The sequence below is a fragment of the Pseudopodoces humilis genome, chromosome 5 (assembly GCF_049639895.1).
Source record: "Pseudopodoces humilis isolate 2021_Gansu_Grassland_sample_001 chromosome 5, ASM4963989v1, whole genome shotgun sequence".
Lineage (NCBI taxonomy): Eukaryota > Metazoa > Chordata > Aves > Passeriformes > Paridae > Pseudopodoces > Pseudopodoces humilis.
In genome coordinates, this window is record NC_142204.1 from 10,838,490 (window position 1) to 10,910,135 (window position 71,646).

The 71,646-nt window shown below is 40.5% G+C and overlaps 3 protein-coding genes across 3 annotated transcripts; 1 reads left to right on the forward strand and 2 right to left on the reverse strand.

Moving 5' to 3' along the window:
- Positions 1-5,284: 5,284 nt before the first annotated feature.
- TMEM52B (transmembrane protein 52B) lies at positions 5,285-9,903 on the reverse strand. Its single transcript, XM_005534003.2, has 5 exons — positions 9,452-9,903; positions 8,834-8,877; positions 8,102-8,140; positions 7,045-7,211; positions 5,285-6,658 (listed from the first exon to the last, which is right to left on the reverse strand). The coding sequence occupies exons 1-5, from the start codon at positions 9,497-9,499 to the stop codon at positions 6,399-6,401; spliced, it is 558 nt and encodes a 185-aa protein (XP_005534060.1). The 5' UTR covers positions 9,500-9,903; the 3' UTR covers positions 5,285-6,398.
- A 21,102-nt stretch (positions 9,904-31,005) lies between these two features.
- Positions 31,006-39,127, forward strand: LOC102099483 (sulfotransferase 6B1-like). The gene is made up of 6 exons (XM_005534004.2): positions 31,006-31,161; positions 31,971-32,155; positions 33,177-33,303; positions 35,548-35,642; positions 36,651-36,837; positions 38,966-39,127. The coding sequence occupies exons 1-6, from the start codon at positions 31,017-31,019 to the stop codon at positions 39,082-39,084; spliced, it is 858 nt and encodes a 285-aa protein (XP_005534061.1). The 5' UTR covers positions 31,006-31,016; the 3' UTR covers positions 39,085-39,127.
- A 6,494-nt stretch (positions 39,128-45,621) lies between these two features.
- Positions 45,622-58,214, reverse strand: CMAS (cytidine monophosphate N-acetylneuraminic acid synthetase). Its single transcript, XM_005534005.3, has 8 exons — positions 57,985-58,214; positions 55,193-55,335; positions 54,817-54,972; positions 52,088-52,221; positions 51,134-51,228; positions 50,299-50,470; positions 48,644-48,794; positions 45,622-47,885 (listed from the first exon to the last, which is right to left on the reverse strand). The coding sequence occupies exons 1-8, from the start codon at positions 58,143-58,145 to the stop codon at positions 47,611-47,613; spliced, it is 1,287 nt and encodes a 428-aa protein (XP_005534062.1). The 5' UTR covers positions 58,146-58,214; the 3' UTR covers positions 45,622-47,610.
- Positions 58,215-71,646: the final 13,432 nt, after the last annotated feature.

Sequence of the window (71,646 nt, forward strand, 5' to 3'; positions counted from 1 at the left end):
CTAGGAGAGTTTCAAGCACACTGCCTTTAATATTGTCGCTTGGATTAAAGGCTGGCTTGTGCAGACAGGCTTTTACTAAAATATCATGCTTTTACTCTATTAAAATGTTTCTCTACACTGATTCCCTTCTCCTACTCTCTCTCTTAAGCTCTCTCCCCTCTCTCTTACTTTTACTCTCTATTACTTTTACCCTCTCTTAACTTCTGCACCTCTCTTACCTTTACCCTCTCTTAATTTCTTACCTTCTCTTAAGCTCCACTCTTACTTCTCTTATTCTCTGCTCTTACCCCCTCTAGCCCCTCTTTCTCTACCTCCTTAATGACCTTTTTCTCTCATGCTCCCTGATTCCTCTGTCCACTCTTTCTCTCCCTCCCTGACCACGTTTAAGCTGTGGCTGGCAGTGTAAACGGATCCCTTCCTCCCTCTACCCAAATAGTAAACTGCTTATACCTGAACAGCCTGACTCTAGAGAAGGCTCTCACTGCATGCATGTTTTGTACATCTGTACTATATCCCTCGTGACTGGTTACCAGTTTCTCTTGGCACTGGATCTGTAGTACCTTCAGAGCCAGTATGAGCACATTGGTCTTGGATGAGGGCACAGGGTTGGTCACTCCCAGTAAAAAATGTCTAATTGTCTAAATGTTTTCCTTTCCTCTAGGAAAGCACTCTGTATTGTCCATGCTGGGCTGCTGTCTCACTGCTCTATTTTCTACAATTTCTTATTTTTTTTTACCAAAAAAGCTGCTCTTTCTTACCATAATTCTTGTATGGCCCAGCTTCAGCTAAAGTTGCTTAAAGGCATTCAAATTATGTCATGAGGAGATAAAGGAGCACAATCACAATTGATGCGTGATCAAAAGCAGGACAGCCCCCCAGACTTGCACAGCAGTTTGCGATCCCTTTCTTCCAGCCAGCGATTTGGAGTGGTCTGTTGGGGAGGGGCATCACTGTTCCTGTGAAAACAAAGGAGCAACAACAAGAGTGGGGCCAGTGGGACATTTCTGAAAACTGTTTTTTCTCAAGTACTCCATGTTTTAGGGACTGTTCATGCCACTAAGGGTGGCACTGTTACCAAACAAGTTAATGTTTATTTTAAAAGGAGCCTGTGCAGCAGTGTGGGGAGGGAAATTGCTTTAAGGAGATTTAATCCATGAAATGGATAATGGATGACAGGTGAGAGGAATGATGGGTTTGTCTTTACAAACAAGCTGTAGGTCTGCTGATAAAATGAACCTAACACTAAGAGATAACAGAAACAGTAGGATGAATTCCACTGAAAGATGAGAGACACTGGGGAAACACCATAAAATTCCACAAGGGGTAAGAATTAAGAAGGGGATTATGCATTGTGGGGGGTGGGTATCCTAGGTATCAGGTGTTCTGGGAATTCTGTACCTCTCAAGTATCTCAGCCTATGGGGAAAAGGAGAAGGGACATACAGCCAGGAATTAGGATAAAAGCGAGGCTGCACTCTCCAAAAATTTGAGAGACCCCAGGGGAATGTCCCATGGCCTCTCCCTTTATTTGAATAAAGTAAAAAGAACTCCTCTGTCTCCTTTTTGTTCATAAACCTCTGGTGTTTGTGGATTAATTTTCCTGATACAGGCCAGTGATGGGTGATGCCCATGTGTTAGAAAAACAAATTACAAATTTAGGGACTGATGTGCCTCAGTGCTGTTAAATCAGGGAGAGAAATTTGTTGTTGAGACCTGGACACAAAGAATGCAGAATTTATAAACCACAAACACACTTACAGAAATTGGAGACGAAGGAAAAACTAACAAAGACAACTACTGAGATTCTCTCTGAAAGGAATTGGTCAGGAAACAAGCCTCCTGTTTCATGCCTTTATTAGAATTCACTTCTCAGGGTGGGGGGGGTCAGAGGGGCTGCTTGCACCACAGGCATTCCCACACTGGCAGCTCCAAGGAAAAGGCACAATTCAACTTTACAGCACACACTGCAGAGCTGAGAACTGTTCTCACGAGAGAAGCCTGGCAGTCTGTTTTTCTGGTTCGCTGTCTAGGGGTGTCAGTCCTTTCCAGTCCTCTTTAGATCATGGTGATGTGGGAAGGTGGTTTCTAAGCAGGCTTAGGTGATGCAGGGAGATGATCTTTCATCAGACCTTGCTAGAATATGTTTCCTTGTCCTTTTATTCCTCTGTTAGCTCGTTGTTTTGGTGTCTTGCATGCCTTAGTTTGCATATTACTCGGTTGCACAGCTTCCTGGGAGTTTCTTTGTTCTAGTGTGGCACAGCGACCATGGGAGTTGCCTCGTTCTGTGGCATACCTTTCTAATGGGTTGCTTTTGTTAGTTTGATTTAGCCCCCATGGGAGCAGCTCTGTTACAAAGTAGCAGGGAAGTAAGGGGAAAGGGTACAGGAATGTCTCTTAAGAACTTTTAAAACACTTCAGAAACTGGTAAGTAATTAAATTACTAATAACCATCGGAGTAAACAAGGGGCACAAGGTTTACAAATGGGATAAGAACATTAACTGTACATAACTAAACACAGTATTTTAACCGGGGTGGATTTCTTGAGAGATTTTATTCATGACACTCTCTATCTGGGAAAAAGAAATAAATAATAAGAAGGCTAAAAATGTGGATTAATTAGCATTAGAAGCAATAAATAACAATAGGTGATAAAATTCTAATTAATGAAGAGAACTATGTAGCTTGTAAGCCAATGAACACTAATTTCTTTGTTTGCTCAAATGTATAAATAGTTAAAGGTTTTGATAACTGGCATGATCTGTGGAGCTATCCCCATGTACCCTAACACTGAAAAAAGTAATGTTGACTTTCTACTCTAACAAACTGGTTAAAGAGTTTATTTCCCAGCTTTTGGTGGCAGTTTCTGATACCCTAGATGGAACAAAGAGGTCCCAGCTCAGTGGACCAGAGGAATCGTGAGCACTCCAGTGCACACCAAAATATTTTCAGGGAGATCTTCCCATTTCCTGGTCCGGTGAGTAGGCCACTCTGCCCTTTCTGGGAAAAAGAATACAACATTTCTTAAGGTACTATATTTGAAGGTATTTTTCCTGCCCATAAGTTGCACTAATAGAAAGTTTGGAGAGTGAGGCTCAGAGGTTTTTCAAATGTTCACCAGCTTGGGTTTTCGGAAAGGTTGTAAAAAGTTGTAAAATATTGCAAGAGGTTATAGAAAGCTTGTAGAAGGTTTTAAAGGTGTTAAAAGGTTTTTTGTTGTTTTTTTTTCTAAGACGGTATACATGGGAGTGGGGCTACCTTCATAGCTCCCAAGAGAAGGGATCCGGTTTCTCTTTGGGTCGTGTCCTAAGGAACAGGAAAAGGTTGAGGGTTTGGGAGGGGTGACCCCCTGACATGAAAACAACTTGTTGAATATTATAATCATTGATGGCCAATATATAAACTTAATAGTTGTGAAAAGTGACCAGTTAATGGGAATGCAAATTACAATACCATTTTGCAATTAATGGTGTTTTGTAGAAAGAATGCAATGGACCACCCACCATATGCTGATTTTTATTTTTTTTTTATTTGTGGAATAATCTGATTAGTGGAAGGGGTGTATGCATGATCCTAGAGATCCGAGGGTGTTAGCATTAGAAGAGAAGGGATGGGAAACCACTAAAAAGGGGCTGCTCTGGCTGCAGTCTAGGCTGAATCCCCAGTGTTGTGTGGCTGCAGGCTCCTGTGGCACAATGAGCTGCGTGAGTTTGTCCTGCAGCCGAGGGACTGGTGCAGCTCAGCACTGGGGCTGCTTGGGGAACGGCCTTTGGAAAGCTTTACCTCAGAACTGGAATTGTGTTTTAGGATATTTACTGTTTCACAAGGACAAAGGAGTTTGGTCCAGGAAGGAAAAGAGCCTGTCCAATCCTGAGCCTCTTTCTAAGAGAAAGCTGAGCCTGACTGCAGGAAGGGCTTTCAGGAATTGAAAGATGCTTTAGTGAGTGCTCCTGCACTGGGACTATTGGGCTTTCTGGGCAAAATTGCTGCCTTGTGGAGCAGAGGCATGATCATGTGTTAAATGCCAGGAAAGCTCAGGGTTTGCAGGCAGGATGAGCTGGATTTTCATCCTAGAAAGCACTGTGAAGACTTCCAGGGAGTTTCTGGGCTTGACAGTACTCGACACATGTTCAGTGGACTCAAATGTCTCTGCTCACTTCAGGCTTTTACTGTAGAGTAAATAAGAGCCTTCCAGGGAATGTTCTGCAGCTTGGTGAAGCCAGGCCTGAATAGCACTTCACAGTGCAGTTGATAAAATAGGTCACTCTAACAGGTGTTCCACAGACAGTTATAATTACTATTTCAGTGCCAGGCTGGATGGGGCTCTGAGCAACCTGGTCGAGCGGAAGGTGTCCCTGCTATGGCAGGGAGGTTGGAACTCAATGATCTTTAGGGTCCCCTCCAACCCAAACAATTCCATAATTCTAAGATTGAAGAAAGGTGTAATAGCAGAAGGGACGTAAACTTACATGTCACTTATTTACTTATTCCATTCCAGTTTATCAATTGCTAATGATAGAATTAAAAATTACTAGACAAGGAAGAAGTTTGTGACCTCAAAATCAAGATCCTCAATGAATTCCTTTAGATACAAAATTCCTGTGACTGGTCAAGGTCTGGGGCATCATCAAAGATGTTTTGATTGTTCAATTTAGCTTTATTCTAGCCCTGAAGGGATATTTTATCTATCCCTGAAGGCTATTTTATCAACCTTCTCTAAAATTTTCTATGGTTGTAATCTCAACAGCAGTTAGGTTCCTAAACATGTTTGGGACCTAGTCCATGTCAGACCTTGTTCAACATTATCCTTGTTCTTATCTACAAAATAACTGTATTTTCTGTATTTCACAGCAAAGAAGACCAGCATATTAACTAAAGTGGGAATTGCAGGAAGGGCCATGCAGGCATTTCAAAAAGATGTGACCCGTGCCTTTATATCAACAGGAACATATGCAAGCAATTTATTAATGGCTGAATGAATCATCATGTGCTATTTAATGTTGTCTGCTTTAATGTTTTCAGGTGCTGAATCCAGGGTAGAGGCAACACTGATGCAGTTCAACACTCACCTTCTCCTGACTGCCTAGTCCAAGGTTTTACAGATGGGCCATACCTATGTTAATCCAGCTTTATTAATAATTCTGGATGGTTCAACATATTTGTATTGACCAGGAGAGCCCCACAAATTATTCAATCTGAGAAATGGCTTACATGTTTTAAATGGTCCTACTCCAATTGATCTGTTTTTGACAGCAAAATTAGGAATGAATAAATTATACTATAGGAATGCATTGAAAATATGATTGAACTTTATTTCAGACATAGTGTTCTTGCTCCTCTCCTTGTTTGATCTATTGGTACATATCTAATATTTTTAAATTCATATATAAGAGCTTGTGACTACTGTTTCAGAATTGCTATATATCCCATTCAGAACCAGACTCTGTTCATTTTATGTATCCTGCAGGGCATTAAGGGCACAATGTGTACATACAGTCTGTATGTATGCTGCCTTTCCTTTACATGTAGATTGTTTCAATTTTTTTTTTTTTAAATTTGCTATAAATGGTTGGCAATTTCCAGAGGTTTGATGTTAATATTGGGTTGTAATAGACTTTTGTTGCATTATGCTAGGAACGGCAAGGCGGTACGACACAACTCTCTTGTGAGTTGAACAGGAGAGCAAGGTTTATTACCTCAGATCTTCTTTTATAGATCGATATGTGAAAGTACAGAAAGGTAAAACTTATTGGTTAGTGAACTAACACATCACCATCATTGGTCAGTGGGGTACACCACCCCTTGACCTTCTCTTGCAAGAAAAGAAGAAACTGACAAACAACACCTGCAAGGCTGTCTTCTGTTCTCTGATGATTGTTTTGATTCCTCCTTATGATTTCCCAGGCTGCTTTCTCAGGTGAGTCTGAGAAAGTTATGCAGCCTGCTTTTCCACAGGCACTGTGCTCCCTGCTTGTTGCTCGCATTTAGCATCCATAGACCTTTGCAAATATCTTCTTTTTTTTTTTTCTTTCTTTCTATTTTGAAGACCACTCTGCCATCCTGAGGAAACTGAGGCTAAAGGCAAGAGGAATGAGACTGCATCTGCAGCCACCCTGCAGATCACTAGCGTACAAAAAGGCTCAGCACCTTGATCCTGCTGCCTGCTTATTTGTGCTGTGTGATTCTAGTGTTGTGTGCGTGTAATGAATGGACTTGGAGAATGCAAATTATCTGAAGGAGGTGTCAAAAAGAGCCATTAGACTATGCTAGAGCTGAAAATACTTGGAATTTTAGTTGCTTTTCCCCTCGCTTTCTCAATTGACTACAGAAATGAATCTGAAATTCTTAAATTTGCCCACCTGAATTAGTCTCTGCTTGTAACTATCCTGTGTTGTTTGCTGTCAAGTAAAACAGTGTCCTGGGAGGGGTGGCTGAGCATCCTTGCCCTCGGTAGGTGCCGGCGGTTTTTCCTCTGGCACTGGATCCAGGTCTGGCACCTTCTGCCCCGCCTTGGCGACTGTGAACCTGCTCATGTGTAAAGCTTCTTCGTACACTGGAGGGGTGTCTGATGCGGAGAGTGGAGGTGTTCCCTGGGCAGCATTGTGGGAGTGTGCCACAGCTAATATTCTCCTGGCTGCAGGTCCAAACACTGAGTGGAGAGCTGGAAGAGAGGAGACAAAAGCTGTTTGCCTCATCCTTTAGAGGATATCCACAGGGTTTTCCCTCCCCACAGCCAGGTTGATTTCCTTTTCCTGCTCCTTCAGTCTTCCCTAAAAGGCATGTGTATGTGAAATCCCACATACACACTAGCAGCATCCCACAGTTCCTCTTTCCTGAAATGCCACTGAAACCTGTAGGTACTTTTATTCCACCCAAACTTGTCTCACAGCTGAGCACCTTAGTTTGTAGCATGCACAGAGGTCGTTTTTCCTCCATCCTGCCATGAGCTCTGTCAGCCTTGGGGTGTCACTAGCTGGGCATTACAGAGTGCAGCCCCTTCACTTCACAGGGTGTTGAGGTCCCCAGGATCTGGCAAGGCCAACTCACAAGTGATGGTGCTCTGCAAGGTGCTGTCATGGTCAAACGCGATGACAGTGACCTCATAGGGCTGAGGGCCAGATTCGTCCCCTGTCTGATGGCACTGGAAGCAGCACCTCATGCAGACAGAGACCAGGCCACACAGGAGCAGGAGCCCCCCAATCACCAGCACCAGCCTGCAACGGGAGGGGACGCAGAGTTAGGACAGAAAAATTTTGTTTACAGGACACCTCTTAATGTCTCTGACTGCTTACAGCATGGTTAAACTCAAAGCTACACAAAGTCACCTGGGGCTTTGTCCAGCTCAGTGTGGACAGTATCCAGGTATGCAGATTGGTCATCCCTCCACGCATCTGTTCAAGTGCTGCACCATCCTCAAGGTGGTTTTCTCCTGTCTAATCGGAATTTTCCTGTCTGCAGTTTTGTCAGCCACCTTATGTGCTTCTACTGAGCACCTCTGAGAAGTCTCTGCCTTTATCTTCTCTCAAGATCCCCCTTAAGTAGTGGAAAACTGCAATTACTTTGTTGCCTTAGCATCCTCCAGGCTGAAGAAACCTAGTTCTTTTTATTGGCTCTCGAGGGGACCGGCTCCAGTTTTCCAACATCTATTTTGTACTAGGGGACCAAAACTAAGTATTCTAGACACCTTGTTATGACTGACAAGCAGAGAGGAAAAATTGGATCGTGCCATCTTCTGGCATACATTATTAATTCAGTCTTCTAGATTTTCAACAACTACCATCCTTCTTAATATCATCCTGGTATGAATGACTAAGAAATCAGACAGAACTTTAAAACTCAGTCTTTTAAAAGGCATATTGTACCATGAATACTTTATTAATAATGTTCATATGACTAAACATGTAGAATAAAAAAGGAGGCTGGTGGGTCAACTTTTGTTAAAGACAGTGAGATATCTAAGGGGTTGTCTTGCTCTTGTAGAGCTTTAGAGAATTCCAGGGAAAATGAGGGGGTGGCGTCACTCTTGAGCAGGTCACATTTAATCACCCTTTCCTACTGGAATTGTCTTGGGATGCAGATATTTTGAGTAAACATGTTATCGTACCAGATATACCACAGACGGTCCCACGCTGTACCAGAACACCTGAAGAGAGGAGGGTACAAGAAATAGTTATCAACAGAGCACCAAATAAATGTGAAGATCCCTATGGTAGTCTCCTCCATCTCCCCTCATGCTCCTCACTTACTGCCCAGATTCCAGATGGCACAATGATGAGAAACTCATTGTGCTTTGCGGAGGACACAGTTGTCCAACCTCATCAATATCCCTGTTAGGTGAATTTCCCTTCTGTTTGCTTTATATATTGATTGTTTTCCTGATATTTATCCTTGCCCAATTCCCTCTGCAAACCTTAGAAATCTGCTTCATGTTTGCTTTTTTTCTTTTGTATCAATACATCATTTTGGTCATTTTTACAAATTACATTAATGATAGTAATATTCACCAAAGCAGTATATTTCAAAACATTTTTTCAAGGAAAGTTTGATTCTAAATTCATAATCCAAATCAATTGAAAGTACACCAGAAAGCTCTTAACTATTGCAGTAATGCAAACAGGCAGCAGGAGCAGTACCACACAATCAGTATGTTAATCAATAAGAATAGTAGTTGATACAGTTCATATTCAAAGTAATGGTGATTTTACATTAATTTTTAATACAACTAAATAAGATTTTCTGGAAAATGTCAACCATCAGGTCATAAAACTCATGTCCAGTATTGCCTTTGTTGTTCATTGTTTTCTCAAAAGAAGAGCAAGATTGACAAATACTTAACAGTTCAGTGTTGAGGCAGCCTTCCTCACCACTCACTTGGGGGAACTAAAAGGAGAAAAGCAGCAAAGACACAGCTAGAGTGAATGAAATCTTTGTAATGTGCATACTGCATATCTTTTATATTATGAGTCTGGATTTCCTATGGTAAAGACATGCTGTTACCTATTTTCCATTGTTTCTATCATATATTCTGCTGTAGATTTGAAGTTACTCTTACCAACAGCATTGTTTCATATATTAACTTCCTGTAGTCCTCAAAATCCTTTTAGTACTGTTCTTAACTTCATCATCACTACAACTTTCCCTTTCTCCACTGCAAACCATGTCATTCTCCACCTGAAGATCCTTCTCCATGCTCAAACATTAAGAAACTTTAAATACCCTGCTTCATGTTATACCCACCCTGGCTTGAAATCTGCTCTGTCCCTCCAGCACTCCCCTACCCTTCTCATTCTTTTTCCTTGGGTACCCTGATGTCTGTCCCTGGAATAGCAGCAAATATCTTCTCGGTGTGTGCCTTTTAAATATCCAGGAAATTATTTTTGCTAATGGCCCTCCATCTTTCCAAGGTGACTCCACATCTGAGCAGAGACCCTGAGGAATGTCAGAGATGACTTACCCATAAGAAACTCCCCACAACAAAGCAGATCATGATTGAGTTATGCATCCCTGTAAGGTGATTGTGTGGCCTCTTGGTGTCTCAAGTTGCCCAGAGTCTTCTTGTCCTTTCTACTTTCAGTTCATCCTCATCAGTCCAGTGGAACTCACCAGTTCCAAGTGGAACTGGCCAGAAGAAGGAGCAGCTTCCGTGCTGTGTGTTGAATCCAATCTCTTTCTCCTACTCCTTTTTGCCCTTCAGGTTTTTGCTTTCCCTCTTTTCCTTTTTGTCACTGGCAACTCCTGATTGTTTCTGCCTGTCTCTTTTTGTTATTCTCTTGGCCTGGTTCTCTTCCTCTTTTGAAGGGATTTCTAAAACCTTCCAGTCTGATCAGGAGAAGTAGCCACAGGTTCTTACTCTAGATGTTTAACTAGTTCAGTGAAGGGCATCATGAGATCTCTGCAGGCCTGACCCTTCCCTTGTTTGAGCAAAAAGGGTCTCTGAGTTTGTTCATTCCCTATTATTTTTGTCCCCGCCCCTACCCTGAGGGAAGTGGGTTGAAGGTCATGTTACTGACCTGTATAAATGGAGTTCAGATTCCTCTCCATCCTCCAGTACCTTTTCTGCATCTGTACTCACATTGTCCTACCTCTGACAATTCAATCTACTGACTTGAAAGAGTTTTCCATATAATAACCATATCCAGAATTTTATCTATCATACAACATACCTGTATGCATATGCATATAAATATATATACATATGTATATGTATATATATATGTATTTTTAATTTTTTTTTTCTCATATGCAGCATCTCTTGTACCTCCCATTTTAAGGCTCAGCCATCATCCCTCTTACCTGGTCATGTCCTGCTATATCACTCCTGCAGCTGAGAGTCTGTTCGTTCACAGTTCCTACATGGCCAGCCAAGTCCCCCTAAATCCCTTGCAGCAAAGGGATAACATGTTGATTCTCCTGTCCTGGATACTATTAGTCCTACAGCTGGTAATATTCACAGGCTCCATTCAATGACCCATTAATTTTCTCTGTCTTGTAGAATTGCTTAAAATTTCTGTTAGTGCTCATGGCTATCCTGTTATTACAGTCATGTAATTGAGTTCTCCTAATCTTTCTCTTTTGAATAGCTGAGACAGAAAAAAATGCTCTGCAGTAATATGTAACTGTGTTTGGGAACCACCCAGGACTGGTGCATTAATGTTTGTTAAAGGCAGGATAGCAGCTAGTGAGACTTGTTGCCCTTTGTTGCAATCACAGCCCTTTCACATTAAACTGGTGAATCATTAGCCCTGGTGGAGCATTTTAGAGTTGCAGAGCAGAACCAATAGATTCATGAAAATAATGTATTCTCTCAAGGCAGGCTAAAACCCATTTGCCATTCTGTAATTATAAAAGTAGTGCTGCAGTATAAACATGCCTTAGCAGTAGCCCATCCATCCATCCATCCATCCATCCATCCATCCATCCCTCCATCCATCCATCCATCCCTCCATCCATGTCTGCTGGAAGGAGGTTTCTGAGTCCTGATGGATAAATAAGAAAGAATGAAAGAAAGAAAGGAAGATGACCTACTGACATTGTATTTACATAGGAATTGACCAGTATTTTTTTTGTCTCCATCTTCTAAATTCCTTGGTGTATTATAGAAGTCTTAGAAGAAGAGACACAGCAAAACTGTAAAATAGCTTTTCTCATATGCACAGCTTTTGAAACTGGTAGGAATATAATGTGGAAAAGAAGTAAAAATTACTAATGTTTTTCCGGACTTTTTATTATCAGTGTGATAATTCAATAGATCATCACTTGATTTTAGCTGAATTTCTGTCATATGATGATCTCAAATTCAGGAATGATACAACTGGAGAAATAGCAGATAAAGTGGCAAAAAAATTCCTAAAGAAAAAATCGCAGTGTGACATGAAACAGTGACCCCTCCAAAGGGAGAATGAATTAATTCTTAATGAAGCTTACTGATTACTCTTCTTCACTTTCTGTGGCATTGCTATTAACATTGTGCTTTCACTGTTACCAAAAATAAGCAAAAAACCAAACTCTTTAACACAAATGTAACATTAAGAAGCAGGCACTCTTTATTTGGCTGGATGCATGCGGGGATAGCCTCTGGAATATTGTGCATGCTGAGTACAGAAAAAGCTCCTATTTAGAGGCTTTATTTTACACACATATTCATTGATTTTCCTGGAATAAACATATGTTTGATAATCATTTCCCCAGAATCATTAACATATTTTCCCTCATCTCTGCAGATGTGTTTTTCTGTCCTGGGTGGTCCCTGGTGGTTGGTAATCCCAAAGTCAAACCTGACTGCCTGATGAACTGATAAAAGTTGGCCCAATTGGGCTGGTTGCTTTCCAGTTCTTCCTAGAGAATGGGCATTGTGCAGTTCCATAGGCCAGTGGTTTTTCAAGAATGATCATTGTATTAACCCATCAGGTGCAAACTATTCTTCATCTGGCAGCATTCTCCCCTTTAAGGCTTATGAAGCTTGTCTTTAAATGTTCCAGAAAGTGGCCTTTCCCTGCTTACAGGATTGCTTTTTAAACAAACTGGACATTTCACTGTTACTTATTTTTCTATTTAAGTCCTTCCCACACTAAGTACAGAGTTTTGGAGACTAGATGTCAGGGACTCAATTCCCCTGTGGGATTTGTTGTGTTCTTTTCCCATTACTTTCTTCCTTAAGGGAAGTGGAACTGTAAGTTTGCTGTTTGTTACCCACCATCCCTCTTGATTCTTAGTGGCTTTTAATATATTTTCTAAATATTGATCCTCACTGTCAGAACTAGCCTTAAATTATGTCAATTTATTTTTGTGTCACTTAAAAAAAAAAAAAAAAAAGGCTTGGATGCCTTTTTCAACTCCTCCTGGAGCTGTTTTGTCTGCCAGTTGGTTTCCCATTATAACATTACTTTGTCCAGATGTGCTTCATAATTCATCACTGGCACCTCCTTTGGTTTTTTTAACTTTCAAAAGTTGTAAAGTTTCTTCTCTGCATTGAGCAGATGATCCTTGAGCTTATAGCAATCCTCCGTCCATATGGCTCCATGGGCATGAATCACAATAAATGCGTATCTAGGATCACTCCAAATAGTCACTCTTTTGCCTACTGCCAAGTTCAATGCTTTTTAAAGGGTTACTATCTCTGCTTTCTGGGCTGATGTGTTAATTAGTAAAGACTGAGCTTCTAATACCTCAGTGGTAGTCACCACGGCATATCTTGCCATTTATTTCTATCTTTCATGAAACTGCTGCCATCTGCAAATAATTATAAATCAGGATTCTCTATTGCCTCATTCTGCACATCTGTTCTGCTGGAATAGACCTGTTGCATAGTTTGGAGACAATCCTGTGTCAGGGCTTTCTCATCCACTACCTTTGGATCAAGGAAAATGGCTGGATTCATGGCTGCTGTTGTCTTTAATTCCACATCATCCTGTTCCAAGAGCACAACTTGGTATCTAAGCATCCTGCTGGGGGACAGCCAATGCCCCTCCTTTTGCTCTAGAATGGATGTACCATGTGAGGGACAAAAGCAGTGATGTGCTATCCAGCCCTGAGCTTCCAGGCTTCTTGGATCAGTAGAACAGTTGCAGCAATTGCATCCTCTGCTCATGTTGTCCAGCTGTTTGGAGAAATAGCCCACAGGTCTCCTCCAGGTCCCCAACTCCTGCATCAGGACCCCTAGGTCTCCTCAGGTTATCTGAGCATCCAATTTTCCCCATAAATCTCTCCCCAACTAAGGGGACTGAGCATTAGGGCATATATAGAAACTAATGAGTAGTGCAGTTCTTTCCTAATCTAAATTTTATGGTCTTTAAAAATGACTGAGTTTCACTTTTCCTTATAGCACCAGTTATATTTACCACATTGTCTACGTTTACCATTTGTACCAGTTTACATTTTACAATTTGAAATTTGCAATTTGCAATTTACCAATTTACCAATTTACATTTACCACATTCTTACTAAGCTTTCTCTATGTGTATTCAATACAGAATAAGTTGCTCCTGTGGTTACCAAAAATTCCACTTCTTCTTTCCCCAGCCTCAGGGCTTCAACTGGGGTAGAATTCCCCGTTTCCCTTAAATCTTCATCTTCTCTGTAAGGCAGGGTCTTCTCTGTAAGTCCAGCTTCCCAGCCCGCGGGCACTCCCGCTTCCAACGCCCCTTTCCTTATCAAGTGTGCTCTGGTTTTCCTCTAATCGTTGTCGGGGAAACGAGGGGAGCCTCCCGCCTCCCTTTCCTCCTGTTCCACTTCGCCTTCCTCTTTCTTCTGGACAGGGCGGCGGTACCTTAGCACCCTCTTGAGTTCCAAGTAGGTTCTCATGTCTCTTGTTTTCCTTTCCAGCCTGTCACATTTCCTTTTCCCTATCCCTGTTGTAATATGTATATGTTGTAATATGCTTTCCAAGCTTCATCGAACAACTTCCCTGAGTCACACCACTCTGGTCCTTCAATTTCTGGAGTTTGTTTCCAATATCTGGGGCCAATTGCCCTATAAAGATTGTTTCTAACTATACAGCCTTCTCTAGATTCTCAGGATCCAGATTAGTGTATTTTCTGGCAGTCACTGTCAATCATTCGGTGAAAATTGCAGACCTGTCCTGCATTACCTCACACAGTTTTGACCAGTTCATGGCTTTCAGTATAGCGTGCTTTACACCAAATAATACTCATCTCTGGTACCTTGTTAAAAGATCTCCAGCCCAGGTAAATTAAGGTCCCATCCTGGATCTATTGAAGGAAAATTTTGATCTACAGATGCTTCTAAGTCTGCATGAGCATGTGCCCTCTCCACCTACTTTCTGCCTATGGTCAACACCATCTTTTTTCACTACTAACCAGTGGTGTTAGCTAGTATATCACTTGTATATAATTTCAGTCAGGGTATTGAGCCCTAATTATAGATCCTGGTGTAATTCCAGCTGTTTAGGTTGGCCCTGGTTTAGCAGTCACAGCATCACGGGATCATTTGGGTTGGAAAAGGCTTTGAGACCATCCAGTCCAACCTGTGACTGACCACCACCTTTTCAACCAGATCATGGCAGTAAGTGCTATGTCCAGGCTTTCTTTAAACACCTCCTGGTGACTCCACCATCTCCCTGGACAGTTCATTCCACTCCACCATAATCCAATTATTTTTAGGTTTTTCCACATGTCAGGATAATGGCAGTCCCTTGCTTTCTGCCTTCTTTCTCTTTTCCACTCCTTTAGCTTGAACTTTTTAATAGCATTGCCACCCAGCCAACCTTGCAGACAAATGGTGTATGACATGATCCTGTGGAGTGAGACCAGAAAGGCTTTGGCAAGCCCTGCTTTTAAATATTTCTCCTAAAAGCTTCAGAGAACACAGGCTGTTAAAGAAACCAAGATTTTTTCCTTCAGTGACTGATACTGAAGCAGTGCCACATGTTGTGCTAATTCCCTTAATTCAGCCACACAAAGGAAACACAAAGGAAAGCAAGAACCAGAGTTGCCTGGCATAGTCCCCCAAAAAGCAAGACAGCAGCTAGTGAAAAATAATGAAAAAAAAGTGTAGTTTTATATAGCTAGAGACTAATGAACTGAGCTTTAGGCCCACCAGCCAATTTGAAATGACTGCATATGCCAGTGTCCAAGAATCCTGAAAAATCAGAGTGCAGGATTGTACAAATTCACTGCTAGCTCATGCATGAAGGCCACCACAAGGGGAAAAATATACTGTACATATCCAGGCTCATGTTACAGCTTCAGTGGTGTCACTTCTGTGCTTTCTATTGCAATTCAGACTTACGCTTGAAGGAGGGCCACACATTTCTAGTTGAAATGAAGAAATAAAATACAGGGAAACAGCTACGGGGTGCAGTAGATTAACTTTTTCCATGGGTATGGGAAATGATGCTGATGTTGCTTTTCTTGGGAGCACAGAAAGAAAGTGACGGTGACTGCCAGAAGGAAAGTCACAGAAAGAACAGTAGTTCAATGGGTGCACCAGCTAGTTATTTATGGTTGAACTGTATGTGTCAGATAGCAACAGGTAAAAGCATAGTTTATTTCTCCATTGATGCAAGGACAATGCTTTCGTAATTATAAAGCAGGTCAGCCCAGCCCCCCTTGATTTGTGATCCCTTGTTCTCTCTCTCAGCAGTCCACCTCTATTTAGGACACAGGGTTTTACTTAATTCTCTGTACAAGGTATACAACATAAAAAGTAGAGGACATCCTGAAGGAAAGGAATCAACTGAAAGTGCGCTATCTTGCCTATCTGGGTTGTGATGTGGTTTCATGTAGAGTGGTCAAGGTCCCCTCTGCTGATAGCAGGAATCTGACCTTTCTTCTTCAGGTAAACTGCTCTCAGAGATTTCTATGCACAGAGGAAAATTAGCAACTTTGCAGTCTGAGGTGACTACCCTGTCTGGAACTTTTGTAACAATCTAAACCCATCTTAACCATCTAAAACTATCTAAAACTAGACTCTAGAGTTTCCCCATGCTTTCATATGGATTTGAATTCACCCCTCCCTCCTCTGCAGGGGAAGAGCAGGAGGCAGAGAACTGGCATCCTGTTGTGACCTCATAGCGGGAGAGCTTGGAGTTTTTGGGCAAACAATAGCTGAGACTCTTGGACAGCACAAACTGTAGACTTTCCTTTTGTATTTAAACCTATAGATTAAAATAATCTATCTCCTCAGCTACACAGGTAGTCCCATCCCTTCTGGGAACAAGGACGTGCAACAAGTCTGATGTCCCAAAAATCTGTGTATATAAATATATTGCCAGATGGGGAATCAGAGGCTATGCAGTACAGGACTCTCCTGTCTTTAGGACGAGACATGCCCTGTTTTACCAAACATGTGGAGCAGATAGAGTGGGGAATGCTCAGAGCCCCATCCAGCCTGGCCTTGAACACTTCCAGGGATGAGGCAGCCGCAGCTTCTCTGGGCAACCTGTGCCTAGTGCCATTGCCTCACCAATCTTTAAACTGAGTAATTCCTTCCCAGTATGTAATCTAAACCTAGTCCTTATCTGAACTGTTCCCCAAGTTTCTGTTCTGGTCAGCAAAGAGAAATCAGCATTTCTAGGGCACAATATATCTCAGTCTGTTGTCGAGTTCTAAATTAAGTGAGCTGTATCCTTAAAACCTTTGTCATTCCTGGGCAAAGTCAGCTGAGAGTGACCATGCTGGATCTCCTCTGTACACACCTTGCAGGCTGTTCCCAGTTATCACAGAGGGAGCTTTAGTGTCCCCTTGACAGACACTAAAGTTGGGCAAAGATGAACTCGGTGTGTCTGGTTGTTTGTTTTTGTGTTTTAAGAAGTGTTTGCAAACTGCCTTGTTTGCTTTTCAGAAATGCTTTGGTTTCTTCTCACCTTGGCCTGGCTTTACCTAAAAATTATATTTAGGTAACAGATTTATATCAAATATGTGCATCCTTTGACTGCACGTTGAAAAAAATTACAAGACAACAAAGGACAAAATTGTCCTTTGGGTTACTGAAGGCTAATCTCTGTAAAGCATTAGAAATATGACAAGCACTTACAAGCAATATCAGGCCACTTTTTTTTTCCTTTTTCTTCTCTTCACTTGATTGTTTTGTTAGGGTGTCTTACCAGATCAATACTACATCTAGTTAAAATACACACAGCCTTCTAAAAGTAGGAGTAGGGAAAGGGGAAGAGTGCTAGGACTTCAAAGCTCTCTGACTGGTGTTATGGAAATAAACATCCACCTCCCAAATTAACTCCCCAAATTCAACTTTGTCCATGAAAAGCCATAACAAGGTGCCGTGAACCACTGGTTTTAAGTGAGTAGCACCTGATCCTTCTGACTTGAGATCTTTTGACAGAGAAATTCTGTGCCGATATCTCTGTGTCACCTCTGCTGTGCAAACAGGTAAAAGGCCACAGGCATCCAGCTTCTGCTGAATCAAGCCCTGAATCAACCTGAGAGCCCTGAACATGAGTCTAGTATAAAATCCACAGCCTGCAAAATGCTACAGGTTCATGCAGGAGAGAATGTGAATATTTTAAATGCTTGTGGGAACTGACAATGGTCAAATAAGAGATTTTTAGGCTTCAGACATTAGCTTGAGCTTGTGTGAAACTAAGTTACACAAGGTTCTCACTCTGGCCTGAGAAATCATAAGGAGGAATCCAAACAGTCCTTAGAGAAGAAAAACAACCTCTGCAGGTGTTGTTTGGATCATTGTTGTTTACCTGCAAGAAACAGTCAAGGGGTGGTATTCTTAATTGTCCCATGATGCTGATGTGCTGGTTTAATGACCAATGAGAGTTTTACTTTTTGGACCTCTCGGAACTGTCTATAAAAGAAGATCTGGAAAAATAAAACTTGCTCTCTTGTGCAGCCAAGCTAAGAGAGTCTGTGTCGTTCTTCCGCTGTTCCTAATACAGTGTGACAAATGCTGAGTGGTTTTCCTGCTAAAAGCTTTGTATCTGCAGGAGGTGGATAGATGGGAAATAGAAATTTCCTCAGCTTCTCTGACACTCACTGGATGCCTCAAAACACAATCTGCTGTGTCAGCTGCCAGAGAATATTTTGAAGGGGTAAAGCAGGTATCTCAGAAAATCTCTAAGTTTTAGTGTAGGGAGTAACCATGGCAAACAAAGCGCTTGCAAAGGCCCAGCCTCCATGATTTCTCCCAATGGGCTCAAGTGGGACAAAACTGATTGTCATTCACACCTCATCCCCTCAGCTGAGCCCCTGCTTTCTGAGAAGCACTTCTCAGGGACAGGTACCTTGGGAAACAATGGTACCATGCAGAGTGCTGGGCAGTCAGCAGCCTGTTTTATCCATGTTTATGCCTTCAGATTCCAGGCTGAATAATTCAATTGGCCTGGCACTCATTTGGCTCATTTGCTAATGGTATCATCAGTCAATGCCATCAACCCAATACATGTTCATTCAGACAGAACCTTTGCACAAGTCAGGGCTGAAATTAGACATTCAGGTAGAAATAAATAAAGATAATTGATGACTAAAATAGATGTTATGTCATTTATTTGTCAGACAGCTGTCACAGTTACCCTGGTGGCTGGCTGGACATCTCTTGGTGCCTGAACTGATGTCAGTGAAAAGGAGATTTATTCTCTTTCTGGACACAGAGGTAGGCCAGCCCTGGATGGATGAAGGGAGACCACTATTCACATTATGTGGGAAGAGAATTAAGATTATTTGGACTGAGCACTTAAAGGACTGGTCAGCCTGAGTCAGTGAATTTTAGGGGATGGTCTCCAAATTGAGGAGGAACAGATCTGTATTTCCATTGGATCAAATGAACATGAGGACCTTTTTTTTCATTTCAATAGGCTTTGGAAGATGCCTCTGCTTTGGAAATCTGCCTAGTGCAGTTCACCAGTCAGCTTTTCAAAAAGCTTTTATTGCATTTCAGAGAAGCAAGAAAACAAATGTAGACCCCAGAAACAGACAAACAAACAAACAAAAATTAATAGCAAAACATCCCTCCAGAGCAAGGAATCTGGATTGCTGAGTCTGATCACATTGTGATGGCTTTTGCTGTAATATGAAAGAACTAGTAACTCAGATATTGGTATTTCTACTCTTCAATATTTAACTTTGGTTTTTTTTCTTCTTTTACAAATAAACCCACTTACCCAATATGAAACATTGTTCTCTTAGTTCCCTGTAAATTCTGACTCATGCAATTATCCTAAGCTTACACTGATGTGTGATATTTCACTTTCAAGGATACCAATCTAAGCCTATCAGACTCTTATTCTAAAAGCATTCATAGCTGTCAAATCTAATACAAATCAAGTGATTGATCTGCTAGCTAGCAGCTGCCGAATCCTCCAGAAGATAATACAGGACTTAGATTCTGTATGAGACACAGGTCCTAGAAGCTTCTTGTTCTTTTCAAGACAAAATCACCCTGCCTATGATCCTGTACTACAGGGCACCATAATTTACACTATCAGTGTATGACAAAATTACAATTTAGATATAGATTCTAAGTGTTTTAATCTTTCATTCTCTTGAAGTTTTCTAGGATAATAAAGGCTTATAGAGTAAAGCTATAAAATAGTGTCACTTAAATTAGAGTTTTTCTGGGTTGAAAAAATGAAACAAAGCATTTGTCAATGTTTCTCATTCTCTAGAGTTTTAACAATGATGCCCAGATCTAAGACATTCACAATTTTCTCATTTGTTGCATAAGTTAACCCTACACATTCAGGGCACCAACAGGGTACCAATTCAGTGACACCAAAAAAGACGGAAGCTGTCTGGACACATTCTGTGCAAAATGCCCACACTGACTATGTGCAGGAAGAAATTTTAAGACATTTTAAGGTGGTTTCAGTAAGGCTGTTTTTCATATGATTTGAATAGTCCAAAGGGCTACATTGTGTTCTCAAATCTAAATTGCACTTGGATAAACTGAAGTGATAGGTGGAAACCAGATAAAGGAAGCTACAGGCTGCCTCTGTCAGAATTGTCTGAAAGGGTTGTAAATGCTGTCAGGTCCAGACACCTTCAATTATGCAAAACTTGAAGTAGGTTTTAAATCATAAAATTGGTACCGGTGTACTTTTATTGGCATAGAGTTCAAGAAAAAAGAAGACCTGGGGACTATGAGGACTGCAGCTAACCAGAAAGAGGAGAGAAGAGGAGAGGTGTGGCTGAGGTTGGTGTGGACAGAAGAGTGACAGGGGAAAACTACTGATGGATCTGAAAGGTGGATCCTGCATGTGTTGGTGGGGAAGTGTACAAAAGGGAATGGAGGCATCTCTCCCAATTAGGAGATTAATTTGGCTTAATCATCTTTCTCCCTCTCTCTGCTGATCAGAAATCTGGAGGTCTCCTGGTTAACAAAAGGATGGGCCGATCCACTTTCACTGCCCACAGCACACGAGCTGCTCTCTGGAGAAACTCACAGCCTGCTTGTGCTGTGGATGTCCACAGATACCTCACTGACTCTGGACCTGCTCATTTATAAATAGACAAAGGTACTTAGCCTTACCTACAGATAAGGTATAATTGTTTTGTACATCTCTAGGGCTTGCACCTCTCGTTCTCTCCCTCACATGAAAAAGAGCACAAGGACTTTCAGAGGTGTTGAGTAAAGGAGGAGAGATATAGGAGCTATAAAGTACCTGATTTTACATCCTCTAACAACCCTCTGGCTCTGATCTGCCTCAACATCAGCAAGAAGTGTCAGTCAGTGGGAGAACTTCACTTCCTCAGCTTCAGAAGACAAACACATGTTTAGGAATTTTAAATTGACTTTCTTATTCATATTACTTAGTATTTCTATTGCTATCTAAAACCAGGATCATCATATTCCAGAGCTTGAAATGGAGAGATTAGGAACTGCATACAACCCTAATATTTACCACATGACATTTTATACATTTACTAAAGAAGGAGTATCTGTTATACTATTTGTTGCTGGTCAGCAGAAATTCACCTTTATGACAGAATTGGCCTCTATTCATTAAGCAAATAAATACCATAAATATAACTTAGGGGGCATTTAGAAATTAATTCAAAACAATCGAAGTGTTATCTACTCACTTAAAACCAAATGGTGGCAAAATGCCCAGTACAAAAGGTACACCTATAGATTTATGTCTCAAAAATTAATACACATTAATTTTGCATTAAGGTGCATGATACCGGCTGGCTCCACCATTTTTCTGCTGTACTTCTCTTTCACATTCCATCAAAAAAGCAACCAAAGGAATTGAAAAATAGCTTGGAGATTTGAATCCATCTTCATCAGATGAGAGTTATGTAGCCACTGCTTGTTCTGCTGCCAGATAATGAGGACAGACCTGTGCTGCTGAATTTTCCCTGTCATCGGGATAAATCACTTTACAAGCTTAAATAAAAGAAATAGATGTACTAACTCTGTAAGATGTTTGCACAAATAATAAATATTTATTTGACCATCTCTCTGATTTTAGGAATAAAAGAAAATCCAGATTACTTTTACATATATTAATTTCATATATTCATATATTTGTTTCCCCATTCTAAAGCAATGTCTTTCATAGATGTGACTTCTGCATATGCATTTAAAGAAGTCTTGCACATAATTATTTCGTTCCTTTTCAGCCATTAACAATCGTTGCAAAGTAACATTATTGCAGCTGGTAACATTTAATATTTTTATTTCTATCCTAAAACCCACCTATTTTTCCATCAGTCATAGTAATGAAAAATCCAGATCCTGTCATCCACACATAAACACACTGCTCCAAATAAATTTAGTATTATTTCCAATTTTCTAACAACAAAACACAGGACTGAGCCTAGAGTTACAATTATGCAAGAAAGGAAGAAATATTTTTAAATTAGTGTAAGGATTTGAGGGAAAATCCTGAATACACTTGAAACCATGAAGAAATATAAGGCGGTATTTTCATATTTATACTTGCTGTCTGTATTTTATTTTCTTGTAAGGAGAATTTTAGGAATTTGACTGTAATCCAACATGCAGAAATGAACTGCATGTCCTTTCTCTTCCATTAACTTTTCTTTTTATCCCTCAGCCAGCTCCATTTTCTTTCTCTTTGTATAATAATGATAACAGAATGGTACAAGTGTAAGAAATAAGGTTCTGAACATGCAGAAAACTGAGAGCAATTTTTGAATAGCAGCCAGAATTCCAGGTTTGTAATGCTGGCACTAATTAGCTCAATTTTGCATTTAACTTGTTGGTCTTCAGAAGCATTTTCATTTATTCAGAAAAAAATTACAAACAAACTCATGAAGTTGTTACTGAGCTGACAGCAGGAGAGAATTTTGAAGAAGTTTGCTGGTTGAAGAAATTATGCATTCAGGTAGGTAAATGAGGTGTCTCTGCTGTGAATGGGAGTTTCTAGAGCTGGCTGCGTGGACGTCAGTGAGTCAACAGATTGAATAATAACAAAAATAAATCACAGATACCCCCATATTACACCTTAATCACACAATTTATTATGGCAAGATAACTCTGGAAAAAGAGAGACAGACAATGTGAAATATTAATCCTGGGGAGCTGGATAACATCTAGAAAGTCCTAATGTAGATCCATGAATTTCAAGATTGATATGGATGTTGGCCCAGCAGTCTTTAAAGGTTTTTAGCCTTGTTAATCTGGACTGGATCCTGATTTCTCAATAACGTAAAACAAGGATCATTATTTCAGCTAAGTTACATCATAGTTTTTGTGATGTGATTGCATATAAGACATTACTCCTTAATCACATTCTAAAAGTTAGAAAGGTGTTGAAGGCCTTACCCAAGACTTTTAGGGCTGAAAATGATCATTCATTAGTGGTGACAGGGAAGACACTCCTCTCTGCATCAGTGAACTTTTGGCATTTTCTTGTATACTGTGGGTGCCGGGGAAGCCGCTGGCACCGCAGTCCTGGCTCTCCCCTGGAGGCAAGACACCTTCACTGAGAGAGAGACGATGTATCGCTCCCAGGGGTCTTTGAGTTAGTTATGTTAAACTGTTGTGCCCCATTGGTGTTCCCCCCTGCTGTCCCAACCCGATACATGTATCTCGGGCTCCCCCCGCCCCTCTCCTCTCCTATAAATAACCCGGGTTTTCCCCTGTTCGGGAGATTAGCTGTTGTTGGCTCCCTTCGCGAAAGCTCTGCCTGAATAAAGGTTTGTGCTTAGCGGAACGCTGGACCAGCTTTCTCGTCCCTGCTTCCCGTGTCGCCTGCCCGCCGCCGCTGAGCTGAGCTGAAATCACTCGCCTGCCCAAAGCCGCTCACACGCGCTTCGGCCCAGCCCTTTTCAGAGCTGCTTCTCCAGAGAAATCGCGGCGCTCCCGGCCTTTCCGTCGCCGCGGCAGTATACTCTGCAGAAAAAAAAAAGTAATTGTTAATGAAAATAAAAATTGACCCTAGGTAGAGCAATGGTTGGATTTGGAATGACTGTTCTCTTATTGCTTATTTAGGTGGAAATTTTGCACTTAACACCCACTCAAAGATCTTGCAGTGGCAGTTACCCCACCAACCTTTTAACTCCATTTATTTTATTGAAGTTGACACTTATTTATTCTCTGTGTGACCAGGGACAGGACCCAAAGGAACGGCTGGAGCTGCATCAGGGGAAGGTTAGGGTGAGTATCAGGGAAAGGTTCTTCCCCCAGAGGGTGCTGGGGCACTGAACAGGCTCCCCAGGGAATGGTCAGGACCCCAAGGCTGACAGAGCTCCAGGAGATACACAGGGTGGGGTTGTTGGGGTGTTTCTTTTGAGGAAAAAACTTGAATGCGCAAAATAGCACCTGGACTTGGTGTTTAAATGGATTTTTATATTCTATAAATATAGATTAATAAATGGAAGCAGTATCTAATAACCAGTCAGAAGGGGTTAATTGGTTTGATTCAACCTAATGTTCCTTCCCAGTTTCAGACACCTGTTAGAGAAAAAGGGCTGTTAAACCTGCAGATTACAACCATGAATATGTCAACTCAGAGAGGAGCTGAGCTGGCCTCAAAATCAAGCTAGTTCCTAGACTCATGGAAGGACTTCTAGCATCATCAAGTCCAACCATCAACCTAGCACCACCACATTTGTCAGTAAACCATGTCCTCATGTGCCACATCCACATGTTTTTGGACCATTCCAAGGATGCTGATTCCACTTCCTTGGGCAGCCCATTCCTGTTCTAGTACTGGAGAAGCTGTTCAATGAAAAAAGAGCTTGTATTATCTCATCTGAATCACCTTGCTGTAATTTCAAGCCACTTCCTCTTGTCCTGCCATTTCTACCCCAGGACAGAGACTGACCCCCACCTGGCTACAACCTCCTTTTATGGGTGTTTAGAGAGCACCAAGACCACCCTGAGCTTAATTTTCTCCAGACTAATATAGAAAAGGCTTCTCTGGCCTTCTCATGGGAGACCCATACTCTTCACCAGCTTCATTGTCCTTCTTTGTGTAGCAGTGTGGGTAGATGGTGAATGCTGCCACCTTCCCAAAAGCATCTCCTGGTGAAGGCATTCAGGCAGGCACACAAGCAGTTACACAGTCCACACACACACCATGCACAGCTTTCAGTGAAGAGTCAGGAAGGGTCTTTTGTATGGAGTTCCAACAGGGTTTATCAATCCACACATCAAAGGGGTCCCAGGACAAAAGACAAAACTGAGTGGAGGGCCCAGGTTATATAAAGGTAAAATGGGGTGCATCAAAGGGGCAGGGTCCAATAGGAACAGGCAAAAGTGGTGCAGGGGCGGGGATAGGGACAGGAACAACGAATAGGAAATCAGGGGCAGAGGATAGCACTAAATTGGGGCCAATGGGGATTGAGAGAAGGGAGAACATTCTAGGGAAGATCCATATAGGGTAAACAGGGGCTGAACAGGAATTACATCAACTTGATAAACCCATGGGGGAATTAATTTAGCAATACATTAACATATAATCGTGAAGACTTGTGGGAGAGAGGCCTTCCCTCACCTCAACCTCGGGAGGTGTTATTTGTTGCCTCCTTTCCAGGATTGGGGTATGGGGATTTTAGTCATAGGCTTTTGGGACTCCACATCTTTGGATGCAGTCCAGCCTCTTAGGACACACTCCAGGCAGCAATTCCCAGGGTAATTCTGTCACAGACAATGCACATGCAGACTGTGCCAGTCCTGGTTTGTGTGCTGTGTTAGCCCAGCAAGATCCTTATCACACCTGGGGTCTCTGAGAGCAGAGGGTATTTTAGCCCCTGGAGCTGGACAACCAGTAGCCCATTCCTCATGGCATTCTGCTGCCCAAACCTGCAGTCATCCTCCCCCTTTGTCCCTGCTTGTTGCAAGAGTTATGGTGGAAATAAATTCCAAAGAGACTGGGACCCATTGAGTCTTCTGCACTGTATGTTGTAAATGTTTCTATGTTCTAATACTTTCTCTTAGGATGACAGTGTGCATGGAAAATCCAGGTAAGATGAATTTTTAAGTCATTTATATTTCAGCACCTCCGAGAAGGGCGTAGAAAAAACAGGGTAGGTTGACTCATGGCTGTTCCCATTTGGAAAAAGTCGCTTTTCTAAATCAGCAGTGAGACACAGAGTATAACTGACAATAATTAGCTACCAGGTAATGAATGGCTGGAGCGACTTCCCTTGGCCTTTTAGAATGAAGACTTCAAGCATAACTAGATGGAAAATACAGCTGTGTGCAACAGGCTGTTGATACTTGATCGGGTGCAACTGGATGAAATTACAAGGTGTGTTAGACTTGTGGTTTGACTACAGTGGCTATGGAGCTATTTTGTACCTTTTAGTCTAAAGCAAAATGCTGTCTCCAATGATGGGAGGAGTTATAAGCTGTGTTCCATCCCAGGAAAAGGGCTGGACAGCTGTACAACATCTGTTTTGAAAGCTTCCTTAAGAGCCACAAAAAGCAGGGGTTTTTTTCACTCTGTCTAAGACTAAAATACTGTGTGGCAGAGAATCCTGATTTATTCTTGTCTTGCTCTGAGCTACATCCCAACTCTTGTCAGAGAGGACAAGTGTGCACTAAGAACTCTCTTTCCTGTTTAAGGCATCTATGCCTGAAGAGTTCATGTAACACAAGAACGTATTTAAAAAACATATTAAAGTATTAACAAATGTATTAAAGTTCCTAACAAGAGAGAAGAAACAAAAACTTTGCAGGATATTACCCAGCCACTGGATGACACAAAGGCAGAGAACTGACAGGAAACTTGTGCTTCACTTAGCCAGTCTGGATCAGGCCTGAGTTTTGCTTGCTGTTCCCATCACAAATCACAGAATGCTGTTACAAGTACCAACCAAGTAACTTCCCTTTGGACTTTGGAATTAATTTGTCTGTCCAGGAGTGACTGCTTTGGGCAAGATTGAGCTGTATTGGAGCTAGCTGGGAAGGAGTCAGCTTTCTTCCTAGTGCTTCCCAGCTCCTCTCTATCATTTCCTGATTTTCCTGTAGCAATTTACAGCTCATATCTAATAACTTAAGACTGAGACAACTTAAAGAACTTTGAAATCAGGGATAACCTTAAGATGTAGTTGTGTCCAGGGGATGCTGAATTTAAAGGCAGTGTGTGGACCAACAGGATAGGATTTGCCATCAGACTTTTCTGTTTAGTGATGCTCCACATATTGTAGATCTCTGAAAAACCCATCGAAATGCTTTTCTTTCTGGACTTTTTCTGGCTCCCCATAGGATACTTTAGCTTAATATTGCACATGTGCTTCAAAATATTTCTGTCCAGTTACAATGACAAATCAAAACAAGTTGAAATAATTTCCAACCACCAATGAAGGTCCTAGTGCCACTTGAAGTGCTTGTGCACCAGTAATAGCAGAGTGACTCATTAGTTTTTGTAATTAATTCCTGGGCCAATAAGCCAATAAAGATTAGCAGAAAATAAATCAGGCCTACATGGCCTGTCCTCTCTCTCTGGATTCCCAGGAATGCCTCTAGGCAACCCTGCCCTGACAGATGAGGGAGAGGGCTTACCTAGCTGAGCCCACCTGCATGCACACAGCATCAGATTTTTAGACCAATGAAGGTTTTAACCCTTCGATTTTCCTTTCTGACCTTGTCCCGCTGCCTCCCATTCATGTCCTCATTCTGTGTGTGTTCACGCCCCAGAGGTGTCGTCATGTGCATCTGCAGGGCAGGACCTGGAGAGATAGCAGTGACCTGAGTGGTGGCACTGGCCTGCCATCCTCTGCCAGGGCAGGGCTCTGCTGGCTTCAGTGGCACTGTTGTGATTAGCTCTGATTAGCTGTTTCAGTTGTAGATGTAGCATGAAACATCCACAGGCGATGACTTATGCTAAGAAGGATGGAGGGACTGAGAGCACTCAGATGCTGCAGGGAAGCCCTACCAGGAAGAGAACTTCTGTTGGAAGTGTACACAGATCCAGTACAGCCCATTTCAGTAAAGCAGCCATGGCTAACTCACACTCCCTGATAGCTAGGACCTGCTCACTAAGGCAGAGTCTTGATGTGTTGTGGGCAGCCCTACACCCATCCTGCCACTGAGTTTCTTTAGAGCTACACAGAAACCCAGGGTGAGGTTCCTAAATTCTCAGCATCCAGACACTGGATGAATGACACTGGACCCAAATGGTCCAAGCACTCGTGCTGCATCCAATATTTTCTAGGCTGTCTCTATTAAATAGCCATTGGCCATAAACTTATACAAGACACTTCATTTGTAACATTAAAATAAATAGGGATTTCACTGAAACATTTCAAGGGAAATTCTACTCCCAGGTGCATCAGGTGAAGTTAAATGCTTTGTCATTTAGGGACATATGGGTTCATCAGACCTGGAACAATGATGAACTGGAGGCATTTCAGATCTTGGCCACGTCAGTTTTACCACTCCATTCATTACCACAACACTGAAATATTTCACAGCTTTAGGACATTTCAAAAAAAGGAGAAGCCTGATGCTTGAGAGCTAAAACTACTCAGAACTCTGTGGATATGCACCCAAATTTTCACCTGTGCAAACAAAACGTGGCTTTGCCTGCATATTTCCACAATATCACAATGTGTTTTCAGCGTGTGCTGCCTGAGAGGGGTTTGGAGGGGAATAGAGTGGCCTCAGCTGAGAAATCTTCAGCTGAAGGAGATGTACATGGTACTGCCATTTATCAACCAAAGAAGAGAATGGTGAGTCTGAATTGGAGCTTGCAGGGCAGAGGCAGGAACAGAACAGACAAAATTTTAAAGTCATTAAAAAATAAATTTCTTATCGGACAAGGTTATAGATGGTAGAAGGCAAGCCAGATATGGAGACAGGAGGAGCTGGACTGAAGCAGGGTCCAGCTGCCCAGCTACGTTTGGCTCAAATAATGAAGAATCCCCAAAATCTAAGTTTGGCACTGCTCCCCAGCAAGACACACCTGTGAAACCTGCTAGTAATGTGTGCAGTCCATTAGTATGGATAGCAGAGACCAGGACAAGGGGAACTTGGCACTGGGAAAAGCTCCTCAGAGTCTGATACAGAGATCAGGCAATAGGTACTGCAGTCCTGGAGTGTCTATATATACATGTTTACGTACACACACACACACATATACATTGATAAAGAGGAAAATCAAACTTGGATGGAAAGTTCAGCACCATCTTCTTTAAACTTCTGCTCTCTTTGTACAATGCAGTTATAACAATATATTTTATGGCAATGTAGTTGGCATGGTTTTAATAATGGCTTTTTCCTGGAAGGTATTGAATATTCTCTTGTTCCTTAAGTTGTTGAATTTCAGGATACTGCTCCCTTGCAGGGATAAGCCTTATTTTCCAACTACAAGTAGCATTTGGGGACAACAAAATTAATTTCCCCTGGACTGCCATTACACATACTTATAAAATATAAGATACTACAAAAAGCAACTGAAATGAGCTAAAAGAACTGGAATTTTTCTGGCTACTGTATTGCTTCTGTTTTACATCTTAGCAATTTCTGTTGTGAATGATTAATTCAGGTCCAAGTTGTTAGATGAGGAAAATGCACTGATTCAAAATGTAGCAAGAATACAGGAGGAAATGAAAGAGAATAAGCATGGTAAATATGCAAAACATTTTTACAATGAGATCACTTCTGCCAGGTCAAGGCAGTAAAGTTTTACTGGCTTGTGCTACATTCCTATAACCAGAATGATAACTCACAAAATCAGCCTCGGAAATCTCTGTATACAGATTAAAATGCACATTCAGAATAACACAGGAACTGGATTTTTTATGTCTTTGGACATAGTTTGTATACCTGAAGTAACCAAAGTGAAATCTGCTGACAAAGATAGATTTTTGAGTATTTACACCTTAAGGTGTGAAGCAGTGGCTTAGGTGTTCAGCCTGGGGCCGGGAGGAAAATGTTGAGCTCCTCTGAGAGATTCCCTAATTCCTATCTGAGCGCCAATATCCAAGTGTTTCTTGTAGCCCCACTGACTCCCTGGAAAGAATCCCCATCACCTCTCATCTTTAACAATAGGGAACATCTTTCCAGAGCATATTTTCCATGATTTTCAACCCCACCTGGCTCTGCATGAGTGGAAATCAGAGTTTACTGATGGCAAAAGCCATGTTTTGCAAGTGATAACTCTTTAAGGACAACTTTACAGGTGAGTAGGTCACTTCTCTTTTAGGCTGAGAAAGGAGATGGGGGTGGGGGGGAATCAATTTTACATTGCCGGTTTTTCTGGTGATTGGATTAGAAATAAGCAAGCAGAGAATCTGGTAAGTGTCCGTACTCATTGTGAGCAATCGTGGCTGCTCAGGTGTTTATCAGAACGATATGTCTATTTATTAACTTCTCACCAGCACTTGTGGCAGTACATCTGGGAATCAGCTCCTCTGACCAAACCCAAGTTGTTATTTATGATAAAAAAAGAACGTTAGTAAAGCTGGAAAATTCCCAAAGCATTGCTTCATTTTAAACCAAGATTTCCAAGGAGTTTTTTGAGTTGAAGATATTGAAGGGCCTTGGCTGAATATGTTTAAGGAGTCTTTCAACAGGAATAGTGAAGCCACTGGATTTTTGAAGAAAAGAATTTAAGGAAAGAGTAAATTAATTTGTGGCCATTGAAAGGAAAATTGAAAATTCTAAACATTCTAAAATGTTTTCATTCACAACTGAGCTATTTATTTTACTGTGATACATTCACATTGCTTAAGGTCACATTAAACAAAAGTGAAGCTTTCTGTTTGAAAAATATTAATGACAATTTCCACAGATTCAAATTAAAACAAAAACATTTGAAAACAAATAATTAATGGAGAGCTGCGTCTTTCCAGAAACTGACTTTTGTATTGATAAATCTGCATATTCTATGGAAATATTTAAAAATCTTCAACCACTTTTAGTCACGAAACACACAGGATTAAAAGCAATGTTAAATATCTATATAATACATATATTTAAATATCTGTTTTCATTTGGGGACTTTTGTTGCTTTTACTCTTCTTATGGAGACATATAACATCTTAAGAAATGATTGTGCCTCTAAATATCTCTGTTTTTAAGATTCCTCAGGCTGAAATCAGAAAATCTTCAAGACACTGGTTCCAAGCACTTTGAATCAATTTGTACTTTTGCAATTTCAAGCTGTTGTATAGTTGATAAAATAAAACAAAACAAAATTTCGTTTACATAAAATAAGACATTTTTTTTCTAATAAGCAAAATTATTTTAAGATGTATCTTTTTTCCTTGGAAGATAAGAATAGTTTCCAACAAAATATAACTTAAAGAATAATCACATTAAGCATATTTTAAGCCGTCATGTAATGTTCATTCTTGTTATTTTTCACAATTACATTTTGACCATTACCTCATATCTTTATCTGGAGAGCCAATAAATTACAAATGGGATGGATTTTTCATGACGCAGCATTTTGGTTATTTATTAAGTTAGCTTTAATATTTCAGTTGCCTTTATCAACTACCTGAAAAAAAAAAATCAGTATCTGATAGGGCATTGTGGCAAAGTATATAAGCATGAGGTTTGTGCTGCTCAGTCTCAATTTGTCACTTTGAACCACCTGACTAAGAAGTGACTTTTAAATCTTTCTCCTGTCCCTGTTATCTGATTTGCAGGAACCCAAGACTTAAGCAACCATGTCCAACTCCGGCGAGCCAGAGCTCCTGCACACATTTAAGGGGATTCCCTTTACCACCAGGTCTTCTCCAGAACTTTTAAAATCCTTGGATACTTTTGATGCTAGAGAAGATGATGTCCTTTTGGTTTCCTATCCCAAATCTGGTAAGTTCTAGTTTTCAATGTTGCAAGAACTCTTAATTTTGTGTTTCATGTTCCCTGTTTAAACTACTTGGGAAATGTCTGTGTGAAAGAAACAGTAGAGGATGTTTAAGTATGTGAATATATTATTCTGTCAGTAAAAATTCATATTACAAGAAACATGGGTAATTTCCCTACATTTTGGTTCTGTAATTGAAAACAATCTCAGGTGTTCTCATGTTGTAAAGCAAGTATATATTCCTAACCTGTAAGTAAAATCTGTACTTGAAAGATTTTCTTGAGGACTTTCTACATTCAATTATGAGCAAGTCAAGAACTGTATGAAGTTATTTGTGTGGCTCTTGACTGTAGATTTATTAATTTCTTATCCCCTCTCCACCCACCTCTCTTGCACAGAGGAGCATACACCTAGGGGGAGCTCAATCAGTACTTTCAGAAATAAAACAGACTCAAATTATTGTAAGGAAAAAAACCCCAAACAAACAGGTTATTCTAAAATAAATTATAAAAGCAATATAGCTACCTCTCAGCTGACAGCAGTTTGTCTAATGGGATGGGTTTGGTACCAATATTAACACTTCTCTCTGAGTTACATTGTAATTCAGATATAGCTGTAATTTTTTTTCAGTGTTTATATATTTGGAGTCAATGGGATTATGTAGTCATGTAAAGTTTCTTGAATCTGGAGGATTAGAAATATAACTTGTTTGCTAGCAAGGTGTTTCTGTATGAAAAATGCATGTTTCACAGTAATAAATATTCATCCTTTTTCGTTGTTGTTGTTCTTTTTTCTTAAAATTACTCTTCCTTAGGCACTCACTGGCTTGCAGGAGTTATAACAAAGCTTTACAGTACTCAAGTCACAATAACATCTCCCATTGAATTTGGAGACATTTCCCGACTGGAGGAGCTGAATAAACTCTCATCAAAGAGAATCATCCCAACACATTTAGACTACAACATGTTGCCTCCAAATTTTAAGAATAAAAAATGCAAGGTAAGGCAAAAATTATATCAAAGCAGTAAAATATGTAGAAAGTCTGCTAGGAATCTGTTTTGTCCTGCTGATCCTTAGTAATTTTTGAATGATTTGCAGCTGTTAGAAGTGTTTTGCTGTGAATTTTGAAGACACAGCTGACCAGCAGTGGAAGGCACATGAGCAGAGACTTGGACTAGGGATTAGGTTATGCTCCTGCCCCACTGGTCCCATGGGGTGACTTCTACACCAGGCACTACACAAAATAGGACATCAGCATCTTTCAATCAGAAATCTCTCATTAGTAATGGGGGTATACTCATGACCCCATTTCCTACTGTCTTAGAAAATCCTGGATACTCACAGGCTGCTCTGGGATTAAAGGTACTCTGACCCTCCTGCTGGAGCTTTCTGAAGAGACCATAAAGGTATTGGGCAAACAGAGGAGAAATGAAATGTGGGAGGCAGATTCAGAGCACAGTTTTGAGTTCACAGAATCACAGAATTACCTGGATTGGAAGAGACTTTAAAGATAATCTTGTTCCAACCCCCATGCCATGGGCAGGGACACCTGCTAAACCAGTTCCTCCCATGCTAATGTGGAAGATCTTTAAAAAATAAGCTCTGGGTCTCAGATTTTATTTTCAAAGTCAAAAATTTCAGGATCACTCAGATCCAGACTTTTGGAACACAGCTGTTTTGAATGAAAGGCCAGAATTTACATTTTGCAGCTACCCTTTGAATGTTAATTAGCTTTCAGATGTGAGAGATATAATGTACTGACTCAAAGTTAAAGTTAACACAGGCTCTTTCATAAAACATAAACATTACCCATCTCTGTCCACATGGAATTGTTTACTAATCACCATGGACTCCTTACTAAGAAGAGATTTCTAATTTAATGGCATGGTCACTGAAGGAGGAATCCTAAAGGGGTTTTGACACTGCAAACTGCCTATGACAATGCTCTATTTACACACAGAGCTCCTCTAAAATAAAGGGAGGATATTATTGTTAGTAACTACATTTTCTTCACTTATAGATGATCTACATTAGCAGAAATCCAAAAGACACTGCAGTTTCCATGTTTCATTACTACAGAGATAACCCAAACCTTCCTACTGTAGACACCTGGACTGCTTTCTTTGACCTGTTCTTAAAAGGCAATGGTAAGGGTAAATGTTTTCTCTTTGTAGCTCATGTCAGTTTATTATGCACAGAAAGACTTAAGAAATTTGGATGGTGTGAAAACTCCTTCTTGAACTCCTTATTCATATGGGGTTGGTGGACATACATCTTAATGCCAGGCTAAACAACAGCAAATAATAGGATGCTCTCTTCAGCCCTGCAAGGAGTCATTCTGAGAAGGAGCTGCATCAATCCAGCACAGCTCTTTGCAGGTTTTTACTGCTCTTTGCTGCTCTGGGAAAGCTAGGCTGTGGCTGGTGACAGAGCACATGAGGGGACTGTGACCAGGTTGCAGGGACAGCTGTGACTGCAGGTCTGGTGTCTTCTCCAGGCTGGGAGACAGCCCAACAAAGGAGCCTGGACCTGTTTCTTAAGCCCTTTTGCACACACTCTCTGATGTGTTTTCTCAGAAATGGGGTCCAAAGACCAAGGACAAGAGGGAGATGTTTTAGAAGTGGTGGGATGGCAGCTGGCAACAGGACCTTGTTCACGTTGTCCACTCCCATTTTTAGTGTTTTATTACTCCTTTGAGGACATATGTCACCACAGTGATGATAACATCAATAATGATTTATCACCTTCAAAACTCCGAAAGAAAAGTGCCGCTGCAGTCATCACAGGCTCACATCAGAGCTCCAAGAGTCAATTTTTTTACTGCCTCCTCCAGGCTCTTTCTCAGATCTGGTGTTTTCACAGGAGCTGTTTTCTTGCTTCTGGCATTTCAGAAGCTTCCACAGTCCAGAGCAGCCCTAAGGTCCGTGCTTCAGTGATTTGCAGGATCTTGGCTTGTTTAGAATCAACTCTGAACATACAGTAGGGAAAAAAAGAAAAGAGAATTCTATTCAAGGCCAGGCTGGATGGGGCTCTGAGCAACCTGCTCTGGTGGAAGGTGTCCCTGCCCATGGCAGGGGGGTTGGAACTAAATGATCTTTAAAGTCTCATCCAATCTGAAGCATTCTATGATTCAATGATTAAATTTTAAAATTATCTCCTATTTCCCCATAACTTATTAGCCACCTTCTGTTTCCCAAGTGCTTATGTGTGGCATAGATAGATAACTATGTTGGTTACAAGAGAAATTTAGGTAAGAGATGATGTGGAGGGAAAGGTGGTAATTTTTGCTCCTAGTAGAAGCATTTCAAGGTTGTGCTGCTTGATCCAAATCCTGCAGTACTCTTGCAGAGTTAATATCAGTTCAAAATAAGGGTTAGGACACACGGGGACAACTGTAATGAATTCTCGGGAGTCTCCAAGACTCTCCTGAAGCCACCAGAACTGTGCTATCACTGGCCTCATCCCCAGAGTACCTGGCCAGCAGAGCACGGTTTAATTGCACACTGTGGAGCACACATGCCTTGCACTTAGAAACTGCTTCATGTGCTGGAGAGGGATACAGACTGGAGCATTCAGCTTATTTATAGCTATTAATTATAATTTATACTTAATTACAACTCACAGTTTGTGATTAAAATTATGCCCATTACAAGATTAGAATTTTCTGGTGGTGGTGATTATAAAGCAAAGTCATAGTTCTGGGGAATGCTGGTTAAGCTTTCTTTGCTCAAGCCTCTTTTCATTGCCCTGCAAGAGGTTTTCATCTTGCCTTTGAAAGGGAGAGGTCAGAATTTTGGTTTTTAAAAGAAAGCTGAAATTTAGCTGTGTTCCCATGGTTCACCAAATGGGGTATTCAGACAAAACAAGTCAGCTACAAACCCTTTATCTGTGTCACTGGCTGGATGAGGCATCTGCATGAGTTCTTTAAGTAATTCTTCTTCAGTGTTTAAAGATTATACAGCTTCCCTTCTGCTGGGATGAAAGAGGTAAAAACAGTATGCTCCATTTACCAGACTGTTCATCTTCTGCTGAGGTGATCATATCTCTGCAAGCACAGACATGCAGTCAGTCATCTGTGAAATGTTCAGATCTTGTTAGGCCGCTACATTTTACTTCATTATTGGCCTTTCCTTAGATCAATAGCCTGCTTCCACTGCAGAATCATATGGCAGAATAGTATCTGGTAGGAAAACAAATTCCATCAAGAACGGAACCTCTTTAGAAGTTACTTTTGTGAATTTGTGACGCTTGATACAAAGAGCTGCCTCTGTTTTAGAGGAATATGGGATGCATTTTATGAAGGGATCATTCCCCTAAATGTGTGAGGTAGCATTACAGCTATTTCAGAATAAAGTTTATCTGGATATATTTTACATGCGTTTTCCTTTCAGTTGTTTGTGGATCCTGGTTTGATCATTTTCTAAGCTGGGAAGAACATAAAGACGAAAAAAACATCCTCTTTTTGTTCTATGAAGACATGAAGAAGGTAAATATACTCTCTGTTCTTGGTGCAGAAGGCATTACTTGTAAATTAGCATCATTAAAATATCAAAGAGAAAGTTAAAATGAAAAGGGAGAAGGAAGGAAAATGTGAATATGTATCTTAGGGCGTAGTTTTCATGTGTATGGAATTTTGTATTAAGTAAATAATTCTGACTATACAAGTTACATAAATATCAAATCTTGTGAGAGTCACATTCCTTAGATGCAAAATTGGACTCAGACAATTTTCCACAGGCTCAGGCAGAATTTAAGGTTCTTTTTTTTTGTCGTGTGGAAAGACCAACCAAAGACATCTATTGAGGACCACACGTTAATTTGCTATGTCTGATATTTCAGGTGAAATTTTCAAAACGTGATGTAAGACAACAGAACTAATCACATTTGGGACTTGTGTTCCAAATAATAAAGAAAATTAGAGGCTGGAGGGGTAGGGAAAACTTCTCTAGTCTTAAAAAGGAAAAAGTAAAATATCAACATACCTTAGCTTTCAGAGAATGGAATTTTTAGGTGAATAGAAAATACTTTCTAGTGTCTCCATGAAAATAGATTTGTTCATTTTTTGGGGAAAAAATAATCCAACTATTAGGAATATAAACAAACCATTTGGGATGCCAAGTCACTTGTCAGATCTCTAGATATAGCACGTCCAATGAAATAAGCTACTTGGAGTAGGCTTTGAGAATTCCTTTATTTCCAGGGAAGTAATTCTGAGAGAACACATTTTATCTGAACTGGGAGGTAAAACATTGACAATGTGACTGTGTGTGATATGACATACTCTGTACTTACTAATTTCTGTGAGTATGGCTACGAGGAGAATCAGGTTTACTGTACCTGTCATCTGCACAATCTAATGACATATTTAGCTTTGCTTGAAAGCAAATAAATGTGTGACAAACTCATTATGTAATAAAAAGGATCATTTTCAAATCAGCTAAAAGTCTGATAATCAGCCCAGAAACATAAAAGCTGTATTTTTCTTATACTTCAGGATCTCCCTAAGGTTGTAAAGAAAATTACTTTGTTCCTGAGTTTAAGCGTCAGTGACAATGATATCCAAGACATCTGCAAGAAGTCCTCATTCTCAGAGATGAAGAATGACACAGAAAAGGAGAACAGTGATCCCAGCCACACCGTGTGTGCTCTGACATCCAACAGGAAACTGATTTTCCGAAAAGGTAAATTCCTTTATGCCTCATACAGAAGAAAGAGTGGGAATCTAAACAAAGACCAGAGTGCAGGTCTTTTCTGGAGCCTTTCAGTCAGCCCTGGGAAGTGATGACAAGATTCTTTGATCTGAAGCCTTCTTAAAGATTTTTTCCTAACTTCTCTGGCTGCAAATTCAGACTTGTACTAGAGAAGCACAGACGAGTCTGAACTACAGCCTGACTATTGCTCTGTGAGAGCTGTTGAGCCAAAAGGAAAGGTTCACCCACCATTACTCTGTATCTGTCTTTTATCTGAAAGTTGACCACTTCAGTGTTTTACATGAAGTTTTTACGTGAACATGTCTCTCTGGTATCACCTGCCAAGGTCACTTAGTTGAATAGAATATGAAAGAGCCAGACACATTCCTTCTGAATGAGACTGCTCTTATCACCCCTTATCTTACTGAAATATTCTTGAGGAAGGAATATGCTGACAACAACAAAAGAATGGTCATAGGTAACTTCCAGACCTTGGAAAATTTTCTACAGTTCTCAGCTCAGATGTGATTTTGAAATACCCTCAGGAGCTGTTTTTTTTGCTCCTGGCATTTCAGAAGCATCCACTGGTTTACAAGTTACTGGATAACAAGTAAATCAAACCCACTGTTTTTACACAGATTTTGATTATTTTGATTCAGTTAATTTTCGAACAACAATTGAGGGTTTAAAACTAAGAATTGTTTCAGTTAATAAACAGAGAAATGCTACCTTCCATTAATTCATGATGGTTTTATAAGTCAGCAGAAACAAATGGCAACATATAATCTGTCCATAAAAAAGAAACATATAAACAAGATGATTTTTTCTAAGTCAGTGAACTTTGACAAAGATATGATGAATTTGGAAAAATCCCAACATTTTCACTTCTATGTAGTTCCTATACAAATCCCAGATGTTTAGCTAGTTTCAGCCAGTTTACAGAAGATTTTTATATATTTAATGCTTCAGGCTCCCTTTTCCTGTCCTTTGTGACTGAATACTATTTTAGTCAGAAAATGGGATGACTACTTTAGTCAGGTTTGGGATGCAGGGTCTTTAGAGCATGCTCATGGGTGGAGACTATAAGCATTGTCTCATAAAAATGTATTGGTTTAAAGAACCATTTCCTTTTTGCTTAAACTGGGTAACAGTTGAAACACTTTTCTGATCAGCAGTGTCCATGGCCACCTCAAAGTATATAACTGCCCACTTACATAGCTGGACATCTCATCCATAAAAAATTCTAGAGATTAGAAGCAGGGGTGAGGTGGGTTTTAATTTGTCAGGCCATTCTGGGCTCCTTTTTTAGCAATCTTTTGCCAGTGGCTTTTGGGCTACCACTCATTTAATAAGTTTAGATGGTGACTACAGTTACCTGTAAAGGTCCCTTCCCACCCAAACTGTTTCATGAATCTATGATTTTTTTAGACTATTTACAAGACCATGTAGTAGAGAAACTTTTTTGGGTGACAGGACAAGGGGGAATGGCTTCACACTGACAGAAAGTGGGTTTAGATTGGATATAAGGAAGAAATTGCTTCCTGTGAGGGTGCTGAGGTCCTGTCACAGGTTGTTCAGAGCAGCTGTTGCTGCCCCATCCCTGGCAGCATTCAAGGCCAGGTTGGATGGGGCTCTGGGCAACCTGGGATAGTGGAAGGTGATCCTGCTCTGGCAGGGGGGTGTTGAACTGGATGATATTTAAGGTCCTTTCCAACCCAAACCAGTCTATGATTCTATAATTTCCTCTATTGACTGTGAGAAAACCCAGGCAGAGACTTTTAACTACAGTACACTAAGGCATGGCAAGATGTCCCTCTGCCCAGATAACTGGGAGCTGTAACTCCACCTTGGAAAGCTGCTTTTCTTCCTCCACCACTTGTGTTGCTGGCACTAATCAACTCTGAGGATGTGGGTTCATCAGCCTTTATGGTGATGATTCAGCGCCTTCCACCAGTCTCACTAGAACAATTCTGATCCTGACCCACCACAGTGACTATGGTTAAGAATATATTAATAATCTGCATCAACTGCAGCATTAACAAAATCAGGCTGGTTTATAAACAATTTTCTGCTCCACATATTGCTCACTTCACTGTTCTTTCTGTTCCTGCTTTCCTAGGTGCTGTTGGTGATTGGAAGAACTACTTCACTCCAAAGCAGAATATTAGGTTTCAGGAGATATTTAATGAGAAAATGAAACTCAGCAAGATGGCAGACAGTTTCATCTATGAATTCTGAGTCCACATGAAGAATAATATCTAGTTATCAACAAACATGCACCAACCAATTGGTGGCAAATTCTGAATGGGTGCTCCCATCAGTTTATGTTTCCAACTGGAAGGTTTGTAAACATGGGGTTTTTGAAAACAGGAAAGTTCTGACACAGTGCCTGTGTCAGAGAGCTGAATTTAGTTCTCAGAGGGCAAGGTGTACATGGCTTCACAGAGTCAGGTGTCAGACCCATTGTTTGACAGCGAAATCTACTTCATAATTTATTTATTTTCTTTGCTCCAAGGGGATATGAACAGACTTTGTAAACCTGAATTAGAAATTTTACCCAAGATAATAGAAAAGAGAAAAGAGAAGAGAAAAACAAAAACAAACTTGCAAGAAACTGAATATATAAGAAATCTAAAAACACATCATAAGAAAACAACCAAAAATTTGACTCCAGACTTGCTCCTTCTGTGATACACCATGATTTGGGAGTGCCTATCTTACTGGACATTGTTCTTGGTAATTAAGTTGAAAACTACATTTGAAGATCTGAAGTCTGTTTACAAAAATGTTTCTTTTTTTAATTTTCTTTTTTTTTTTCCAACAGTATATAGTTCTTTGATGTAACTTATTTCTGGATTAGGTACCATAGAGTCTTTGTGTTTTAAATGCAACTGATACAAATCCAAATAAATTTCAGCACCACACACTGAGCAACCGTAAATGCGTTCATTTCCATTTGATTTTCTTTGTGCAAAATGCTTGTTTTGGTGAGAACTATTTTACTTCTTGCGTCTTGAGCAACAGAACCAATCCACAATGCAGAGACAATGTGGTGGTTTTAGCTCTACCTAGAATCACCAGGGTACTTACTCATTTCTTGCTATGAGATATGGATTAGGAGAAGGGCAAAACAGGCTCAAAACTTAAAAGGAACAAAGAAAGTTTATTAACAGAACTACAAGCATAAGAAACCAGAATAAAACTTCCAGAAACCTTTTCTCCCCTTGCCCCCCCAACCTTTTCCTTTCCCAACTGACACCATAGAGACAAAACCTGGGATCTTAAAGCAGTACCAATTATACAATAGTCTTTTCATCAGTCTCTATGGGAGAGGAGTTTTCTCTTGTCATTCCATGGAGAGTTCTCCACAAGAAAAACAGTTTCCTGTGGCTTTTCATTTCCATGTCTGACAGCCGCCCAGAAGAAACTCTGCCATCATGTTTTCCTTCCATTTTCACATCACTCTAAGGTGTGTTCATGGGCCATGTTCAAGGAGTATTATTTTAAGGATGAGTTATTCAAAGGCAAAGGTTCTCTTCATTTGTTTCTACGATCATCTCTGGGAACAGAGGTTTTCTCCTTTTCTCCCTCGGGGCAAAGGGTCTTCATCAACTCTCACTTCTCAATCTCTGTTCCAGCATCTCATGGGATTACAGCTACTCCACTGTCTGCTTAGCTTCATCAACGGATACCTTTGCTCAGATTCACAGTTTGAATAGCTCATTCCCCCCAGTATTCTTTCATGAATTAAAGGAGTCATTCAAAACATTATTGTCCATCTCCATGGCCTTCCCAAAAGAGTATTTCAGCTTATTAAAGCATCTCCTCATTCTCCTTCTATCTGAGGCTGACTCCTTCCTTTACTGACCCTGATGTTTCACGTTGTCTCTTTACATGTTGATCACTCTCACTTGCCTCTCTCTGTAGAGGGAATTAAGTCTGCAGGTCTCATCTGGGTAGTGAAAAGGTTAAATCTTGCCCAGATATTGTAGATGCTCATGTGATCTCTGCTGGGGCAGTGGCTGGGGCTGTTTGTGATGGAGGATTTTTCAGTGGCTGTGCTAGGGGAGGGTGGCGAGCATCTCAGCAGCCATGCTAGCACTCAGAGGCAGCACGCTGTGGGCCGACAGCTTCCCCTCCCCCTACCTGGCAGTTTCTGGTGAAACCCAGCAGTGGCAGAATTTCAGCTGAGCCAGGGGCTGGCCTAGCCTGGCAGCGCCACTGTACAGGGTTCAGCAGGCTTCCCGAGGGGGCTCAGCCCGTCTGGAAAGGGGCTCCTGACACCCCACAGTCTCCATCCCCTGCTCGAGAGCTGCTGGGCTCTGGCCCAGCCCCGCTCCTTCCCAGGCTGCATAGGCCGCAGGGGAGCGGGCCAGCCACACCAGAGCTCTGTTACCTTTCAAGGCCGGAAAGAAAAAGGCGCAAAGTTCCTGGGTTTCGGGTTTGAAAACTGGTATTCACAAAGTGATCTCACTTTTCAGTGGTCCAAAATGCTGTCAGTTCTCAGAAATGGCCAGCTATTGGCCTGATCTCAAGCAGAGAAGAAACTCCCAGCAGCCTCTCTCAGATAAATCACTTCTGTGGATGTTTCCCACTTTTTTTCCTAAATGCTAGACTATCACAGAGAGCTTAATTCAAACAGCACTTCTTTATTTACTCTGCCCTGATAAAACAGATTTTCCAAGAATCAGTTGTCTGTGCCCACATCCCAGGGACTCTTCTACCCAACACAGTTCCAAGGCAGAACACGTGTCCTGTGTTTGTTTCTGTGTTGCTCCTGAGGTACAGCCTTGTTTCATCAACACTAATCTCCCTCTAGCCACAGACTTCACAATTGCCAGGCAGCCCTTTCATTTCATACCTGCTCTGTGCAAGCTAGCATCTAGCTAATTAAATAAAAATAAAATAAAAATATATAAATAAAAACCTGCTGATTTTGCACCTACACAAAGACACGAAGTTATGGTGCTGAGGAGAGCAGGAGAAAAGCCTGTGTGCAGTCCTTTGCCATTTACCAATTCAAAACAGTCTGAGGGAAATGATGCCCTGCTCTATGCAAAGAACCATTTGATGTGTTACTTTGCTCTTCTGACATTAAAATCAGTCACTCTTCCCCCAAAATGCCACTGTTGCCCTCCTTTCAGGTGTTGTTCTTCCACTATTAATAAGTGGCAAGAGAGATCAGCTAATAAAAATAATTGAACATTTCACTTAGAGACTTATTTTTTTCTGGCCCTTTGAGTATGTGAAAAAAGCCAGAGGGTCCTTGGGGAAGTGAGGTTTGCAAGCGAGTTTAGCAGCACTAAGACTGCTGTAAGCAGCATTTGCACGACACAATGTATGCACATGCAAAAAGTATCGTTAATGTCAACATCACATTCACAACATGGAACTGTGTGTGAAGGGACAGAATGAGGACTTGTCTTGTGCATCAAGGTAGGGTTGGTAAACAGCTCAAACCTACCCATCAGCCAGGGAGGTAACACTGTGCTGCTCAAAGTAAAGTTAGCTCCTGAGCTACTTCAGGGGATGTGGAATTAATTAGTTTACAGCATTGCCTACTGGCTAAATTGAGGATTTACCTAAATTAAAATTAACACAAAAGAAGGTTTAGCAGGACTTAATTAGCAGGTGAATGAAACAGAGCTAGGCCATGTGTCTCTGTGCTATCCAAGCTCTGACACCAATGACAGCAGTCTAATTGCAGCAGCCTTAGGCTTGAGTTCCCTTGCTCCTCAGCAGGAGCAGCAGTAGAGGCACTGCAAGGCACAGGTCCAATTTGCTCTCCACATTGCCATGCACTGCCTGCAACTTTACCCCCAAATCCCCTGAAACCTCTTGACTTCCATAATAACTCAAACGTGTGCTTTCTTTGAACAAAGTGCTCAAAGTGTTGATATACTGATGTGGTGAGTCAGGACTAGGGCCTCTTTGTGAGTTACCACAACTACTGCCCCAGGTCCTTTAAGAGGCAGCATTCAGAGAATGGAATTGATCCAAAGGTAGATCATAATAAATATATTCAGGAAAACTTATAAGTTCATTAAGTGAAATGAATGGGAGTGTTTTATATTTCTCTAAATTGGGTGTGAGGGGAATGAGGAGTGGCTGAGGGCACTTGGTGTGTTTGGCTGGAGAAGAGCAGACTGAGGTCAGAGCTCACAGCAGTTCTGCAACTTCCTCATGAGGGAAAGAGGAGGGACAGGCCCTGATCTCTGCTCTTTGTGACCAGGGTCAGGACCCAGGGAGCGGCTGGAGCTGTCAGGGGAGGGTTAGCGTGGATATCAGGAAAAGGTTCTTCCCCCTGAGGGTGCTGGGGCACTGAACAGGCTCCCCAGGGAATGGTCACGGCCCCAAGACTGCCAGAGCTCCAAGAGCTTTTGGACAACACTCTCAGGGATGCACAGGGTGGGATTGTTGGCATGTCTGTGCAGGGCCAAGAGGTGGACTGATCCTGATGGATCCCTTTAAACTCAGCTTATTCTGTGATTCTGAGGTACTTCATCCCTTTTCAAGCTTTTATGGACTGTTATTCTATTACCTTTTCCTGATGAATAGAAAAACTTCCACTGGGCCTCACTGCTCAGAAGAATCGGTGAATGGTGACAGATCCCCTCCCAACTTGAGACTGAACTGCTGTGGACAAAATGTAAACATGAAAAAAAAGTTGGGACAGTAAAAACAAAATCCTACATGGATTTTGTATGAATTCCTACATCCATAAACAGGTGTGCAACTCTATCCTCAGTTAAAAGTGACATCCCTGAAAAGACTATCTCCTTGTTTAATACAAGAGTAGCCATAACTAGTCCAGATACATTCCAATTTAGGCCAGAAACTTATCTGCAAAGCATGCAAACAATCAGGAAAAATGTGGTACTTTCCAGAATGTTCTTCAAACCTCTGAGTACATTTTGGCCAAAAACTTTTACAACAATTTACTGTGAGGATCTCTGACTACTAATGATAGAAGATATATAGATAGTAGTATATAGTATCTATATATATTATAAATGTATAGGTAGTAGTCAGACTACTGCCTATTACTAATAATGACCACTGATTCATCTGATGTTCCTAATCCAATGTACATAATTCTGTGTGTACTTTTGCCCTATTTTCATTAATTTTCCAACATTACATTTGTCCTATTGATAATAGTTATGCCATGTCCTGCTGCTCACTGTGTCAGAGCTACACATTGACATGGAATGAACCACTAACACACATTGCGAAATAAAGATAAAATGCAGTTGGGTATTTCCTACACATGAAATAGGAGGAAGACTCCAAGGTTCAGAACCAGAACTGTATCAAGTGTCAGACTCATGAAACATGTGGCCAAGGCCTTTTTTAAGTGTTCTGAGGTTCATTAAATGACTGTAACCTATGTCCAACCTTGGAAATCCATGAGCTGCAAATGTGCTGAGGCCATAGAAAAACTGGAAAGCACCACCAAATACAACATGGTAAATTTATATTCCTCAGGCACCTGATTTTGCTCACTGCTAGAGTCTTCAGTGGCCTTTCCACGGCTTCCTGTCCTTAATTTTACACATATTTTAATACAACTCCCTTCAGTCCAAAGTGAAGAATCCTTCCTCCAAAGTGAAGAATTCTGAATTGGCTACTGCTGCCACTGAACCTGATTCCTTTCTTCATCCATTTTATCCTCCCAAAAACCTTTGGAATGCTACAGACTTTTCAACACAAACAAAACATGCAGTATTCAAGACATATACAAACCACTGCATTATAGTGGATTAATTCTTTTTATCCTATTTGCTATTTGTTCTTTTTCTAATAATTCCTTTTTCAACTGCTAGCACACACTCCAAACCACTAGATACTTATCTGAGTTATAACTGCTCCGTGAAAATGGGTATTTTAATTAGGATTGTTTTTCAGTTAAGTCCAGCTTATTTTATATGTATCTTCTCAGTTTCACCAGTCCCTCTATTTACTAAATTGAATAATTCGTTATCATTACCTTCACACTGCTCACTGCTCATTTGCTTTCATGCCTCCCCCAGAGCAGGGGGGTTACTCTATTAAACCAGAGCCACATCCATAAACATATCTAGTATCAGACATGGGGATAGACCAACCTGTCTCAGAATGAAACAAACCCACCATCCAAAGATTTTTTTCGGACAACTGTATTACTGATAAGTTTTTCTAACCCATTTATGCATCAGGTTCACACATAATGGTGTTTTTTCTTCTGGACAGCATTACTGCTCTTGTAATGGTAACAGTTAGGAAGATTGGTCCTGCTGGCTGGAACTAGACTCATGTAGACTTATTTCTGGAAACAGTAAATAGTGTTTTAATACCACACTAACAGAAAAAAAAATATAATTAAAACAAAAAACCTTTCCCCCCCCAGGCTCTGGAAAAAATAGTTAGCTAAAATGTGTTTAAAAGTTAAAAGGTTTCAAAGTCTTAAAAACTTGAAATCTGCAAGTATTAAAACATATGATGACTTCAAAAGGGTGAGATATATGTGATTCATATTGATTTGAAAGGACTTAAGGCCAGAACTTGTTGCATTACCTAACAGGAGCTGGAGAGGAAGATAAACTGAATAGAAGAAAGAGCAGATAAAAATAAATAAATGGAGTCAGAAGTAGGTGAAGGTGTGCATGTGATTAATTTGGGCATTAAATCTGTCCACCTTTGCCATCATAAATCGTTTGTGTGGCACATGAACTTGGGAGTGTATGATTTGCAGTGCAGAAATTCAGCACAAGCCAGCCCATAACCATTCTCTGCTTAAAAGACTAGATAAATCTGTTTATTTAAAATAAAATTTGAGGTAATCAGCTATTTTTTGTAATAGATTATTACAAATATTTACATAAGTTCCTTTTTTTTTCCTTTTCACATAATCATGACTGAACAGCCCACATTACCTAAGATCTTCTTTAGAATACTTTAGGTTAATTAAAGCAAAAAAACCAAGCACTCACATGGCCAAAATATGATCTCAAAATTAGCTTAGAATTACAAAAGTGACCACTGAAAGATACTCTGAATGAGTAATGCCCCTCTAATCAAAGGCAGTTGTGGTGTCACATGTACTGGAGCAGGCCTTGGAAAAATATTCTACATATTTGAACCTTTCCTGTGACTTAGGATTTCACCTCTAAAGTGACAGACTTACCCTCACTGTCTCTGCCTCTCTGACCCCTAAATCCTTCATATGATTGAGGCTCTTCTATAAAATCAAGAGGAGTAATTAAGGCATCCCTCTTCCTACTCTGTAATTAGGCTTTCCACTACAATGTGGGCAATACAAATCTGAACCTTTTAGGCAGCAGATCCTGCATATCCTGTATCTTTTTTGGTAAACAGTCTCTAGAGCTTTTATCCTTCATATTCTTCCCAATGTAAGATTATACCATGTTCTCCTAAACAAGAATCCATCGAAGTGAAAACACTGATGTCCAAAATGCAGCTCTCCTCTCATCAAAGTCCATGGGATTTATCCAGCACAGGAACCCTATGGCGTGACTGAAAGGAGACACTTAAATTTAGGTGACTTAGAGCTGATTAGTACAGTAAACTGTAGATAGGCAGTAAATAATTTCAGTTCAACATTTTGCTTTGTGAAAGGAAGTAAATACAAAGTTTATCTGAGGTCAATGTATCAGGTGATATACTGGGAGTATAACTATTTACACAATACAATATTTAGCAGAGAAGCAAAATAAAATAACAAGCAATTATCATTTATGTAACTTGTAATTGCCTGTGTACCATAGGTATTTGTATTTTTTAGCATACCCCAAACCAGAATTTGACTCTGATACATATTATTGTATTTGTAATGTACAATACAAATCCTATTTTCAATAAATACAAGCATGTGAGCTTTAACATGCTAAAAGTACTCTGTTTATATATTTTATATAAACCCACATCAACCATGGTTTGGTGTTTCCTTTTTTTTTTTAAACAGCAGCTACTTTTCATACAATAAACATAAAGACTTTAATTTGGCTTTAATTCACTTGATGTTGCAATAAAGTCTTCATAGAAAGAAACTGAGTTTCTGCAAAGATCTCAAAGACAACAGGAAATTTAACTCCAAATTTGGCAAAATATTAAGTTAGGCACTTCAATAAAACCCAAAATAAACAGATTCCAAGAGGCACAATTCCAAATGTGATTTAATTATTTATAAGCTCAAAACTGAACACATGCTAAAGTGCTTTTTTAAACAAATATTTTTGTGTTGTATTTTAAAAATAGGGAAGGAAGTTTTATTGATAGTATTTTAAACCTGACATCTCCAGCATATGTTAAAACTCTTCCTTGCTAAGGACAAAGCCTGTAAAATGTAATCCCACAACCACAACACCATGCATTTCATAAAAGAAATGCAAACCACATGAGCAAAACTGACAGAAGTTTTGGTTTTTCTAAGCCTGAATTACAAATCTTCAAGTCATGCAAAATCATTGATCCCTGAAAACATTCAGATTATGAAATAAAGATGCATCGTTCCTGCAGGACAGGTGTGATGATTAAGAGTAGATTTCCAGGGAACTCTCTTTTGTAGCATTCCTCCCATTGCACTTCAATGGCTTTTAAAATCATCATGGAGATGATCGTATTTTCAGCATATAATCATGAATGTGAGACCTGGAATTAGAGGGAGACACCTTTTTTACTCTACTGTGCTGTAAAGTTTGAAAGGTAAGCATTCCTTTGGGATATGGATGCAATGAGGAAGAAAAGCAGGATTGACCAATGGCATTACTCCTTTTCCATCAGTTCCTTATTTCCTTTCCTGCTGTTTTCATTTCTTCCCATTTCCTTCCCTGCTGAGCTGATTTCTTCCAGTTGCTTCCTTGCAGAGTTCACTTTCTCTAAGAGCAGGAATATGTGTTCTGCAAACTCCCGCACAGCTCCACAGCCACCTCTGCTCTTACAGATGTAACCAGCAGCCTTCTGCGCCGCAGCACAGGCATCAGCAGGCACACCACTCATGCCTGCCTGCTTCAGGCACTCCACCTCTGACTCCTCATTTCCTAGGGAGAAAGATGACAGGCAAGGCCAAATGTCACAGAAGGGAAATAATCAGTATTTTTCTCAGTGTTTTTCTGTGAAAGCATTGATCTGATTTTTGAAATTTGTTTTTTGTGTTTTTTTTGTCACAATGTTCATCTCAGAAGCTCAACAGCACTTTGCACGTGCATGTCAGTTGTTGGAAAATTTTGGTGATCCATATAAATGCTGATCACACTTCACAATCTTTAGGCAAGAGAACAGTGCTTCTAAGAGCAGTAAAATTATGTCAGCAGCTGAATAAGCATTGGCAGGACTCTGCACTTAACCTGTCACTGAAATACAGTTTAGCACAGAACCGCACAGCTTTCAGTTCTAATTCTGTCCATTTCTGATTACCATCTAGAACGTAATCTATACAATATCCCTCTGAAATGAACTAGAATCAGTTCAAAATTGTCAGCTCTAAGTATATGCTTATCAACATTTTGAAATCAAAATGTTTCCTAAAAACAAAAGCTTTTCTATATCCCACTGGAAAACCAGTGAAGACTTCCCTTACCAAATTACACAGATTCATCAATGTCTGTAACATTTAGATTGTACCCTAACAGGCCTAAAAATACCTACTTTTGATGACTGTGTGCTGCAATGTGCACAGCAATCCCATCAAATTTGGTGTATTTACAAAGAGAAAAGTGGTTTTAATCTCAGCAGTAGTACAAAAATTCTATTTGTCTATACTATTTAAATTAAATAAACCAAAAGAAAAGGAACTTACCTAAGTAAGCCACCTCTTTCCAGCTCAAGCCCATGTCTTCCTGCCAATCCTTCAGAACCTGCAGTTTATTTGTTACATTGACTTTTGCTACACATCCCAGCTGCATGGCTGACAGTGTTTTTGAGCAGTCTCTGTCAGAGATGAGTCGAACCTATTGAAATAAAATTAAGAGTAAGTTCTACATCTGAAGAAATACAAAGAGATATAAGTTGATTTACTGTTACAAAATAAAGCAGTTTTGCTTGTAGAACCTCTCTCAGGTACCAGAAAAGCATTGAATGATTGATTTTCAGAACTCAGAGCAGAAGTGATTAGCATCCAAAACCAAACAGTCTTGAGGTTTCTTTAGGAAAGTGAAATGCCTTTCTGCAGCCCTCCCTGATGTTCAAAAACAATTTACATTTTTCTTTTGAAATGCAACATGCACTAAATATCACAGTATGGTGGCATATGGACTGTCTAGTGCAGTATGTTCTTAGTAAGTTACAGGGTGGAATGAGAAAATTCCCAAGAAAGATTTCTGAAATATTTGGCAAAGCAGAACATGAAGTTTTTTCCTTGCCCCTCTATTTAATACCGTAATTTTATTTATAGCAGCATTTTAGAGCATCAAACCAACACTACACAGACTGAAGCAGCACAGCACATTTATCTCTGGAAGTTAATTCCAAGTATGAAGTTTCAGGAATTATGCACAAGGTAAGCTAAAACCAGAAGATAATTGCAGCAGGGTTTTTAGAAATCTCAGATGCAAATCCTTCAGGTTTTCTGTCAAAGATGTAGACAAGCTTATCTTCCCTAATTGCTTTTAAATACAAACAAATGCTTGGCACTGATTTTAAGTACAGAAGGAAGAGAAGTGGAGCACAAGGCATGATTGTATCAGCAACATATACTAGAAATAAAGTGCAGCACAAAGACCTAGAGGCTTTTAATGAAACATTCCAAGTCAAAGAAGGTATGGAAATGGGCTCCTACAGGTAACAAAACAGTGATTACAAGCTTCCTAACCCTCTGGCTTCCCAGAAAATGAAGCTGAGGGACTGCTGAAAAAACATCTACTTGATTCCACAGGAGTGGGCTCTGGGGTGACCTAAATGCAGCCTTCCAGTGCCTGAAGGGAGCCCACAGGAAAGATGGAGAGAGATACTTTATAAGGGCCTGAAGTGACAGAACAAGGGGGAATAGCTTCACACTGGCAGAAAGGAGGTATGAGGAAGAAATTCTTTGCTGGGGAGGGTGGGTGGGGAGACCCTGGCACAGGTTGCCCAGATAAGCTGTGGATGCCTCATCCCTGGAAGTGATCAAGGCCAGACTGGATGGGGCTCTGAGCAACCTGGGATAGCAGAAGGTGTCCCTGCTCTGGCAGAGGGATTAAAACAAGATAATTTTTAAGGTTCAGCCCAGGCATGATTCAGTGAAATGGAGAAAGAGCTGGAATTACTGTGATTGAGAACTTTCTCAAAACGCTTATTTTCCTCTGAGGGTTCTGGGGATAACATTTGTCCCAACCAATATATTATGCTGCTTGATCACAAGTACTGTGAAAAAACCTTGACTTCTATGCTGCAAGAATATAATTTTTTAGAATCTTTTCATGTGCAGGTTACATGAGACATGTAAAGAGCCTACATGTTCTTCAGAACAGCACTTACCTGGATTCCTCTTTTCTTTAACAGATCAATGCCAACAGTATCTCTGTAATCATAGGAGACCATTTCCTTGTGATCTTCTGTCACATAAATGCGACCATCGGTCAGGCATCCATCAATACTGCAAACCAAGAGCTTCACCTCTTTTAGTGGCTCTTTGCCAAAATATCCAAAGCTAGACAAAGAAATTATCTTTTTAGGATGGAAGGTTTTGCACACTCCAAAACCCCAAATATTTCCCATACAGCTGTAACCTTCAGACAGAAGGGTCAGCTTCGAAATTCTTTTCCAATGTTTTTTCTCATCATCATCATTCTCCAGCTACACTGTTCCTCTTCAAAGAAAGGAATAGAACCATCCAAAAGATAGCTCATTTAAGTCATCAATTTAAAAATTAGGATGAAAAAGACACAGAAAATATACTCCATTCTCAACCATTATTTCCTTAGAGCAGCTGCAAAGAAAAGGCAGCTGGTGAGGTGGAATCAGCTCATGCCCTCTACACAAACACTCCCATTCCTGGGCATCAGTTACAGTGGTCAGGAACATGGATATCTGGGGCACCTCAGCTGGGAAAGCCAGAGATGATGCTAACATCTCACTGTTGAGGTATAGTGGGGCTTACACTCTTCACCAAACTGAACTTTAAGGAAAAAAAAAAATATCAAAATCCACCATGTAACAAAGGTAATGTGGTTGATTTCAACAGAGATAGGAAAAAATGCTGCACAGAAATAAAACCACCCAATTCTCTATGATCTCCATTGCTTACATTCCATACATCATGAATTCCATACATTATGCATCAAAGAAATAAGGGAATAAAAAGAGCTTTTACCTCAACACTCTCTGCTCTGCAATAGGCCAATCAATGTCTATATCAATATCCACACTGTGCTCTGCACGCATTTCGTAATAGGCCATTTTACCACCCTGAAGGAAATAAAACCCATGCAAAATTTCTGCTTGGGTCAACACAAACACAAAACTATGATTTAGCACCATGCAATGAAAGCCAGGTGCCTGGTTACACAGTGGCCACCATGGCTTATATGAAAGTGAACCATCAATTACGTTTTTGCCAGTTACACAGAACCATTTGAAGGAACCTTCTGCAGGGTTAATAACTATTTCCATTTTACAACTAGAGAAAAGTGTGCAAGATGTTATCCATTATAGCAATTACATCACACTAATTCCACTAGATCTTTTAATCAGGCAAACAGTAATACCTTCAGGATTTGCTTAGGAAGACTATGATTATTATTTGCTTACTGTTACTTAATTTCCAATGAGAAAATATCCATCACACCCCAGTGTCGTTCTGTATCATTACATTGGGATGTAAACAGATTGGGAAAGGGAAAAAGACTGTTACAGTAAAAAATTGGCATAAGATTAAACTGGCTGAAAATACAAATTTACAGATTATGACAAGGCTCTGACACTGCATGAAGCTCAGTTTCACACCCTTAGTGGCAGGAAGGTTAATTAGGATACACTGGTGAACTCATGCAAAACTCAATTCAGTATTGTATTGGTTTAGGGTTATAGGTATATAATACATTTATTTGCATAAATTTATTTGCTATGGAGGATGCTGTTACTGGAACTGTTTTAGCTACAACTAGCCCTGCTAAGTTACAAATAATTAGCAGACTGTTCTGAGGTCAGAGTGCTGTTATTTCACACTGACTGCATCAGAAATCAAAACAGAGTATTGAATTCAGAGCCCTATACAGCAAGAGTAGATGTATTATTCTAAAGAGCATGAAAAACCAAAAGCACTGACCTGCAAATAGCCTTTCTCAATCAGATGTCTCTTGGCAAAATAAAATGAGCCATTTTCATAGAGCTCCCCAGGCCAGTCTTGCCTCCGGTACCGCTTTGCTGGATTCAGGTTTTGGGGTTCTGTCATCTTTTTTTCTGTTAACAGAGGAAAAAAAAAGACAAAATAAGCTTTAAATAATCCCTGTTCAGTGTCACTTAAGATCCTAAATAACTTTCTGTTGAAAAATTAAGGGCATAATTCAGACACCAACTTCTCTCATTATTGCCTCTTGTTGCTTAACTTTATGAAGAATCACAGAATGGTTTGGGTTGGAAGGGACCTTAAAGATGATGGGCAGGGACATCTTCCACTATCCCGGGTTGCTCAGAGCCCCATCCAGCCTGGCCTGGAACACTTCTAGGGATGCAGCATCCACAACTTCTCTAGGGGATCACTGAATTGCTTCTCTTTCTTGGAACTGTGGATAAACTGGAGGACTACTCTGTATGCCTAGCAGTGGAAAAGGAAATTTTTCATTACCACTTTAGGAAAAAAAAGACAAACCAACTCAACAAAAATAACAACAAAAACCCAAGAGGTTATTTGCTTCAAAACTGGTTCCTACAAGGAGTAGGAGGGACATTCTTCCAGACTGTCCTTGCCAATGTGGAAGAAATACTATTCCTGTACTCCCTCTCCCAGTGCACACAGGAATCCCTGACTGCAACTGATACTTGAAAGGACCAACCTGAAATCTAGAAGGTGAAAAAAGAGCATACGTGAATAACTAATGCCTGTGAAAACACCCTGACACTTCTCCAAAATATATCTTATTTAAAGATATGCATTATGTTAATTCTTCATAAGTAGTTTAATCAGTGTCCACAAATAAACAAGCAGCTGGCTGCACAAATACCATCCCAGAAGATCCCATATTATTACCAATGACAGTTGTGCATGCAGCAGAAACTGAACCAGGGACCAGAGACTTTTGTCCTTAAGCCCTTTCAATCCAGATGCACAAAGCGGCTAAAATTCACCAGTCTCATGATCCAGTAACCATGGAAAAGTTAAGAGGGCATTCTCAAACACCCACAACATCCTGAGGCTTTAGTAGATATACACACACCTTGTGCTTCATAACTAACTAAAGCTTTGTGCTCACTGAAGTAAACATTTCCAGTTGGAGAGAGACACCTTCCTCTTTCAGTGTTTATCAATATTAAACCTTAATACAGAAGAAGCAACAGAACTACACAGAAAAAAAAACAACCCATGAAATTCTTTTAGCATGATTGGTACTCCAAAGCCAAATGGAAAAATAAAAAGAAGAAAAAACATTGTATAATGCTGCTGCGAATCACTGTCACCTGAAACACCACACTCCTGAAAGGCCATTTGCATTTATCCTTAAGCTGCTCATGTTGGCACAATGTGTTTCCAGCTCTCCTCAGTCCTTGCAGTTGAATGATTCCTCATATCTCACCACATTAAAAACATTTTGATGTCATTTTATGCTGAAGTAATTACATTACTTTATGCCTTGAGGCGTTCTGGCATACAACCACTTCAGGAAGCCACATGTCACATCCGCATGAGATTCAGTCTTTCACATTTGTCCCTTCCAGCATCTCAAGATGTGCATGTGGCTTCCTAAACTGCAATCCACAGAATCCTGAAATTGCTACCCATGCTTTTTATAGTCCTCTTATATTGTACAGTGTCACTTATTTCTCCTCTTATGAGGAACAATGACAGTGTTCAAGTGTTTGTTCTAAACAAAGGCTTAGCTTTTATTCCAACTTATCTCTCAGATCAAGCTTCATTTATTACACGTGCTCTTTTACAGCATGATGCTTTGTAAACTCACAAAAAACAAATTCATCTGAAGCAATTTATATCTCAACAGAGTAACTGTAATGCCTGAGTAACTTTCATTAAAAAGCAAACAAAAAAAATCCCAAGAAGCAAACTCAACCCAAAACTCCAGTATGACGACATCTGAAATAACCATTTTTAAAGATGAAGAAAAAATTTCTGCTTTAACCATAGAAAGAAAGCCAACATATATAATGTATGGAATAGCTCTTTGTACCAGGACAAAAGGTGCTTTATGGCTAAACCAAGGTACAGTCTTTATTTGTAAAATTTCAGCCTTTGGTCATCTTGGCCACTGTAGTTGAGAGGCATATTTTCTCTAGGAAAAACCAGTCACATTTTTCTGGATAAGCTAACCAACATGAGTTCAGCCCTCACGTCTCAAAGGCATTTTGCAAAGCAACACAAGTCAGCAGCCAAATTATCACAATGAAACAAAGCCTAAGTCTCCAGGCCAAGAGACTGTCATCCCATCCTCACCAAGATTTTATCTTGCATTATTGGTCATTTTTTAGCTACTGCATAGCTAACAAGCAGTTTTCTAGTTAGGACAACAGTGTCATGTCTGAATACACATGAATACCCACTAGTAAGAAGTTAACATATAAGGTTTTTTTGGAACTGTATCTTCAGCCTAGACAGGCTAATATAATTTTAATTTCTACAGAACAGTTACAGAAAGGCTGAGCAATGCTCAGTAATATCAAGACACCAGTGCTTGGAAGGAATTTCTAAGCCCTCACAAAACTCAGAGGGAACTCAATCCATGCCTCAGACATCACTTCCTAAAATAGCATAGGTATGAAAAGCAAGAATTTGAGGAGGGGGGAAAAAAAAAAGTGTAACTGTAACCAGAAACATCTAAATATTACCTCCTTTCTTTACCTCACTCCATCTGAATTGATGCCGCCTGACAACAGAGAAGACAGAATCAAACCCCTCCTTCTGGATCAGATCTGCTACTTTTATAAGGTCACTGGGATGCAAACAGGGAGATGTTGCTTGAATATTTCCTACAATATCAACCTCTAAAGAAAAATAAAGAGATATTTATGAAATAATTCATATCTTTAGTAACACAACTGCAAAGTGTGGTATGAGTAGGTACCACACAACAACAACAACAACAAAAATAAGAATCTTTCTAGATTTATATACTCAATGCTTTACTTATTTTTCTAAATAATAAGTGCATCATCCCTCTGGGGCTACAAAATAAAAGCTCAGCATATTTCATCCCTGATTTACCACGATGATGATTGAGAAACTCTGTGATGGCTTCTAGAGAAGTTGAGGAGTCTTGAGAGACTTCAGGGCTTCTGCGATGGACCTGAGCACCAAACTGCTTTGCAACCTTCTCGATCTCATCGTGGTCTGTGGAAACCCATATGCTGTTGGCAGACAGTAACAGAAATTAATACAAAGAATAAATCCCACCATTGTTCACTTGCCTGTTGTAACTTAACGTGAAAAAAACCCCCAGTTTGTTAATGTCTCTACTACACCTTGCAATGAAAGGAACTTGTTCTTGTATTTGTGTTAATAAAACTATCACAGTCAGCCCAACAAGCAGCTCTTAACAATGGGACTAAAACATACACATTCACCAGAGTGTAAAAGCTGAATCTTGAGTTGCATTCCATGCAGGAAGCTTAGGCAATAAAATTTAAAAGTACCACCAGAAAAATCCAGTGTCAGCACAAAGAATTTGTTAGGCCTGTTAACAGATCAATGAATTGTGAATGGGTTGGATGTAGCATTCAGAATCATGTAAGAGTTTAGTCTACAACAAGCAAAACCGCCACAAAGTTAAAAGATTAGCTTATACTGCAAGTGTGTTAAAATGCGTTAATTGGGTTCCGTACAATCCCAGAGAAGGAGCTGTTCAAATTCCATGTGCTTTGGCACAGAAAACTTCCAATACTGGTAATGCAAGATTGCGACTGTTCAGGTAAAATAAACATTTACAAAAGGAAGGGCTAATTCAGAATATCACGTGATGACAAACACTGAACAACTGTGAAGCCACTGCTGTCATCGTTGTGACAAAAAAGCATGAGAGGTGTAAAAACAAAAGCTATGGAAAGTCACCCTTCGTCTCTCACCAATGCTGGCATTCTCAGTGCACTGTCCACAGCAAATGGTACTGCAGTTATTACTTCCTCTCCCAAACTCATCGTGGGATGATCAGAAGAAAAATATGTGTGACAGCAACAGAAATGTCAAGTCACACCCACAAGAACAAATACACAAGAGGTGTTTTCCAGAAACTGCTTTGGGATGGTGAACTTAAATACACACTCCCCATTCAACCACCAAAGTTGTGTTGTGTAACAGGTACCCTGCACAAAGTTCCAAAAGGTGACCAGGCAAACCTGTCCACCTACTGCACCTGCCATGCCTCAAAGTCAGGCTGCACAACCCTGACTGGCTTCCTGTTGGGAAAATTCAGATGCCAAACAGAAGCCACAGCAGGTCATTCAGCAATATAGATTCACAATCATTAAGAAATTATCAGTAACCTCGGTCAGAAGTGTCCTTGTCTGTTTCTTTATTAAAAATAAAACAGTGCTGCACCCTCTACTTTTCAAATACAGCAAGAAACATTTTCCAGGCTACATAATGATAGAGCAGCTATGAGATACAAAGTGCTCTGGATCTAACTGGACTACACTTAATTTGCTTTGAGCATTATGCAGCAGGTTTGCACAGGGGACCTGCCCCTGTGTTATGCACTAAGCACATCCTAACCATGGCTTTAATTATCAGCAAATGTGTAGAAAATACTCAGTCTTGCTCCTGCAGAAAAACCTGTAATGCCTCTATTCTCAACACCAACAACACACGTGTTTCTATCTAGCTCTAATTATTGCTATCAAAGTTGCAGGCACTTGGGGACAAACCGAGCTTCTCTTCTGTGTTACATGGGCACACAAGATTCTCTCCTTCAACTTGACATTTGAATGAGACGGCTTCTGATGTGCTGTGTCCAGCTGTGAAGCCCTGACACCAAAATGGAAAACAGGAGCAAGTTCAGCAGGAGCCAGCACATTGACTGGGCCTGGAACCACACATATGCCAGGAGATGCTGACAGAGACATCTCAGCAAGGAGGTGATTTCACTGCTGTCTTCACTGCTGGGCAGGCAGAGAGAAAACAAGGAAGATTTTTTTGGGTGAATGCAGTTAAAGGAACAGAAGAGCTGTGGGGTCTCCTTGGAGATCCCAAGTTCATTGCATGCTGTCCTGAGTACCCAGATGACCATGAATCAGTCATCCTGTGCTTCAGCAGCTCACAGGAGATCATCTCCAGCCAGGCAGTCCCATTTAATGAGGATGTCTTAATAAAGCAAACCCATCAATATTTACAGGCAAACATCACCAGCTAGTCACCACCCAACCATGCATCAGAACAACTTTAATTTCAAATTACTATGTTGTAAGATTTTAATTCCTTTATTCCTCTGCGGCTCACCCTCAGCAGGAAGGGATAGCTGAGCTCCTGGCAGGGTGCTTGCCTTGCCTGACCCTTAACCTGGTGCCCCAGTAACTGCATCCCCTTGTCTTAAGTGAGGATCAATCCTGCCTCATTGGCAGAGTCACAGCATGGGTCAGACTGGAAGGAACCACAGCGGGTCATCTGTTCCCACCTCCTTGCTCTAGCAGGATCACCTGCCAGGTGAGCAAGTTGTACAGAATTCCATCCAGGCAGCTTTTGAGTATCTCCACGGAGGGAGATTCCACACACTCTCAGGGTTGCCTGTTCCAGTAAAGAAGCTCTTCCTAAAGTCCAGGTGGAACTTCCTGGGCATTGGTTCCTGCCCAGTTCCCGACGCTTCTCCTGTCCCATTGCTGGGCCCCACGGAGCAGAGCCTGATCCCTGCTCTAAGCCCTCCTTGCAGCCACTGACAGTCATCCCGAAGACCCTCTTGATGAAATGGCAGCTTCCCCCAACCCCTCCCTACGCCAGGGTCCCTCGGCACCTCCACCCCGAATCAGAACACGCCAGGGGAAGGGTAGACGGAAGCGGCGCATGCGCACCTGTGGAAGACGCCGGCGTCGATGGCAGCGCGCAGCACCCAGCCGATGAGCGGCACCCCCGCCAGCAGCTTGATGTTCTTCAGCGGGATCCCCTTGCTGCCGCCCCGCGCCAGCACCAGCGCGGCCAGATGGGGCTGCGCCCTCCCCTCGCCTGCATCCATGCCCGTGTCTCTGTCCCTGTCCCGCTCCGCTCCTCTCCCGCCGCGCCCTGCCACGCACGCGGACCGTCCCCCCGGGGCTTGCCGGGAAATGTAGTCCTGCGCTGCCGCGCATGCGTGTGCGCAGAGCGGCGGAAGGAGGCGGAGGGGACAGCGAAGGAGGCGCCATTTGGGGGACTCCGGGGTGTGGGGTGGAGAAATTGCCGCCTTTTAGGGAGGAGGGGGTGCTCTTCTGGCACAAGGTGGCCCACAAAGTCCGGTCTTCGTGGCTCCTTGGACCGTCCAACGCACCTACCTCTGTGGTGTGTATCTCTCTTGTCTAGAGGAAGACTGAGGGAATCTCATTAATGCATGCAAATATCTCAAAGGGTGCTAAGAGGGTGGTGCCGGACTCTTTCTAGTGACGGGACGGGGTGATGGACGGGGCCATAAACTAAACACAAGAGGCTCAGCATGAGAAAGAACTTCTGTACACTGAGGGTGGCAGAGCCCTGGAACAGCTGCCCAGAGAGCGTGGAGTCTCCCTCTGTGGAGACAATTCCAACCCCACGTGGACACGCTCCTGTGTCACCTGCTCCAGGGGGCCCTGCCTAGGCAGGGGGTTGGACAGGGTGATCTCTAGAGGTCACCGTGACGATTCTGTGGTTCTGCAGCTCCTTGTGGCCGTTAGCAGGACGTGGCTGCCATCCTGTGGGCACACAGGACATGGCTCTAAGGGAGATGGGCTCATCCGCGGAGCCCATGCCCCCGCGAGCTGAGCGCGCTGCCCAAGCCCAGGCACCGCGCCAAACAGTTCCGGGTTTTCTTCTGTCCCTAAATATAAGCAATTTCTCCGGCGTCATTCCCTTCCCTCTTGAGCAGCCCCGGCAGAGGGCAGAGCACCCACACGGAGCCTCGTCGTGGGAAGGGGAGCTGGAATGCACTCCTTCCCAGTTCCTAAAAGTGTATTGAAATATGAAAACACATGGTGTTTGTATTCCAACTGTCTTATAGAAACCGAATGGGAAAAATAAAGTAATCCACTGCTGACATAAGGCTGCACGGAAATTTGGAGTTTAATATAGTTTAGAAAGTGAAAAGTAGAGGCTGTTGAAGTCACAAAGTCACTCCTGGAGACTCAGAATCTCAGTCTTGTGTCACATCATAGTGAAAACCTACCACATATGGGTCAATGATGTCCTCTGGTTATTCAAGATGTCTTGTGGATCAGAAGGACCTTATCTATCACTGTCAAAACATTCCCATTTATATTCCTCAGTAGACAGGCATTTAAGAAGAATATTCATAGTGGGGGGGTTGTTTGTTCTTTCTGAAGTGTTCCAAGAGACTCAGCAGAGAGAGAGACTGCTGCCCTTCTACTCTGCAGATCAAGGCAGCACCTTTCAGGCCTCTCTATTTTTTAATACGATGAAATTAGTAGCTGTAAGGTTCTGAGGAGTGTGATTCCTGCAGGTCACTTTCCATGTACTTGTTTTTATTTATTTTATTTTTTTTTTAACTCTAGGACTGTAAGCCTTTGCCACATCCAGACTCCCACACATTTAGCCCTATGCTTCTGTCAGTTTTCTGTGCCCACAACAGACCAAGTTGGAAAAACCCTCCAAGATTATTGAGTCCAAACTTTGACTGAACACTACCACATCAATGAGACCGTGGCACTAAGTACCATATCCAGTGGTTTCTTGACCCCGCCATCTGCCTGGACAGCCCATTCTTGACCACAGTGAGGAAATTAAAACTACCTGTAATTTGGTTCACCACACTGTGAAATTTTTATGATGTATTAATAATAATACTTTTGCTACATAATACAGTTCAGTTCTTTTCTCACAGTCTAGCAATATCCCAAGCAGGGAGCTGAGTCTGTGTTCAACTTTTATTTACAGAGAAAATAAATAACATTAGGACATCTGGCACACATCATAGATACCATACTAGATGGGGTTCACCTAGTAAGAATATTTTTACATGTCTGTGAATGATTAAAACTGATTTTTTTTTCTCTTCATATCAAAATCTTTCACTCACAGGACTGAAACAGTCCTCAAACAAGCATTTTAAATACTTCTGTCCTTTTTCATAGACATGTATGTAACCCAGTCCTGAAGACTTTCAGTGATGTTAGTTGGATAACCTGTCCAGGCAATATAGAGATTTGTATGATAGCAAAGATTTTGCTTATGTTTATTAAATCTTCTTTTCTGTAACATGAGTCCATTCATTCCTGTCTTATCGAAAACAAATCTGGAGATTAGATTCAGCAGGCATGTGCCTATTTGAGAACACGCACCATCTCAGCTTGGACTTTTCAGGATCAGACCTGCGAGTTCAGTCTTCTGGTTCAGCTCTTCCAGACTTCCCATCATCACCATCATTCTCCTCTGGGCTGCTTATCATGCAGTGCTCAGAATTAAACAGGATATTGCAAGGGAATGAAGCAGAAGGATTATTGTTTCACATACCTCATTTATACACCTCTATAATTTACCTTTTGCACAACATTGACATAATTCAGCCAGTGGCTTGCTTTGACCTGCAGTTTTTTTCTTCAAGAGCTGGGGCATAGCCAGATGCTTCCAGCCCTTTGCCTTTGCCTCTGGCTGTGTGTGCCCCAAGGAAGTTTCTTACAGTCATTCTTACAGCAAACAGAGCTGTGCCCATGTTAAAATAATTTCATGAAAACCACATTTCTGTAGTGTATTTATGTGAAAGCTATTGAGAGTTTCATATTGAGCTTATGATATAGGGCATCTACTCTGTCTCCTCCTAGCCACAGGTCTGGGTTTGTAGGTTGAAATTATACTGGTTTGACGCAGTCTCTTTAAATTTTTATTGACTGCTATTAACTGCTTTATTTTATGTGCTCACTAAAACTTTTTGATTATTTATTCCAGATTTTTTTTTTCCCAGGATCTAGTGTTCAACTAATGATTCAAATGCATCTGTATCAATATTTTAGTTCAGATCAAGGGTTCATTTCTGAACTGAGTCTCCAGCTACCTAACCTGTTGCTGTGTGGCACTGCTTGCCAAAGCAGACAGAGGGGATAGTCCCCAGGTCCCTTCTCCCTGTTTTTAACACAGGGATCGTTTTATGCTTTCTGGTTTCAGTAACTCTGCTTGGTTCAGAGGGTTCATCAGCTGCCTGCTCCGGTATCCAAGGATGAAACTCAGCCCTGAGCACACGTTACTCACTGAAGTACATCCTAATTCTTTTCTGTGTTTGTACTGACGTCTTGCTCCTGGAGGGACTGGATGGGTCACAGCACTCAGGGAGATAAGAACTTTTGCTATTCTGATAATAGAGAACTGGAGAACAGAACAAAGAATATAATGCTTTGCACATCTTTGGAGATGTACCCTGGTTTAGGGCATCATGAAAGTGGCCTGTAGGCACAGGTTTCCCAGTGTGGAGGATGGGGTTTCAGCTCCTCCATCACCACCAGCTAGGGCAGCACTCATTCCCACATCCCATGGTGTGGACAAGGTCTTGGAACTGCACTCCCTTCCCCTCACTAATATCCCCATCCTGTCATTCCCAACTATCCCTGAGCAAGAAGAGCCAAACTGGATCATATCAAGGAAATGCTGGTATAGAAGTAAAATCAGTGGGAATAAATCTATTTTTAAAATGTGTTCCATGCCATATGACTCCATTGGGAATAGTAAAATCTCTGCATTTCCTTTCTGGCCACCAGTCAGTTGCTATAAACTATCAGATTATTGTTTTTCTGAAGAAAGAAGTTCAATCATTCATGTCCATGTGTAAGAGCAAATGGACAAACCCAGAGGTGTTCAGTAAGTGTGTGCTGAGCTGTTAATGTTCAGAGAGCAGTAACTACCAGGGAGCACATCATGGAACTTAGCTAATTAATTAGGGAAATTTTCTGCAGTGTGGAGCTGCTATTAACATGTATCAGGAATGGCTGGACAAGAAACCTCTCAGTAGTGATGGCTGGGGTCTGCTTTCACACCAATACCCTCTGACCTGCCTGGCATGGGATTAGCCCTGCCCTTCCAAATTGCCAGTCTGAAGATCAGCTCTGCCCTTTCTGTCAGCCACACAGTGTTGTGAAAAGGTAGGAAAAGCAATTCTCACACTGGAACCTTGTGGAGTGTTGATCAAAGCCAAATGCATTAAAAAAGTAATGGCCAAAGTACTGTTGGCCCAGCTGGGTCTGGGATTTAATTTTGTGTGCGTGGAGTCTAATTCAGGCTCTGTAAATAGCAGTGCAGGTGGGCCCAGCTGCAGGGTCCTATCTTTTTCTAGGACATACCTAATTTAATAAATACTATGGAAACAGGTAAGAAAGGCTCAATGGTAGCATGTAGTGGGGAGCTCCGGAATACACTTTCCAGGTGAACTGGGATATGCTCTTTCTAGGCCTCTCCGCAGTAACAGAAAGTTCAGAATTCCAAATCTCCTTTCCTGAACCATGGATACCTCCAGTGAAATCCCTGCAATTATGCTGAAGTCAAACCACTGTAAAGGAAACAGGGAATAGGCCTGGTAAAATCTAGCAAAGTACACATTCCTGCTATTGGAAGCCTTGTGCAGATCTTGGGCTAATACAGCTTGTCCATACACGAGAGTTAGGTGAATAAATGTTATCATGTTTATAAAAAAGGTCAAGGAAGTGTACAAGGGTCTGAAATTTTTTAAAAGCAGGCAGGAAGGAATATGTTTGCTCAGTTTACACTTGACCTGGTGTATTTCTTGGACTTTCTGCAGAAATGAAATGAAGCAAACTACTTTGCTGCAGCAGATTGAAATGCATGGTGTTTAATTTGGTGCCTGCTTGATGGACAGTTTCTTTTGGCAATCTCATGGACACAGACGAGATCAGAACTGAAATATGAATATTTAAGAGTGATTTTAAACTGATGAAGTAGTATTAGTATTAGTATTAGTATTAGTATTAGTATTAGTATTGTTATTATTACCAAGACTATTGCACTATTTGACAAATAGTGTAGACATTGCCTGTCTGGATATAAAATAATTATTAATTTTTGCAGTAACAACACTGGTTTATTTTTACTAGAAAAGGATCCAAACACCTTGGTAAATCAAGTCAATGTTGCAGACATTTACACATACACATCATTTTTGATACCATGACTTAGATTCATCCTGCATAAATCCAGGTGTCCAAATGAGCAGTGAGCTGGAAGCCTGAATACCTCAAGTTCTTTGTACAGCCAAGTTTACAGCTCAAATATCCTTCAGAAAGTACCTGTAGAGAACATTTGAAAGCAACTTAACTTTGGATTGCAGTCAGAGAGGGGACATCAACAGCTTTCTCCAGCTGGAAAATGAATTTTAACAGTGCTGGGTATCCACAAATATTCAGTTTTTTTAGATGCCAGGTTAGTTTGTCCCGATTACATGGACATGGTTAAGCTTTTAGCCAGATCTGCAAGCAGAAAAAGTTTTCCCCTTCAGACTTACAGATACCTTTGTTACCTTGATTTTTTTTAAAAAAAGTTATTTAGCAGTGTGATTTAATCTTGATCCTCCCTAAAATCTTCAAAAATTCCGTCCTACTTAAGGGTCTTTGTACAGGACTGATGCTTTCTTTCTGTAGTTAAAGGCTTTTCACTCCTTTTATTCCAGTTTGTATGTATCTTCTTACAATGTTGGGGAATGTCATGGTTCAGCATTTTGTGGGTGTTTTTTCTTTTTTCTTTCTATCTTTTTTTTTCTTTATCACATGTATGAACAAATAATTTTTTTTCTAGGCCACTGTTCTTATAGCTTTTCTCCATTAACCAGCCCAAGGGATTCTAAATGAACCCCAACCAAAAATATGAGATAGTTGTTAACATCTGGTAAAGCAAAAGACCAAAATCCTGCCTGGTTTTCCTTCTTATAGTGAAACTGTGAAGAACTGTTGAAGGAAATGGAGCTCTTCAAGTAGAAACTGAGAGGGAAACTGATATTTATTGTAAAAGAGTAAAAGATCTCCACAAGAAAAAAAATCTTTGTCATGTCAATGGCTTATTTAAGACAAGCTACAAGAATGAGTTACGTTATGGCATATTTGGTTAGAAATATGCTGTTAGAAATGCTAAGGGTCAAGACATCAAGGGACGTGGAAATATTAAAAAAAAGGAAAATTCAATGTAACAAAATCTTAGAGAAAGAGAACTTTTAACCTATTTATAAAATCTCTGTGTAAGTTGATGTTATGTGCTAACATTCCCTCAAATATTTCACTCACAGCTGCAACCCCCCATGCATGTCTCCCCACTAAGGATCACTTTTGTGCAAAACAGATAGCAAAGGACACTGTCTGTCATGTGCTCATCATTTCTCTGATGTTATTCTCGATTGACAACAATTAGGATTTTGATGGGTCCTTGATAATCTTTAGGAGTCAGTGTTGTAGGGCAGTCTGTTGTTTTGGGTTCCTGCTTACTTCAGCCTCCATAAAACTTTGGAAAAGTTGCTGATTTTGCCCATTTTAACTTGTTTGCTTGAAATTTATATCTGTTTTTCCAACAGGCCAATGGGGGAACAAAAGGCTGCAGCCTTGTTGCCATCCTGTTGTGAGGATTCTGGAACATCTGCTTTGAAGCCATCTTGTCTTGTGGGCTTCAGTGCAGGCCTTTTGGGCTTGCCCTAAACATCACATGACTCAATTTTACTGCTGAGAACAATGTTCTGGGAACAGTGTCAAGGGAACTGTGTTCTTCATTACCAGTACAGGCTATTCTTTTACCCCTTATTATGCTTTCTCATCTGCTGCTTTCATGTACATGTGTTTCCATTCATCCTGTGTTTCTAACACTCTTAATACATTTCTTCTTACAAATCTCTGCCACTTTAGCAGCCAGCTAACTCATTTTATCTGTGCACTGGGTCATGAAACCAGCTGACTGCATAAACATCCTCAATCTGCTGTAGCAGTTTGCCCACAATATATGTCAAAACTATTTATGAAATGCATGTTTATTTTACACATTAACAAATTCTTTCACTCGTAGCACAGGAATGTGTATATAGTGCCTCCTTTCTGCTGGACATTGAACATCCCTGGCTGCTGCTAATGGTTTTGCTCTGCCAAGTGCAAAGCTTTGTGTGTTGCCTCTCAGGAGGAGAGAGAGGCACAACTTGAAATTGTGGCCTAACCACAACAGAGCTTTATTTCTGCATAGTCTAGAGCAATTTATACCTCTGTCAGTCTAAAGCAGTAGGTTTAATTTATAGATTCACACAGCTCATAGTCTGCTATGCCTTCTGAAACTCCTGCTGTAGCACAGCCTGGTGTAACTCTAACTCAGAATTAGCAACCCAAAGGTGTGTTCACATGTCATTTTGGCAGCTGGTGGGACCAGTATCATCTAGTGTCCATATTACTATAGCAGCATGAACAACATGTGGCACAGCAACAAGTAATAATCAACTGAGACAATCATCATCAGAGGTGCAATTAATTACCCTTCTTACTATAACAGTGATGTCAAAATGTGTCCACAGACAACTCAGAAAAATCACTATTTTTACTGTATACAGATTTCCAGAATGTTATCTAAGATTGTTGCACAAGGAATAGTTTCTGCTGTTGCCATTATGTTACAACTGCTTGCAGTTTCTAATTACTATATTTTTTGCTTCTTTTATGGCTACATTGAGTCAGAATTCCTGTTCTTACAGGTCTAGAACAGCGGTGGTTTCCCTTTAAGTGAGATGAATCCCTTGTGCACTCATGTTACTCCCTTTCAAAGTAAACACCCTCCCTGTTTCTAGACCTCAAGATGGATGGGAAACAAGTAAGTGCAGAGTTGTTTTTTGGCCCAGTTCCTGTGTCCAGTCTCATGGCTGTCTGTGACCCACAGAGCAGGCCTGGGATGGAATCATGTGCCCAAGCCAAGCAGGAATTTGCAGGGTTGGATAAATAATCCTCTTCTATTTTCTCTAGAAGCATGTGAATTGCAGAAGGCTGTCCAAAAGATCAGGCAGCAATCAGGAGCTCCTGATCCCACCTTTGTAATTCTGTTGGGAAATCCGCTTTCCATTCCCTATGGCTTGTGCCATGGGCAGTAGAGCCAGAGAGTTCCTGGAGCTCACAGGCCTGGCTATCTTCAGAATAATAATATCTCAGATATTTTTTGTTGTATTTGCTTAGGCTCATTTGCCTCAATGCAGTTGCTGAGAGCATTGCAGAGCTCAGGTCTACACATATAAACTTCCTATGTCACTACCATGGAAAGGTTTGGAAGAAGATTTTCTCACACAATCCAACTCAGCAGCACTCATTTTGGACTACCCAGACACCACATTTCACTTGAAATTGCTGCTGGGAAAGCGAATATGTATTTGTAGAGGCCATAGGACATCTGTTGGAGTCTGAGATACAGAGTGTATGCCCTTGTCTCTGATTCCTGGCTCTCAGATCCAGGAGAACACCGAATTTCATATAACATGAAATTTATAAGCATGTTTTCATGGTGATACATCAAAACAATTGTTGAAGTTAGATAGAAAAGCTAAAAGTGTGAGTGTGTAGATTAGAAAGCTTTCTTAAGTCACTAGGTAAAAAAGTTAGAGTTTAAGCTAGTTTAGAAAGCAGAAGACAAGATGGAGGATTTAGAATGTCTCTTTTCCTTCTTCTTTCTTCTTCATTTTCTTCTTCTAGAGGTTTTTGGGTAATAGTAGGTGATTGGATAGAAAATGCTGCAGTGCAGCACACAGGTGTTGGGTCACTGGGTCATTAAGAAAAATAATATACATGTCTATTTGTTAATTGGATAAGAACAAGTATAAAAATTAAAAAGCTGCACAGTTTGGGGCCATTTTGTGCCATCAGAGCCAAAATGTGCCAGGTTGTAGTGAATTAAACTCGTGCAGAAAGTCTGGAGAGACCTGCCAAGTTTTGTGATAACATCCTAATAAACATGAGAAACAAGATCCTAACAAGCTTTAGAGTTTTCTCTAAAAAAGACCTGACCCGGAGAACTGAGATAAACAGAAATCCCTGTGAGGGAGTATCCTGAAGGAGCCTAGCTCAAAGGAGACTGGGAAATCCACATGTGAGAAAAAATACAGCAAGAATCAAGAGAGGGAAAAAACAGATTAAAAAGTTACAACATCTGTGATAAATTCTTATTTTTCATTAAATTGTGGAGTAAGTAATTGGATTAATATTTTACTGACGACACTGAATATTCAAAATATCTGTATTATAAAATGATTTTATAGTTGGTTTAGGTTTTAAGCAGTTTCAGTCATGCAATTTTTTTTATTTCACTCTGATTTGTGGTGATCAGCTTCAATCATGGAATTTTGATTGAAGTGCCTCCTGAGGGGAAACAGGGGGCTGAGGTGACCATTTGGGCCAAAAGGTGACTAAAATGACATTGAATAACTCATGTACCTTGGACTTTTTCCTTGCTACATCTTGCAAAAGAGTGGGACACAGAAAGCTCTACTTTTTAGTGACAGACGTTATCTAGTCATTTGATCATCTTCCATATTATGATACTCTTATCCTTGCCTTTGCAAGTTTTTTGGCTTTTTTCAAAATGAAACCAGTCCAGGAAATTTTGCTAATGGGGGATTCAAATCTCAGTGTGTACTACTATGTAACCTCAAATCATACTCTAAACCAAAATCAGACATCACACCTCTGCCTTGTCTCTAAGGACTCCTGGAAAACTTCAGTAACTATTGACAGTACAGCACTTGCTAAGACCTGTACTGTGAATGGTACCAATTAGATCTCTTACCTGTTAGAGTGTTTGAAACGCATTACATCTCCTTTAGCCTTCACCAACTGTGCAAACTACCTAAGGTATATATCTTCGACATGGAAATATTTTTCTTAAGCTGGTTTAATTGTACTGAGGCAGAAAGTGCATGTAGCTTCAAGGGAATGCTGTTCTGGAGCCAGAGCTCCTTGTGGCACTGACCACAGCCACACTGAACACAAGCACCCAACCATTCCATCAATTATTTTTGTCTCCTGGTTAAGTTTCAGGCTGATTTGTCTTCTGTGTATGTTTTCATTTCCCCATATTAAGTATTCTACAAGCTTCAACCAGTAACTTTCTGTCTTTATTGATGTATTTCTTAGAGCTCAAGGGGGAATGACACCTGTTGGTCTGAAAACAAGAGATTTTAGTAGGGAGAAGGAGCTTCCTCCTGTGTCACCCTTCTTACAGCTCCATAAGTAGATGGAAGATGCCTGGATGCTGGTACACCTTGTTCAGGTACCAGAGCTGAATGCTTCAAACTGAGAGTGAAAAGGAGTTTTTTTTCAAAACTGTAGTGGCACTTTTACTGGTGATACCTGATACCAAAACACTGAATGGTTTGATAAGAGAACTATTCTACCCTTGTAAATTTTCTTGGTGAAAGCTGAAATGCATATTTGCAGGAGAGAAAGCTTTCTAAACAAGTATCTTGGGTTTTAGTGTTCAAATTGTGTCCAGAAATTGTGCTAAATTTTCCACTAGAAAATAGCATTTCAGCTTATTTATCAGGATCCCACTTTATTTAGCTCCCCAGATATAATAAAATGTTTAATACATTGAATAACTGCATCTCTCCATATATTCCCCGTCTTCTATTACTTCAATTATATCTCTCTTTTTAGGTCTGGAAGTTTCCTCAGGAGTTCAAGAATCTGCATCTCCTCCCAGCTTCAGCAGGAACACTGTTAGCACTGCTCCTTAAAAAGACAAGTTAAAATTTTCAAAATATGGAGCCTCGGATTTTGCATTTTGACAATGCTGAAACAAATGTCATAGGAAGAAGAAAAATAATTTTTTCACACATAAGAGTTTTCACAATGTTATCATAATTGTAATCTCTACAAATACAAGGTACTATGGACCCTGAAAACATCAGAAAAATATGATTTTGCAGTTTCTTCCTCGGTGTTTGCTTCTAAAAAGAGTTAGGAAATAAAAGGAGAAAAAAGTAGAAATAAGGAAAAAATACTGTATTTTTGTAAGTAAAAAGTAAATACATAACAGAAATATTTCAAATTTATTTTTTATAATGAGCAAGACAGAATAGCAAAAGCTTTTCAAAATACAATTCCAACCAATTCTGCTAGTTGTGGTTTTTCTATCGACTAGCATTGAACCAGTTTAAATAAACACCATCTACCTGGGCTGAGTGGTGATTCAGACAGATACCCAGTTTAGATGAAGCCATCTACAAAGTGTCTGCTCAATAAAGGTAAGAAGGATGTGCAGCTGTATTTTCCCTGAAAGTCACAAATATTCCAAGAGATATCCTCTAAAGCGTCTCTCTTTTCCCCTCATTTTTTCTCACAGTTTCTTTCCCAGTTCTGTGGAACAACATGAATCACAATAGCATTTGCTACGTTTTTTCAAAAACATAGTATTGCCATAGCAACAGATAAAGTGAGTTTGTTGTGCTTTTTTAAGTCTAAAAAAAGAGTGCATATGCACATCAGCTCCTGTGGTCACCCTGCAATGTATGAAATGAGTATTGGACATATGAGCTCGTATTCCCATCTAGAATTTTCTGAAGAGGGAAATGGGAGTTTGATCTCCTGAAGATATCATTTAATCTGTTCAGGCACAAGAATTCATATGTGTATGAATCTTGCCACTAGTTGGTGCTGCCTTATGGTTCAAATTTAAACCCAGTTACGTTCAACTGCTCTCAAACATCTCACAACTGCCATCTTGCAGTTGTAAGTTGGCTCACAGAATCTGTCTCATTGTAGATTAAACCCTGAAATTTGAAGCAACTGCTGGATGAACAACTGATGATGCATCTACAGGCCAGATTTGGGTTTGGATTGTACAGATGGGGTTAATTTTTAATTGCAGCTAGAGTGACAGTGCTTAACCCATTACAGGCAGCAGTGCACATAGACCAGTGGGGTCTTCCTGAGAAAAATGGGAGAAGGGAAGAATCACTTCATCAGAATAGCTGAGTGCAGTCCATTTACATACCAATTCACAAAGTGAAGATTTGGCTAGGGTGGTTTTGGTCATATTATTTTGATGATGCCAGCATTTCATATGCAAAAATGCAAAAGAAGTCATTGGGCCACTTGAAATGCAATGGTGCTGCTCTTGACTGCTAAAGGGACAAGGTGTAAAACAAAGAGTGAACAATGATGGATGTCTGTTTAATTCCCTTTTACATTTCTCCTTTTGCTTTATTACAGCAAATTTGATGTAAATATCCCTGAAGTCATATTAATAAATCTTATGCTGTCTGCCAAGAGTCTGCCTGGAAGCATTGTGCACTTCAGGGAGGTGTTTTGCTACTACTTTTCCACAGGAACTTCTGTTTTCACCACAAATGCTGTTCAATTTCCTATAATTTCTGTACCAGATGGTATTGTGGTTGTCTTGGACCTGGACCAATTGTGTTGTAAGAATTTATCCATTTTTTTCCTTACTTATATGAACTTCCTAACCGTGCTGTCAGACTGGTGTCAGAGGCCCGTGATGAAGTATTACAGAAGTACCTTAGATATAACCTACCCAGTAGCTTCAGAAAGTGTTTTTGGCAAATCTGTGGCTGCAACATTCCTTGTGACATAAAGTTTCTGCAGTATGCTGATTACTGGATAATTTAGGAAGTTTTAATTTGTTTTCAAATCTGTTTTCTGCTAAGACCCTACCTTCCACTGCTGGGCTATTGATGCATCCTGATATAAAGGATATCAGTAATTTCAGTAATTATATTATTATTATTATTGTTGTTGTTGTTGTTGTTGTTGTTATTATATAGTAATTATCAGATATAAGTAATTTTGACTTAATCTCAATCTTTTGATTAATTTTTATTCCCAAATTTAATCCACATAAAAAGAAGTTCTGTGTGCTATAAAATGGACTTCAGATTTACATTACCATTTCCTGATTTCCAGCAAGGGTAGTAGATGACATCAGGTAGAAGAGAATGAGAAAATATCTGAGATCCAGGACATCAGTATTTTATGCTAAATACAGGGGTAACAAATAACACGAAAGACAGAACAGAGTGTATTAAATTGTCAACTACTGCACTTAATCTGCAGCAGTTGAATTAGCTGAATGACATATCATTAACTGAAATACCATATAAAGTGTGATCACAATGATTTTTAATGTATTTGGGGTTTGTCCTTTTTATGGAAATGAAATTGAACAGAAGTTCTCTTCTGTTTCCAGAAGCCTAAACAGAGATTTATTAAGAAGCTTCCAGCTTACAGATATGCAGTTCAGAGACTGAAGGATGAGGATTTACATAAAAGGCAGATGTGGGACCCTTTATGGTTGAATGTTTCTCTGAAAGCAAGACACTGCACTACATACCTTGCCTTCAAAAAAAAAAATAATCCTCTTAAGGATTAAATACATCCTCTTATGGCAGTGAATTTTTAAAGAATGTATTCTATATGGAACAAATAACAGAAAAAAAAGCAAACTATATTTTGTATGCAACAGATGCCAGATTTCAGGGTTAGTATAGGCAAATTAATTTCATCTTTTCCTGTCAAAGAGATTTATAATGGTTTTGATGT

Excerpts from the sequence above, each read along its gene's own strand:
- TMEM52B (XM_005534003.2), bottom strand. The coding sequence starts at position 9,499 with ATGCATAACTCAATCATGATCTGCTTTGTTGTGGGGAGTTTCTTATGG. Across the intron at positions 8,878-9,451 it reads TTGTGGGGAGTTTCTTATGG|TTCCCCCAAGTGAGTGGTGA; the intron begins GTAAGTCATCTC and ends TTCTCCTTTTAG. Across the intron at positions 7,212-8,101 it reads GACCGTCTGTGGTATATCTG|GCTGGTGCTGGTGATTGGGG; the intron begins GTACGATAACAT and ends CTCCCGTTGCAG.
- CMAS (XM_005534005.3), bottom strand. The coding sequence starts at position 58,145 with ATGGATGCAGGCGAGGGGAGGGCGCAGCCCCATCTGGCCGCGCTGGTG. Across the intron at positions 55,336-57,984 it reads GACGCCGGCGTCTTCCACAG|CATATGGGTTTCCACAGACC; the intron begins GTGCGCATGCGC and ends GTCTGCCAACAG. Across the intron at positions 51,229-52,087 it reads TTGAGAAAGGCTATTTGCAG|GGTGGTAAAATGGCCTATTA; the intron begins GTCAGTGCTTTT and ends TATTTCCTTCAG.
- LOC102099483 (XM_005534004.2), top strand. The coding sequence starts at position 31,017 with ATGTCCAACTCCGGCGAGCCAGAGCTCCTGCACACATTTAAGGGGATT. Across the intron at positions 31,162-31,970 it reads GGTTTCCTATCCCAAATCTG|GCACTCACTGGCTTGCAGGA; the intron begins GTAAGTTCTAGT and ends ACTCTTCCTTAG. Across the intron at positions 36,838-38,965 it reads GAAACTGATTTTCCGAAAAG|GTGCTGTTGGTGATTGGAAG; the intron begins GTAAATTCCTTT and ends CTGCTTTCCTAG.